The sequence below is a fragment of the Acomys russatus genome, chromosome 14, assembly GCF_903995435.1.
Source record: "Acomys russatus chromosome 14, mAcoRus1.1, whole genome shotgun sequence".
Lineage (NCBI taxonomy): Eukaryota > Metazoa > Chordata > Mammalia > Rodentia > Muridae > Acomys > Acomys russatus.
The window spans coordinates 49048235-49120323 of NC_067150.1; the positions used below are offsets into that span (position 1 = coordinate 49048235).

The 72089-nt window shown below is 44.7% G+C and overlaps 1 protein-coding gene and 1 non-coding gene across 3 annotated transcripts; one reads left to right on the forward strand and one right to left on the reverse strand.

The window, feature by feature from the left end:
• Positions 1 to 1308: 1308 nt before the first annotated feature.
• On the reverse strand, positions 1309 to 44383 carry Arid3b (AT-rich interaction domain 3B). Of its 2 annotated transcripts, XM_051156531.1 has the most exons (8): positions 43619 to 44383; positions 20227 to 20298; positions 19964 to 20036; positions 7730 to 7913; positions 6113 to 6429; positions 5753 to 6007; positions 4511 to 4609; positions 1309 to 2301 (listed from the first exon to the last, which is right to left on the reverse strand). In XM_051156531.1, the coding sequence occupies exons 1-8, from the start codon at positions 44156 to 44158 to the stop codon at positions 2135 to 2137; spliced, it is 1707 nt and encodes a 568-aa protein (XP_051012488.1). In that variant the 5' UTR covers positions 44159 to 44383; the 3' UTR covers positions 1309 to 2134. The 2 variants fall into 2 exon arrangements, with proteins under 2 accessions (XP_051012488.1, XP_051012489.1); XM_051156532.1 differs by lacking the exon at positions 20227 to 20298.
• Positions 44384 to 50708: 6325 nt separating this feature from the next.
• On the forward strand, positions 50709 to 50850 carry LOC127198804 (small nucleolar RNA SNORA48). Its single transcript, XR_007831851.1, has one exon. It is a non-coding gene; the product is annotated as a small nucleolar RNA SNORA48 (small nucleolar RNA).
• The last annotated feature ends 21239 nt before the right edge of the window (positions 50851 to 72089 follow it).

Sequence of the window (72089 nt, forward strand, 5' to 3'; positions counted from 1 at the left end):
CAAATAACCACGACATATACAGACACTTGCTGCGAGAGGACGTCTGAGGTATTTATTCACGGCCTAGGCTACCATGTGCTATCACATTTTTTTTTTCTGGTTAGAATACATACAAAGACATGGAAGGGAGGATGCTGTCCTGGCCAACTGCCTGTCACATGACCTTCAGGACAACACCTGCAGGGGAGGTGCCAGCTGGGCCAGAGCCCTAATGCTGGGCACCCAGCTTTTGCATTTTCTGGCTAGGAGCCTGCTGCTGGCTCGAGGGCAATGAGGGGCATTGAGAGGAACAAGTGGACAAGCTGCCTGGAGAAAGAGAAAGAGGATCCGATGACCTGAAAGACCTGCACCTTCCTTGTCTCCCCTGGGTAGGAAGGGTCTATCCTTCACGGCGAAATCCTGAGACACAATGGCCAAATGGGATTCTCACAGCACCAGACCCCAGATGTCCTTTGCTCAACCCTGCATGTGCCTGGTAAATAAGGCTTCTGAGGCCAGGAAAGGGTCAGACCCCAGTATGTGAGCTCTGTGTGTGTGTTAGTTACTGAGTGTGTGTGTTCTGGCGCAGGGAGAAGAAAAGTCAGCAGGGTTGTGTTTGCTAGGCTGAGGTATGTTTGTGCATGAGCTTTTGGTTTCCCTTTCTCGTCCTAGACAGGACTACTGGGCCATGCTGTGGTCTTCACTGCCACAACCCAAGCGGTCCCAGTGGGTACGGGTGATGCTTAATGTAACAGAGTCGGGCATACTGGGAGGAGAATGGAGCCTTGTGTTAGGACCACCCTTTCTCAACCACAGTGGCCTGTCACAGCAGCATGCTGAGGAGAGACAGGGCTCTTTTCGCATCCTCTTGTCCCTGGGGCTCAGCCTCAGGCAGGGCCCACAGCCACTTGCCTGTGTCCCAAGGTGAGGAATCTAAGGGCAAAAAGATACTGTGCCCTACTCTGTCAGCTAGGGTAGGGGCACAAAGAACCAGTGTGGTTTCAGGATCCAGCAGCAAGCATGGGCCCCTCCAGCCCATCCTCCTGCTGTGTTGATCCCTGAGTCACCCCACCTGCTACACCTCCTGGCCAAGGCATGGGCAGGTTGGAGGGAGGCTGGCTGCAAACTGCACCTGGCTGGGGTGATCTGCTTTCATTTCTTTGGTGCTACAACAGCAACAATAAAAATAAAAAAATTAAAGTCAGCAAAACACATATAAAAAAAGAGTACAGAGAATGAAAATACTTCCTGAAGAATCAAATATTAACAATTACAAATCTGAGGTATTTCAGTGAGCCAACATTAGCACGTCTTGGGCTGGGGGGGCGAAATGGCCCCAGGAGACACAGTAGGGTCCAGGGACAAGTAGTATCTTGGGAAAGCTGGCCAACATGGGCAGGCAGGAAGCTGAGGTTTGGGGATCAGAACAGAGTCTTGTCAGGTAGGTACCAGGGCCCAGGCACCATGAGTTCTTCCTCCTTTTCATGTGCAGAGGGTTCCTGAACCTCAAGCCTGCCCTAATAACGTGCCATTTTTTTCTTAGGAACAACAAAAGGGGTATTCCAGGGCCCTGAGGACTGAATTCAAGACGTGGATTTGGGAGATCCATGCCCAGAAAATCAAGCAGTAAAGCAAGGGGGCCTGGGAAGGCCCATCCCCATCCCATGCTCAGCAGACAAGAGCAAGGAAGACAAGTTCCCGACTCCTAGAGCCCAAAGTGGGATTGAAACACTGGGGGACTGGGCAGCCTAAGAGTCTGGTGATCCTGGGGTGAAGGCAGAAGGCAGCAGAAGGGAAATAAATTAAGGGGGAAGGGAAGTGGGAAGCCTCCAGCCCCATGGCGCCTTACAGATTGTCGATATACTGCTCCAGGATGGGAGGTGGTTGGGGAACCCTGGGGAAGCCGGATGCCCAGGTGTCCCACCCAGTTCTCCAGGACAATCCCTGATTGGACAACGCTACTCTGTCCTGCCCTCCCCCCTCCCCCCAGTCTCTCCCCCAGAGTACAGCAGAATTTGAATGGAGCCTGGACAGATGGGTATATCCAAAGTCAGCATCTGGCCAGATGGTGTCTGATGTGGGCTCCATGAGATGAGGTAAATTCTGTGCATCGATCTCCTTTACTCTCAGCAGGAGAGTAGGGAGTGGGTGCTCATCAGAGGGACCAGCTGGTGGAAGGCTCTGCGCTGGGAGTGCCCCGGGATGAGGTAGGACTTGGTGAGCAGTGAGAGCTGCTGCTGCTGCTGCTGGTGCTGCTGGCAATGCTCTGGGGAGCAGAGCCTGCAATGAGATGGACCACTGGTTTCTGGGCAAACAGCACACCTAGGGTGGGAGGAGAAGCAGTATGGGCTGAGGGGGAGAGACTGTACCTCAGTTCAATTAAACAAGGCGTAACTGCTGGCTTAACCTTGTGTGCTTCACTCTTCTATGATGCCTGATGTCAGGGGAAGCCCAGACAACTGTTCTGCCTTCAAAGGCTCACAAACTACTGAAGGACATGCCTGCAACCAGCATCTTCGCTAGAATAACATAAATGTTCTAGGACTTGTGTAGCTCTACTGTTGGGACCATCCTCAGCTTCTGGGGAGAGGAGCAGAAGTGTAGCCCAGGAAAGGTGTGGGTGGAAAGTGTGTGTCTAGATTGCTCAAAAGAGGAAAAACAGCAAACTGAAGAGATGGTGGCCAGGGAACCTGAGACAGCAGCAAAATGGACCTAGCCCACTGGTGGAGGTATAAATGGTTTAGGGAATAGTAGAGGGGCTGAGGAGGCGGGTGGGGCCTTGTATAGCTATAGGAACCCACTTGGAGGTCCTGAAAGTTTGAGCAGGAGGACACTAAGACATTGGAAATCTCTGGGAGGTCAGAGGCATGGCAGCAAGCACAGGTGTGGGAAGCAGCAGGCAGAAGGGAGCTAGAGAAGGAGGGTGGCCTTGAATCTCAGAACTACTTAGGTTCCTGGGCACCAAAGCCCAACAGAGAAAGCCTGGGGCAGACAAGGGCATGAGAAGTGAGTGGCCCATTTTCAGAGTGCTGGGAGCCTCAACTCCTGACCTGCCCTATACTGAGAGCAAAGGAAAAAGTTACCCACTTCTTCCTCCTAGGAAGAGGACAAGAAAATGCCAAGATCTAGCCATGACTCCTAGCTCCTGTGCTCTTCAGGACTTAACTCAGCCCCAAATATTCCAAGCCACATCATGAGTGGCAGCAGGAGACACAAGAGACTTGCAAGCCACACTGCCATAGCTGCTTCTAGAAACCCATTCCTTCCCTGGCTGAACTCTGCTGCTGGTAGCAGGTGTCCCTGCAGGGGACCAGGAGCTACCCCTAGGGAAATACTCTGGTCTAAATGCAAGGTTTTACCAGCCTGCATGTGGATGCTCACCAGGCAGCTGACTTACCTCATGCCTTGGTAAAACAGGCAGATGTCACCAGCCTGAACTTGTACCCAAGCCTGCCCCTAAACACATGGAATGGCCAGGGCTTCAGGGTTGGGGTCTGTTGCCTCTGTAAACTCTATGTTGATCACCTTTTAAAGATCTCTTCATTACAGATGCAAACCCAACTACCCACCAAAATACTGCATGCAATTACATTAGGGAGATCCAACTGAAAAATTGCAATGCTCCTGGGAGTCAAGGCCGCTTTGCAGCACTCAGATTCACTGCTGGTGTATTTTGTTTAATTTTGACAGGGTCTTACTCTGTAGTACAGTCTGGCCTTGAACCCATGACATGACTGCCTTAGCCTCTTAGGTGCTGGAACTGCAGATATGTGCTACTACACCTAGCTATACTGGTGTCATAGTTCTTGGTTCATTTAAAAAAAGACAGAGGATGGGGTTGGAGGGATGGATCAGCAGATAAAAGCAATGGCTACTCTCCCAAAGGACTTCGGTTGGGTTCTCAGCACCCACACAGTGCACAGATAAACACGCAGACAGATAAAATACTCATGCACACAAATAATAAAATACTTTTTAGAGCCTGGCAGTGATGGCGCATGCCTTTAATCTCAGCACTCAGGAGGCAGAGGTAAATAGGTCTGACTTTGAGGCCAGCCTGGTCTACAGGGTGAGTTTTAAGATAGCCAGGGCTATCCAGAGAAATCCTGTCTTGAACACCACCTCCCTCCCCCAAAAGACATGGAATAACAAACCATTTAATGAGTCTTTTGCAGTCAGGAAAAGGAGTCTTGTTCTCTGGAGGACTGTGCATGGTAGATGATGACCTAGCTCATAATGTATGCTGAAATGTGTGTGTAAGGCAAACATCTTCATACTAAAGACATCTTCAGCTCACCAGCACTGAAGGGAAGGGTTCCTGTCTCTGAAGAAGACTGGTCATTCTGTCAATCTGTGCAATTACAGTCCAGGGCCTCTTTACCTTAGGAGTGCTGAGTCAATGCAAAAAGACACCCCACCCCACCTCTACCATCCCACCCCATAGTATCGGAGGGAGTCAGGCAGGGCCAGCTAGGAATCTGCACAGTGGGCTGGCAGCCAGCACAGGCCTCCCACAGCTCCGGGGGCCTACCTGTATAGGTGGTGCCATCAATATCCACAGACATATTGATGCTGCCAATGTTGCTTGTGGTCAGGTTCAGTGCTGCAGCTGAAGTCTCTGCTCTGTCTTCTGTGGAATCAGAGAGAAAGCAGGCCTGCTCAAGCCTCCTGCTATTGTCTGGTGCTGCTGAGTCAAGCTGACCTGTGGTCTAATGTTGTCTCTGCCATCTCAGTCTCTACTACCTCTGGTCAGGTCTGGCAGTAGAGCCAGGCTAACCAACTTCCTGCCAATTCATTTCCCTGACTCACAGAGTGAAGGGACAGCAGACCAGTCCTACCTGAGTCTCCATGATACACCACCGCAGTCAATCAGCCCCAGTCTCAAACTGCCCTGGAACAGCTGAACTGTAGGGATCTCCAGGAGAAGGATCTTCTGCTTCCAGGACCTTGCCCTCCCTGCCCCATGGGGAGGCTGGCACATGGGGCTTCTGCCAGGATCACTGACTTCTGCCCTCTCCCGCCACAGAGCCACACATTTTTCCATGTGAGCTGCCCTTTCTACTGGCCACTAAATGGTTCCTTCAGCCTATCATGCAAGGGAGGGCTGTCTGGGGGGCTGAGGAGCTTCTTTCACACTGCCTCCCTTCCCAGCACACAACTGCCCACGTTTGCTTGACAGAGAGCCACAGCGACAATGGCGTAGACAGGGGCTTGAAGGGGCGTGCAGGGAGAGGGATGAGGGAAGTGGAATGCATGTTTTGAGAAGAGAAGGTGGGAAACTAGAAAAATGAGGAAAGGGAATGTGAGAAATGTCAAATGCACTGCTAAACTCGTATCGCCTACTTCTTATTCCTGAGGCCGCTGGTGGCTCCACTATTTCTCAGGAATGACAGACCTGGCCACATCTGGTAAGGTACTGGAGTGACTGCAAACCCTGCAATTTAGACAGATCAAAGGCTAGGCAGGGTTGGGGCAGCACAGCATATGTCTCTTCCTTGAAAAACTACTTTCCTTCTTGTTAGAGAACAAGGACTTCACTGCCCAAAGCAGCTTCTGACCTAGAGAACAGTGAGATGGTGAACTCTCAGCCAGCAGACACCTGCAGCGGCTCTCCTCTGGCTCTCTGCTCTGGTAGGGCACTGGAGGCAATGGGAAGGGTGTTTCTGGGCCAGGAGGTCAGTATGGACGTAGGGCTACCCAACCTCAGGGCCTGAGTGGAGCCGGGGTGTGACAGGCATTATGAGGGGAAGAGGAGTCAGACACCAATGCTTACCCCTGCCGTTGATTCTGATCTTCATGGGGAGCTGCCGCGCCATGCTCAAGAGGTTGCGCTGGAAGGCTTGCTGCACCAGGCGCTGCTCTTCCTCCGACAATCTTGATGCCTTCTTCTCAGGGGGTTCCCCTGATTCCAGACGCTCCCGTAGCTGCTCTAGTGTGCCAGTTCGGTTGCCAGTCTGCTGGCCTGCCAAAGTCCCAGGCACAGCCAGGCGATTTGGCACAGGCACTGTCGTCACTGGGATTCCATCACCTGTGAAGGAACCAGAGCTAGATGAATGCACGGTTTACACCTTCTCCACAGTGTGCATCCCGGGCAAGAGGGCCTGGGCTTCCCTCCTCCAAAGGCCCTGCTCACCTTTCCTGAGAGTAGATGCTGGGGGTATCCGAGGATTGCTGGCATTGGTGCCACTGCTGGAGCCAAGCCCAAGGATGGAGAAGCGGATCTTGGGAGGTGAGAGAAGGGCAGGGGTCCCAGCAGAAGCAGCACTAGCAGCGGCGGCAGCGGCAGCAGCAGCAGCAGCAGCAGCAGTGGCAGGAGAATAGCCAAAGAGGGAGGAACTGTAGCTGGGCCTCCGACCTTCCCTACGGTTGCCATCAATGGCCGCCTGTAGTTCAGCTGGGGAGCTCAAGGCTTTCTTCTCACACTCATAGGCATACAGATACTTCATGTACCTGCAGGGAAGAAGGGAAGAATAACCTAAACACAGTACCAGAGCCTGTCCAGTTTAAGTCCACATGTCTTTGGAAGCAGCCTTGGTCAGGCAAGAGCCAGGGTATGGTACATACGGCAGAAGTAAAGAGTCTGGGCTCATTGGACACATTCCTCCACGCTTCTCAGGCATACACACAGCGTGGATCTGAAGTATCAGACACAAAAGGAGCCTTGGGGCCTTAGCTACCTTTTGTCTGCTCTCAGACCCTTGGAATGCCCTTAGGGAAAGGATGCCTGTTTCATAATGCCACCTTTGCTGCTCCTGATTCAGTCAAGCGGGTCAAACAGCAGCAACTCTCCCCACTGTCTTGGCCCCAGAAGGGCAAGGCTTCTCCCCCCTCCCCCAGAGACAGGGTTTCTCTGTGTAGCCTTGACTGTCCTGGACTCACTTTGTAGACCAGGCTGTCATCGAAGGCACAGCAATCCACCTGCCTCTGCCTCCCAAGTGCTGAGATTAAAGGCGTGCACCACCATGCCCGACTAAGGGCAGCTCTTCTTTGTGTGTCATCTGTTCCAAGGAGCCATTCTTTCCTCTAAAACACTGACATTCTGGTTATAGCTATCTCTATTTCTACTAGAATATCCCTAATGGATAAGGCCTTTCTTTCTTTTTACATTTACTTATTTTGTGTGTATGTGTTATTCAAATAAACACATGCATGCCATGGTGCTGGTATGGAGGTCAGGAGTCCTCTACCATGCCCATGAAGTCCTAGGGATTGAACACAGGTAGTCAGGCTTGGTGGCAAGCATCTACCCACCGAGCCATCTTTTTGACCCCAAGGGCATGCTACCTGACAGACAGGCCAATTATTCATTCACAGAGCAACTAGAACATTCCAGAATACTCTCCACTTTTGGTTTGTTCTACATGGCTATTCTTTGATATACTGTTTCCATCAACCCTTATAACTAGTCAGTTAATGGCAAAACAGGTCAGCCAGCAATGAGGCTGAGGTAAGGGGTGGGGGCACCTGGGTAGTTAGATTCTGGAAAGAACATAGGACACAGGTAGGAAGCCCAATTCTGGCTCAGTATGGCATGACTACATTAATTAGCCCGGGGCTTAGTTTTATAATCTGCAAAATGGAAGGTATCAATTTGCCAGGACAGACTGTGACATTTAAATCACACAGAATAGTAAAATACTAGCATTCAGGAGCCATGGTGAGGGCAGCCTTTCAGGCCCTCACTGTTGCAGAAATTTGACCCTGATGTGTGCTCATGTGCTTGGCTTCCTTCTTCGCCCTGGCCACTCACTGGGTCCTGAGGGTGAAGGCAGCACTGGTGATGGACGTGGGCAGGTTCAGGCCTTTGGTGATCTCCCTCCAGATTTTCTTGTTGATGATCTCCACCAAGCCCCCCTTCTCTGTGACCAGCTTATACAGCATGTAGAGGTCCAGGGTCTGCTTGGCCATGATGGGAATCCGGTTGATAGGGGTGCCTGTGACCGTCCAACAGGAGAGGGGTCAGTCATGCAGAGCAGGAAGACAGCAAACGCGTGCATGCCCACCATGAGCGCCTGCACACAGTGCTTGTGAGACTCAGAAGTGTGGTCTGACTCAAACGCTATAGACTAGACAGCAATTAGACTCAGTGTCAGCTCTCTCTGGAATAAGCAGGACTGGCCCAACTCAGGTGTGGGGTGTGGGGTGTGGGGTGTCTGTGGCCTGAAGCAAGCCCCTTAGCCTTTCTGATCCAGATGAACCGAGAGGGAGTTTTGTCTGTTGTCATAGATATAAGCTCAGGTAATTTCTAATGGCTTGGCAGCAATGTCTGCTCGGTCCCTGCTGGTGCTGTGAGGAGTTGAACACGTTCCTCTGCCTGCCTGCCTTCTCTCCGGGTGGAGAGGCATGTTTTTCTTTTCTCTTACAACTAGCCAAGTCAAAGTAGCTACTGGACACAAAGGTCTCCCAGGGAATAAAAAGCCACTCAACAATTCCTCCTCCACTCACTAATCACTCCACCCCCTCCCTGGCCTCCGAAAGAGGGAGGGTCAGAGCAGCTTCCGCCCACTGGCCCAGAGGGGAAGTGAGAGGAGCCAGGGACTTGATTAGGAAACCTGGCACTAGGCAGGAAGGGCTACTAATGAGCACCGAGGGACGGGAGTGAGGGAGGGGCCCAGGTCCTTTCAGGAGGCTGGGATGCTCGTCAGGAGGCGTGATGGATGACTGTCATTTGGCAGCTCGGGATTAATGATCTGTAGGTCAGAGGGGAGAATTCCACAGGGAAGGGTCAGCATCCGGGGCAGCGAATGAGACTTGTTGCCTTTGATGGCAAACTCCTTACTGTACGTAGGCTGCTGCTCCTGCCCCACCCATTCCCTGCCCCCATCTTACTGAGTTGCCTCATAATGGCAAGCCAGCCTGACCAGAGGCTTTCTTTCCAGTGTTACTCCATTATCCCTCAGCTGAAAGTCAGCCTCATCTAAAAAAATTTTTGAGGCAGGATCTAACGAGGTTGACCAAGCTGGTGTCAACCCACAACCCTCCTGCCACAGTCTCCCAAGTGCTGGCCACACATCCAGCTCCTCAGCTGTTTCACAGGATAATCCAAGCAGAAGAATGGAGTGAAGGGCTCCCTCTCTTTAGAAAAAAAATCTTAGGCAGGGACTAAAAAGGTGGCTCAGCAGTTAAGAGCATTGATTGTTCTTCCAGAGGACCTGGGTTTGATTCCCAGCACCACACAGAGGGTCACAACCAGCTCTAACTCTAGTCCCAGAGGATCTGATGCCCTTTTTGGCATCTGTGAGAACTAGATGCACACAGCATTCATAATAATAAAATCATGGGCATGGTTGCACATGCCTGTAATCCTAGCACCTGGGAGGGAGAAGCAGGTAAGACCTCTATGATCTGTGAGTTCAAGACCAGAACAGTCTACACAGAAAGTTCCAGTCCATTCAGGGTTACATGCTAAGACCCTGTCCCGGAAAAAAAAAAAAAAAAAACCAACCTTTTTTTTTTTTTCCGAGACAGGGTTTCTCTGTGTAGCCTTGGCTATCCTGGACACACTTTGTAGACCAGGCTGGCCTCGAACTCACAGCGATCCGCCTGCCTCTGCCTCCCGAGTGCTGGGATTAAAGGCGTGCGCCACCACGCCCGGCTCCAAACCAACCTTTTTTGTTTTTGTTTGGAGAAAGGGTTTCTCTGTGTAACAGCGCTGGCTGAAGAATCTGTATTTGTGTATGTCAAGTTTTTGTGTAAGTGCATGTGGAGGCCAGAGGACGATCTTGTATGTCATCCCCGGCAGCCTCTACCAGGCCCCATCTCTGAAGAGAAAGCAGTGTGAACACAGCTACTGGGGATTCACCTGGTAGGACCAGAGCTCTTTCATGTGAATGAGAGGAGGCTACTGAGCTTCAAGACCTCTGTCTTGACCATCTGTTACCTGACCCCTTTGGCAAAGGGTCAAGGCATTAGGTTTAAAATGCATAGGTAACCCAAGGACAATGACATATGTTTCTAACTTCAGGTACTGAGAAACCAGTGACAAGAGAATCTCAAGTTCAAATTCAAGGCTAATTTCTGTTGCATAGACCACTGATCACTGTCTCTAAATACATAAATAAAAAGATAAAGGAAACTCAAATTAATATAGAACATACCAGATTGCTACTAATCTGACCTACCCTAAGACTGACTGCTCGGGCTGGAGAGATGGCTCAGAGGTTAAGAGCAGTGACTGCTCATCTAGAGGTCCTGAGTTCAATTCCCAGCAACCACAAGGTGGCTCACAACCATCTATAATGAGATCTGGTGCCCTCTTCTGGCCTGCAGGTGTACATGCAGGCAGAATATTGTGTACATAATAAATAAATCTTAAAAAAAAAAAAAAGACTCACTGCTCTAGGCTGACCACTGTTTTTCTGTGCGGATCCGGATCAAGCCCGGCTGTTCTCATCACCCACATTCAGGTTGTTAGGTGGTTGCACTGCCTCTTTCCCTGAGGTACCTCTCACAGACCTCTTTCCTTTTTGGCCTGGGCCACTAAGCTGGGTCAGGCCCTGACTTACCTGTAGCAGCCTGGATTCACGCCTCTGATCTGCACACTACAACCAGACCATCTCCTGCTTTTACTAGGTATTTCACTTGCTTATTCAAAAGCCTACAAAGCCTCATTGCTTACTCCACTGCACATGACTAGGTCATATGACCCACATGCACTAAGGTTCCATGAAAAATGGTCTGTTTCCAGTAAGTCCCAGCAACTGCTCTCATGCTAGTCAGCTGAGCCTCCTCAATATCACCCTCAAGCCAAGCTCATTTTTGCTCCTCAGGTCTGAAATATTTGTCTCCATTCAAGTCTCCACGTTCAAGTTCTTCAGTATCCACTGGCCACAGGGAGAACTTTCTAACAGTACGCACAGATTCCTTCCCTCGAAGGATTTCTGTGATAGCCTCCCAAAGTCAGGGAACTACTCTCATTGTTTGACATCTGTCCAAATGGTTTCCCAGAACTGTTAGCTGTGTAAAAGCAGGGACTATTTTCCTTTATGCTCTAATATTATTGTGGCTAAATTGTTGTAATCCCAGCACTTGGGAGGTGGAGGCAGGAGGATCTGGAGTTCATTATCTACAACATAGGCCAGCCTGGGGCAACATGAGAGCTACTCAATTAGAGCCATCAGTGGTGCTGACTGTCTAATGGTGATGGTCCTCTCTCAGGTCCTGTCATGGACCATTCAGTTCATAGCCACTAGTGAAGAACTTGGGGAGTAGAAGCTTAGAATGAGCAAGGCTCTGGCTCCTATTACAAGGCTAGTGGGAGAAGAATGGGTGCAGAGGTAGGGTCTTTGTAAGGTAAAGCAACAGTTACTCCAAGGCGTGAGCCACCATGCCTGGCTTTATCCTGTTTTCTTTCTTTCATTGTTGATGTTAGTTTTTCGAGACAGGGTTTCTCAGTTTAGCTCTGACTGTTCTCACGGACTTAGAGATCTACCTGCTCCTGCTTCTTGAATGCTGGGATTAAAGGCATTTTACCACCACCGCGCAGCTTATCCTGCTTTCTGACTGAAAACGTGTGGACACAGGCCACGGCAGACTGTATTGTGGTCCATGCTGCCTCTGCAAGGATTTCCATGCTCCCCTGAAGTAGTCACTAGGCTAGGCTGTGGCCACTGGAGATCTATAAAGGGAAACACGACTGTGGATGTAGCAACCGTGATCAAAGTTGGACTCTATCGTCAGGGAACGCTCAGGTTTGGGAACTACTTAGGGAAGAAAACCAGACCTGAGAAGGTAAGAAAGGCCAGAGCAATGTTTGAAGTCAAGGCTGTACCTTCCCGGGAACTTTACCAGCCCCCTACAGAACAGAAGCCCCTGACAATGTCTTCTCACACCAGAGCCTGCAGCTCTGTGCCTGGAAAAGCAGGCATTCGGCTTCCCTTCGCTCCACGGCCTCCCACTGCTCAGGCACCCTGAGCTCCAGAGGAGGCTCCTGGTACCACAAGAAGACTGGTACTGTCTGTTTGGTTTGAGGTTGGCCCTGTTAGAGGATTAACACGGTTCCCAGAGCAGAAACACACTGTATTTTTCTAGCATTATCTAGATAAACCAGACACGAAAACCTGCCTTGCCTTTGATTTTCCTGACAAATATGAGAACCAACTGGAATCCTCAGGCTGGTCTCTTGGCAGTTTGCTTTGCACTGAGTGGACCTGGAGGTCCAAAGGAGATGTTACTCTGTTAGGGGTCTGTGCCAATATCAGTGTGTGTGTACATATGAGAAATAGCAAATTATCACAAAAGGGGCGAGGGGCTTGGTTTTAGTAGCCTTTCTGGTTTTTTTTTTTTTTTTAAAATATTTATTTATTTATTATGTATATAGTGCTCTGTCTCCATGACAGAAGAGGGCATCAGATCACATTTATAGATGGTTGTGAGTCACCATGTGGTTGCTGGGAATTGAACTCAGGACCTTTGGAACTACAAACTGTGCTCTTAACCTCTGAGCCATCTCTCCAGCCCCTTAGTAGCCTTTCTGAATCAGGGACTAAAGTTGCCAAATGATCTTGAAATTGATAATTGAGAATCTTTTCTTTTGAAGGACTAATGAGACTTAAGATGCGGTGTGAAGCTGGGCGTGGTGGCGCACGCCTTTAATCCCAGCACTCGGGAGGCAGAGGCAGGCGGATCGCTGTGAGTTCGAGGCCAGCCTGGTCTACAAAGTGAGTCCAGGATGGCCAAGGCTACACAGAGAAACCCTGTCTCGAAAAACCAAAAAAAAAAAAAAAAAAAAAAAAAAAGATGTGGTGTGAAGTTCAAGGTCACAGCAATGGCTGCTTCGGCACACTTTGGGAGGAGGGAAAAGGTCTCTGGATGCTCTCTAGGCTTTGTTGGATCCTCCTCTATTCCAACAGGTTCTTTGCTTTAGAGGGGTATGTGAAAGTGACCAAAGAGCAGCAGCAAGGAGGCAAACACCCATGGGAAAGAACTCCGGGTCGCTGTGCAGGCCCTGCAGGAGAGCATCTCTACCCAACAGGGAAGAGAGTGTTTGGTGGGTGGGTGGGGAGCACCTGACAGGGAAGCCTGCAGACTGTCAGTCACTGCTATCAAAGCAAGAGCTAGGATTGAGGGTAATTAATCATGCTAACTCTGACAGGAATCCAGGGCCTTATCTGTACCCCAAGAAATGCCACTGGTCTCTAGTTCCCTCCTCAATAAAGGAGACTGACAGTTGCAACAAAGAGGGCCCTTATCAGATTTCAGCCAGGGAGCCTGAGGCAGCCCCAGGGACGGATGTAAGAAGGCTTTTTTATGAGGGCTGGGGACCCAAGCAAAGCCTTTGAGACTTCTGGGGCTTTAACCCTTGGTGGTGGGAATGTTACTGGACTAACAGGCTAGAGGGTCACCCAGGAGCTTCCAGGGCAGATATGGCTGGGCAGAAGCTGCTCCCTGGCCTGGTGGCTTCTACATCACTCAGGTGATACAAATGTAGTTAGAGCAGAAGAAGCAGAAGAGACAGTTGCCCTGACTCTGGACACAAGGATGGGGCCTATGAGAACGGTGAGGGGAAGCCCCACCTGTCCATCACAGAGAATGGCCTGTGCCATCAAGACCAGCAGCAATCTGGGCAAAAGACGCCAAGGGTGCTTTCCTGTCTACTGGTCAGGGGTGAAGGCCTAGGACCTAGGGCGTGGCCCTGCCAGGGACCCTTGCTGCTTTTTTTCCTGGCTTTGAAAAGGTCATTAATCACACCCACAGCCTGACTGAGACAACCAACCATGGAGTCTAGAGGAATTAAAATCATGTTAGGCTGGGAATGTGCACAGGCAGGCAGGCAGGCAGGCTGGCATCCTCGCCATTCCTCTGTATTAATCCCTGGCCTGCTCCTCAGGATAAAGAAGGGAAATAGCTGGGGATTTCTTCCCCTGACTTGTTTATGTAGAACATATCTCCCTTCTATCGGGAGCCTGGCTAGCAGTGTCCAGCAGACAGCAGCAGTTTATGCCATGGCGTTCCACAAGGCAAGGCAAAAGCAAGGACAGGCCAAGTATACGTGAATCCACAGCACGGATCTGCTGTACCTTACACTAACTAATCTGGGAAGACTTTTCTACAAGTACCAGTAGAATTAACCCTTATGTTAGAATATGAAACATTTCCAGTGTCAGGAAAGTCCCTCAAAGCCTTTCCATCCCAGTAAACGCGCCCTCCCACCCTACACAGTGCTGGAGGTGTCTACTGTTCTGACTGTGCTTTCTTGGACTTTGTATAAATGGAGTCATACGTAGTGTCATCTTTTGTGTCTGGCTTTTGCTCCACACTAGGCGTATTAGAATTGTCCTAAGTGTGCCAGTAGCACACTTCATTCTCATGGTTGTGTGGTATCACATTATCTGATTGAGACAAGATTTATCACTCCCATTTGCTCTTCCAGGAGCCATGAGTAACATTCTGGCTGTTCTACAACCAGGAAGCTGATTTAAAACGAGCCTTTTCTGATACTCCAACTAGGATTTGCTGTAGGTGAGGTTACATTCTGCTGTGGCTAATAACAGAGTCAGGGCTATAACTATACCATCTCTTCCTTTACAGCAGAGTGCCAGCTCAGCATGTGCAATCCCTGAGTTCAAAGGTTAACAAAGAGTTTGAAGGAGGTAAGCTGCAATCCTCCTTCTGTTTACTTGTTAGTGGGTCACATCTTGGGAAAGTTCAGAGGAGAGGGATAGCAGCCAGGCCAGGACACTCATGGCTTTCTGCTTCTTCTGCTATCTGTGGCAACAACCTCCTAGATCCTCACCATGTGTGAGTGGGCCAAAAACCTCAGCTGCGTCTTTTCTTAGGCCAGCCCCTAAAATGCTGACTCACACTGCAACAGAGGGGACAGAATACTACAAATAAATTAATTTTATAATACCCGAGCTCACCTATTCAAGATTTTGGAGCAGAAAGAGGTGAATTTAATAAAAGTGGGAAATTCAAAATAATTATACATATAAAGCCCAGACTCCCTTTCTCATTATTGTGGATAGCTGAGTAGTCACTGGGTATTAAATGCCAGAGATGGAAAGAAGAAAGACAGTGTACTTGGTGGGGGCAGCTGGATCACCTGGGGGAGAGAAAAGGAAGACTCAGACAAAGACTAGCCCTTAGGGGCAAATTTGCACTTCAAGCTCTCACTTGTGGATAAACTCTGAAGATAAAGTTCCCAAACCCATGCCATCTGTATTAGAAAGGGTGTTCTGGGCGCAGAGCACAGGAGAAACCACCTCCACCAAAAGGCAAAGCAATATATGTCAGAAACACTTCCTTGCCTGAGATGGATAGATAAGCACACAACAGAAGGAAAAACACTCTAACTGCACTTTGAAGCAAACCCAGCCCTTTTCCCACAGTAAATCCTTTGTATATGCACATCAGAAACGATCTAACTATCCACTGGGGAGAAGCAGGGGCAGTTTGTGGCCCTGACAGAACTGGTGGGAAGGCAGATCTTTGAACAAGGTCTTGACAAAAACAAACAAACAAACAAACAAACAAATAAATCTGTCTTCCTAGTGACTATGCAGTTGTTTACCCCGGCATGTATTGAAGGGTGGGGGTGGGGACATAGAGAAAGGGTGACAGGATAGAGGGTGCTCTTGGGTTTCTCCCCTGCCTCATCTTGCCTCAGCAAATAGCAGCCTTCTTCCTATTGCTGAGCTGTCACTTTTGTCCTTCCAAGAGACCCAGAGATGAGGGTTCCTTCCCTTTGTATGCAAAGTTCTACACTGTGTTCAGCAAATCCTCTGCTAGACAGTGAGCAGTGGAGTGGTGGGTCCCTATGCTACAGGAGCAGGCGTGCCTGCACCTCTAAACGGAAGCCACGAGGTTGTTGGTATTAGGGACGAGTCTCTCAAGGGCAGTGCAAGAAGGGGGAGGGAGCCCTGCCTAGGACTTAGGAGAGACCAATGCTAACTCTGCTCTCCGGATTTAGGTAGTCTCCTCACCTTGGGCCTGATTCACAGTTACATTTTGACTATAAAACTGCACTACCACTACCACCACCATCAGATCATCGTTTTTTAATGAGCTCACACTTCTGCTTTTCCTCTCAGGGGAAAAGCTCTTCTTACTGATTATGTGAAAATGCAACTATGTACATGGCCTTTGCTTATCAGACTTACAAATTAGCCCCTCCCTTTGGACACTGGAAAACTAATTGTATAAGGAAATGAAAGCTCAGAAACAACAATTTCATTTACAATGTTTATCTGGCTTTACTTTTGGCAACACACATACACACACACCCCTGCATATATGTGCAGCAAAAAAGGCTACCAGAGCTCTTAAATCTAAGTATCTTTCTGAGAACAATGTTCTGCCAGGAAAAGAGACCTCACTACAACACAATGTGTGTGATTCAGCTTGGCTTCAGTTGGAAAAAGATGACTGTGTTATATAGCAAGAAAAGAGAAGAAACATTTGGTCTTAGAGAACCTCGGGGCATTTTCATAGAATTATTTTGATAGAAAACTGCTAACAGGGCTTTTCCTGTTGTTGTTTCTCCACATAGGTAGGTAGCATCATCTGTAGGGAGCTTAGAGCAATCATGGAAGTAGAACGCAGAAGCTTCCACACTGACTAAGTGAACCTTCAACATCTCAAGGAAGGTGTGGCCAAGGAGCCGATCGATCTAGAGAAGGGTGGATGTTTGCCTGGCTTTGCACAATCCGCAGCCTTTTCCGCCTCTGAGGGCCTCATTTCCTCAGGCCAGCAGGAGCTCAGCCCACTGTGGTCTTAGGCTGTACTGACAGACTGACCTATTGGGAGGGGAGGGGCCACCAGAGTGCAAGTAACTGAGCTCAGCCTAGAAACTAAATGCCAAAGGCTGAAAGGCCCATCTGTTGCAGTCAATTCACCCAAACGTGTTAACAGGCGGGAGACAGCACAAAGCAGCAGTTACAGCCTGTGCCCCTTCCCACATGATGCTGTTTTTATCACCTGCAGCTGCAGTTGTTTGGGGCAGCCTGCTGTGTGCTGCCTCCCTCAGAGCCCTGTCCACTTCCTCTGAGGTGCCTGCTATATGGAAGCCACTGAGCCCAGCGCCCAGCGCAGGTGGCATCACTAGGACTTTTAAATTCAGGTTTGTATAGTTAAGAAGACCCTTTGGAACTGACTGCTTAACCTTTGTATGAGCAGTGCCTGACTTGCTGCAGAGATCCCAACTACGGAGACCTACACCTCGAATGCCCTACATATCCCACTCTGAAGAGCGACAAACAAGAACAAAGACTGCATGCTTCACACAATTAAAAGCATAACCTGCTTCCTAGCTCCCGGGAACGCGCTAACCTAGACTAGTAGCTAACAGTGACCCAGGAGGGAGGCCCCTCAGCTGCCACTGTGTTCCAGAGCAGGGTGGGCTCCACTCTCTAAAGCAGGAGGTGGGTGGGGAGGTTGAGACACTACCTGACAAAAGCCAACCTTAAAATAAGGTAAAATGATTTCCATGGAGGTTGCTTTTTATTTGTTTGTTTTGTTTTTTCCTGTATCAAAAGCTTTCTACTTACTTTTTTCCATGATGTGACATTGGCTCTTTCTAGAGAGCAATTTGTTCCCAAAGGCCATTTACAAATTCTAGAACCCGTTCTTTCTTTCTTTCTTTCTTTTTTTTTTTTTTTTTTGGTTTTTCGAGACAGGGTTTCCCTATGTTATCCTGGCCGTCCTGGACTCTCTTTGGAGACCAGGGTGGCCTCGAACTCACAGCAATCTACCTGCCTCTGCCTCCCGAGTGCTGGGATTAAAGGCGTGTGCCACCACACCCGGCTCTTTTTGGTTTTTTTGAGACAGGGTTTCTCTGTGTAGCCTTGGCTGTCCTGGACATGCTTCGTAGATCAGGCTGGCCTGGAACTCACAGAGATCCACCTGCTTCTACCTCCCTGAGTGCTGGGATTACAGGCGTGCGCCACCACACCAGACTGCTGGAGGCATTTCTTTGAGACAGGATTCCTATAGTACAGGCTGGCTTCCAACACACCTTGTTGAGGCCTTGAACTCTGATCCTCCTGCTCCTACCTCCCACGTGGAAAGATTATAGGAATATGCCCCACACCTGGCTTCTACAGACATTTTTGGTTATCATGACTGAGCATTGCTATTGCCCCTTACTGGGTGGGAGAGGCCATCCCACTGCTCCTATTCTATAGTGCACAAGTCTGCCTCCACAAAGGGGTAACGCAGTCCCTAAAGTCAACAGCTGTTAATGCCATGAAAATCTGCATCAGAGTAACTAACAGGCAAGAGATTTAGTTATTTTTACTCTCTTGGTGATGCTAGAAAATGGTGAAGTATTTGGCAAAAGTCCTGAAGACAGGCCCAAAGAGCTACAGACCAACATCACCAATAGACTGCTCTCTACCACTGACCTAAACTACAGAACTGCTGTGGAAATGAAGCAGATCTAGGCCAGGCTCCAGGCTGCTTAGCGGCCTGCAGGGTGAGCTGAGTCAGGAAAACCAACAAGGTGCTCAGCCAGCAAACACCCTGAGCACCAACCTGGCTGGCTCCAGAGATGGAGGCATGACAAAGCAACTGTCCTCCAGGAAACAGGAAGGAGTAAACATTACCAGTCTCCACTCGTGACTAGGCTGATCTAGCTTACTTTTTAAAAAAAATCCTTCTGGGCAGAGAGAAAAACAATAAAGTAGAAAAATAAAGCAGGGGCATTCCACCGCTGATTAAAATCTATACTGCTGTGGCAGCCCCTCTGAGACAGGATCAGCGCCTGGCTTTGCACCAGCTGGGCTTGTGGAGCTTGTAAATAATTAAAAGGTAATTGGAAGGCGAGACCTAAGTATTAAGTGGGTTTCTCTCTCTCAGGGTATAAGGAGTTTCCCCGCTGCCAGCCACAGTATCTTTGAGGGCTGTATTTTCGTTTTTCACTCACACACACACCAGCTCCAGATAACTGTTGGAAGAGTAAACTAATTAGGGCTCTTACACTGCTCTGATAGGCTTCGAGACCTACGAACAAAGCCTCCAATCTTCCTATTGCCTTTTAAAGTGATCCGGCACTGATAGCTCACTACTGTGAAGGCATGGGCTTTGGGGAAAAAAGAGGAGGAAAAAGGGAGATAGGGTGGAGAGGCAGAGAGAGAGAGAGAGAGAGAGAGAGAGAGAGAGAGAGAGGAGGTGTAGAGGGAGTAAAGAAAGCAGAGAGAGAGAACAGGAGCTGTGCATTCTAGAATATGTATCTGCCATTATAGCTCAGCCTAGAACAAAACCTAAAACGCCGTTCTCAGACAGCCTGCAAAGGATATGTGATCAGGTAATAATAGCAGTGTCCTAGGAAAGGGGCTGGTGGGAGCAGTCCTCTTCAGGGCTACATCCTGAGGGTGATAAACGTGGAGCTACAAAAATTGTTAAGGGTCTTCTCATAGAGGGGCTGAAGTCCTGAGGCCTGACCTAAGCTGGCGAACCCATTGCTATGACAGGATACAAAGCCGGGAAGTTGAGTCACTGGTCTCAAAACTCAGTCAGGACAGGGTCTAGAGTGGAGCCAGCTATAGGGGGTTGGGTACAGGGAGAGGAGGACAAAGAGCTGAGAGGTGGAGTATACCTGGATGCCTACTACTGGGCAGTTAACCTGCAGGGACATCCCAACTATGTGAAAGAAATCCAGAAGGTAATGACGACCCTTCCTTTTCGTGGAACATTTCACATTTTCCAGAACAACCCCAGGGGTGCCTATGTTTTCATTATTTTTCTCAGTCTACTCAGGACTAACCAGACCAACAGTGCACGCCACATGCTGATTTAAATGAAACCTGAGGCAGCAATAAGGCTACAATAAAAATGTATTTGGATATAAATTGTCTCCAGAGACCATTCAATTAGAAGAGAGACAAAAATAAGGCAGGGCAAATCCATCTTTTGCTAAGGTCCTCTCTGCTCCCTTCAATCTGGTTGCCAATTATTTAAATAGCTCTTGCACAAGGAGGCTTGGAGGAGGATGGGTAACAGTAACACAGTAGTCACTCAATAAGCAATGAGGAGGCAACACACTTACCCCTCTTCTGCATGAAGATGAAGAGGTCATCCAAAAATTCTTTCCTTTCAGGATCACCATCCAGTTCATACAGCTGCAGGCCAGACCCCAAGAGAAAATAAAAATGAAACATCCCATCTCACTGCAGGTGTTGTCATCCCAGAGCTACTACAGATATCTGAGTAACTACAAGTGTGACTTGCCAGCCACTCACATCTAAATGTATAGGGGTGACATACAGCCCACTGCAGAGCTGCTTGTCTTTATCACAAGATACTACAGACCTTGGCAAAATCTCGAGAGATCTCTCTTCCCCGGCCTCCATCAGCATCATCACTCCAGGCTAAAGCACCATTCTGAGGGGGACAAAGCATAACATTGAGAGGGGAGTGGGAGTCATATAAGAGAGGGAGCAAGATTTCCATGAGGGAAAGATGACCACCCTCAGCAATTTTGCTCTATTCAGGACCCTTTACTAACTTTTTTTAGGATCTCCTGTTTTGCTTTTGATGATGATTCCATACTATGGTTTGTGGCTGGGTTTCAAACAAATCATCTTTGTTGGCAAAGATGGATGCTGCTCACGCTCGACAATGCTGAGAAGGACACAAAAGCCCACAGTCCCGAGAACCCCCATCCCAGCTGACTTTCTAGAAACTACCATTCTGAGACACATTCACTGAGCAGTGGGTGCAAAGATGCTCAGCTTGGTTCCCAACACCGCACTGTGAGTGGTCAAAGGGCAAGTGAACCGGGCAAAGGTCCACAAGTTGCCTAGCCTCCCATCAGAAACCTGAAGCCTAGCAATGAGAATGCCTAAGGGACTGCAGGCAGCCACAGCCTGATACTATGCTCAAGGGTCAGCCCAGGCACAAAAGCTAATTTTCATTAGGAAATTAAAAAACAAAGCAAACAAACAACCAAGCTTTGGTTAGATCAAAGCAATGATTTGGCTGAGTAGGGGAAAAGGGAAGTACGCCTTTGTTAATGTTCTTTATTCAGCTGGACGACTTACTCCCTAGACAGACACCAATTTACCTCTTCGGTAGAGACCCACTCTTCACCTCAGCTGCATCAAGACCCCCAATAGCAGTCTTTCTCTGCTGGCAGTTCAGATTTTCAGTCTTTTGAAATTATGTAATCTCCATCAGAAGGAATGTTCCTTGATAGAAAATCAATCTTACTTATCTTCTTTGTATCCCAGCACAATGTCTCACTGCCTGCTACATAATCAATTTGCTATTTGAACTAGCAATCTCTTCAACAAATACACAAATACATATACCCTAGAGATGGCCCAGCCACCTCTGCCAGTGGCAAGTATGAAATCTCCATTCACCCTGTCCTGGTGGACGCAACTATACCCTGAGCCTATGACATCCTTCCTTTGTTCTCTCCTGGAACACAGGCACATGCAGGCACACCACCCTGCTAGCAGAAGTGAGTAAGTTCTTGAGGAAGGCATGAGGGCTTAGAAGCAGGGACCTCTTGGGAGAACATTCTTTCGACTGCACAGGACTCTTGTTCTGAAACCATGACAGCCTGGGCGAATCCTACTCTGTACACACATGCACACCGCACACTCCTCTTGCCTGGAAGCAAGAGGCACTATTCGCCTCTATTTTGAGACCACACTTTGCTTTCTGTACTCAAGGCTGATTCTGAGATACAGATGCACTTCTTCCTCACAGCAGCAACAGCATAGAGTGAGTTAAATCTGACAGAAAAGCGACGCCTTGTCAGCTGAAATCAAACAAGCTACACCAATCAAAGATTTGTGTAAGGAAGTGTTTGGTCAGGGACTGGGCCGTGCACACACTGGGGCTGGAGGCAGACACTGTTACTAGTGTCCTTTGGAACCAATGACCAAGCAGGAGGAGCATTGCAGGTTTCTTCTTTTCTGTTGTTAAATTCAACCCCACGCTGTAATTATTATAGTTACCAGAAATCTAGTATCATCTGGTGGCAACTAGCACAATGAATAATCAAGATGAATTATACCTGTCAGGTCAGCAAAACCAGACAGTTACATTTGAACCCCTTTCAAAGGGTGCAGTAGGTTGCCCTAATGCCCAATGATTTTGTTTGAGCCAGTAATTCCTGCTGCAAAGTCAATTATCCTGGGAGCTCCCATTGGCTGAAAGACATTTAATGGGGGATCACTGTGCTTCTGTTATGTCAGCTGTTTACTGTGGCAGCTCAATTTCCAACTCTGCAGCTAGAGATCGGAGGCTGATGCTCACAGGAGGATTCTTACCAGTCCCCAAGATGAAAACACTAGATTTTTTGCTAATTACAGTAACTTGCAGGCATTCCAAAGGCTCAGGAACTGTGTCACACTCAGTTGGAGGGAGATCTAATCCACAACCTTGACTGAGTGGGGCTTTCAGCAGTGGGGGAGGGGTGTGAGAACAAGCATGCCAGTGTGACCACCTTAGGGCTATGTGTGAAAATAAACACCCAAGTGCCAGCACAGCTCCGCAGACTGAAAGAGGAGAATGCTGGGGGTGGGGAGCGGTGGGGAAGAGGTTGGTATCCACTAGGTCTCCTCTACTTTTCCCAGCTCTACCCCAGCTGCAAGGGATTCTAAACACTAGCTATAGCCATGAAGCAGGAAATAGCTTAAAATGTGCTCAGTCTAGAGAGGAGTCAGCTATCAAGTGTGGTGTGGAGGGAGGAGAACAAAGAATTAGGGACTACATCATAAAGTGGATGTCAACGGAGGCTACAGGGACAGGATTTGACCACAGAGAAGGACACTGGCCACAGGACAGAAATAAGACACTGAACTTTATTTATTTTCAAATGAAAGAAAATTAGTTGTCTGAATGTGTGAGTCTTCCTTCTCCTGTTCCAAGCCAAGGATACTCAATTTCGTTCTTTTTTCTTTTTGTGTTTTTTGGACACAGGATTTCTCTGTGTAGCCCTAGCTGTTCTGTGCTAGGATTAAAGAAGTGTACCACAGTGTACCACAACTGCCCAGTATTTGGTTGGGGCTTAGGCAGAAGTTTCTCATATTATTTAATCTTGAGGCAGTTAAACTTTACTCAGCTTTGCAGGTTTTTCTGGTTACGATGAGACTGATCCTGCAGCCTGCCTGCCCATCACAGCTGAGATGCCAGTTTCTTCATAAAGCCTGCTGGTTTCCCCTCTGGGCTGTCACCTCATGCTCTGGAGCCCTGGACCCCTTCATCTCTAATCTAAAGCATCTTGAGGATGTCTCTAACCCCCAGCACAGAGACAGCACTGACCCCTGCCACCCTCTTGCCTGCAACAGAAAGGGTGATTACAGTTCTTTCTCTGCTCTTTACAACTCCGATCAAATGTTGTACATGGCTTACTTATGCAGTTCAAGTTTTCTTGTTCTATTGCCAGGATGTGGACATGACTAACTAAAAAGTTATCAGCCCCCAAATAATTTTTCTTAGATATCAAGTGTGGCTGACAGACTGCAGTAGTGGGAAACCATAGGGGAAAGTTAAAGACAGAGGAAGAATGGGTAAAACACATGCCAAGACACAGCTCAACCTCTTTGATCAGGAGGGGTCTGTAAACTCAAGGGTCACTGCAGGTAGGTCTACCCTTCCAGGAACCCACGGGCACAGGCAGCAGTATTAAACAGCCAGAACTGGGGTGAGGAGATCAGGGTGGATGTCAACAGGAACCCACGGGCACAGGCAGCAGTATTAAACAGCCAGAACTGGGGTGAGGGGATCAGGGTGGATGTCAACAGGAACCCATGGGCACAGGCAGCAGGACTGGGGGAGGGGTCAGGGTGGATGTCAACAGGAGCCAGTGGTTACTTATTGCCATTTACAGCCTTCTCAGCCTCCTCAGCCTCCTGGTACTTCAGAAATCCCTTTTAACATCTTTGATCTCACCAGGAACTCACAGGAAACTGGCAGTTTGTCTCCAAATACCCACCTAAGACTTAGCTGCCATACCCACATTCAACTCATTGCCCCCAGGGAAACCAGACTTTTTGCCTTTAAATTCTTTCAAAAAGGTAGTGAAAGAAGATTGGGAAGAAAGAAAGGGGACAGGAAGCTAGCTAGCATTCGTGTTGCTACAGTGTACTCAGCACCACAGATGGCTTTCCTCACTTAATTCTACGTACAGAAACGGGTCAAAGAACCGAAAAGCCACTTGCCCAAGGTCTCCCAGCTCATAACTGGCAGCACCAGCGCTGGGTTTGCCCGGCTTGCTTGGTGACATCATGCTACCTCCTGGGTTGCAAAGAACAACATAGTGTGTTCTGCGCAGGGAAACAAGGAACGGAAAGGTGAGAAAGCAGCACAGAGAAATGGCTAACTCACGGCCTGAGTGGCTCACTAATGGGAGAAGCTTTTACTCCTGATTCCTCTCACTGGCCTCATCTGGGTATTTTAGCAGAACAAAACTTGCCTTCACTTGCCCTGGGGACACCAAAAAGGAAACCTTTACCTCTACTGCCAAAACAGACCACCTATTCTAGGATGACCCTCTTCTCCCAAGGGAGACAGGAGATCAGGAGGAAGGGAAGTGGCGGGAGAGAGAGGAAATTACACTTCTTGAGGGACCAAAGGAATGTGGCACCTGGCATTGTGCGACGAACACATAACGGTTTCAAAATAAAATAAGTCAGTCTTAAACTACCTGACTGCTATTCAGAATTAAAACACTGGACCTCTAAATTTCTCATTCCTAGAAGATCAACAAAGCAGAGGAATGTGAACAGATTCATTTTTTGAAAATCTAAAAAGCTACCTGTGGTAGAGAAGCCAGGCTCTTAAAAAAAAAAAAGACCTCTCCTTCCTCTTAGCCACATCTGGAGGAGCCAGGTTCTCAGTCCCAGCTGGCAGAATCAGAGCAAAACTAGAGGGGCTGGCAGACCAGGCCAGCGAGACCCCAGCCTCCAGGTAAAGGCCTTTTGTTTTGTTTTGTTTTTTGAGACAGGATTTTTCTGCATAGCCCTGACTTGCTTTGTAGACCAGGCTAGCCTGGGACTCGGAGCTCCACCTGCCTCTGCCTCCCGAGTACTGGGATTGTAGGTGTGGCCATGGAGAAAGCTGTGCTAGGATGTGAGCAGCTGCTTGGCCCTGGACAACTGTCTATCTGGAATGTCAGGGTTTGGAATCCAGACCAGGTGGGGCTGCACCATGTGGCCTTTGCTCTTTCTCTTTTGTGAAGCAAAAATGTGATGATAAATTCAATCAGTTCGGATTTCCCTGAGAACCCACCCAGGTAGAGCAAGCCACTGAGGGAATGCCTTCCCTGCTTTCCAAAACACAAGCTGAACATACATATGGTAAGGCTGAAGATACCAAAATGTAAAATAGATGGCTGAGGCTAGGAGCTGGAAGTTAGAATGGCTTTGAGAAGTGTGGGCTGAGGGGAGATTACAGTTCAAAGGAGCGAGGGGTCGGGGATAAACAAGTGTGCTTTGGCAGGAGGATCTAAGACCATCAAGTCTAACCGGTAAAGTGGAAACAGGCTGCAAAATAACTTGAATGCCAGGAGGGAACTTAAACTCTGAACTGTGAGCAGTGGGGAGGCAGTGGGCAATTTCTGAACTAAAAAAAAAAAAGTAAAATCAATACTCTCAACAGTTTTAACAATCTATTTTTTTATTGGGAAAATATAATCTACACATATGCATGTACAGCCACCTAATGGAGTTGGGGTTGTGGGTTTTCACTTTTCAGTTTCCCCCCCATTCTATTCATTCATATGCAAACTTCTGATCTCCTCGGATATACTAGAATTTCTAAGAGGTTCTGAGACAAAAACCAAAAAGCAGATCAAAGCCTCTGTATTAGTGGAGCTTAGAGTCTCATGTAGAGATGGACAATTTAAAACATCAGTGCTGAGGATATAACTTAGTGGTAGTAGCTCATGCTAGTTCCTGGGTTCAATTCCCAACACTCTAGGGCAAACAAAACAAAACAAATCCTATTTATATCTATGAACCTTTTTTTGGGGGGGAGGGGTTGGTTTTTCGAGACAGGGTTTCTCTGTGTAGCCTTGGCTGTCCTGGACTCCTTTTGTAGACCAGGCTGGCCTCAAACTCACAGAGATCCACCTGCGTCTGCCTCCTGAGTGCTGTTTGTCTATGAGCTTTGAAAATTTTTAATTTTTTAAATTTTATGTGTACTGGTATTTTGCCTATATGTCTGTCTGTGTACAACATGCCTGCCTGGTATCCCTGCGGGCCAGAAAAGAGTGTCATTTCCCATGGAACTGGAGTTACAGATGTTAGCCACCATATGGGTGCTGGGAATCAAACTCTCGTCTATGGAAGAGCAGCCAGTGTTACTAACTGCCCAGTCATTGCTCCAGCCCCTGTCTATGACTTCTTCAATCATTCTTTTTTTCTTTTTTCTTCTTTCTTTTTTTTTTTTTTAAATGGTCTCAACAGTTACAGATTAGCCTGGAATTTGCTATAGCCTAGTCTGGCCTTGAACTCATAAAGATCTGTCTGTCTCTGCCTCCCAAGGGCTGGGATTAAAGGCATGCACCACCACACCCAGCACTACATTAACTTTTTAAAAAAATTATTTTATTTTATATGTATGTGTGTATGAGTGCTTATATGTGTATCATGTGGGTGCTGGGAACTGAACCAAGGTCCTCTGCAAGAGCAGCCAGTGCTCTTAACCACTGAGCCATCTCTTTGGCCCCTACATTAACTGTTGGCTCACGTATCAAGAACTACTGTGTGCTTCCTGTCCCTTAACCCAGAAATGAAGAGTAGTACTTAGCACCCAAAGGACAGAGGAACTCTTTCACTGCAGCTAGTCTTTCAGGCAAAAGAATAGTCTGACTCTTCATTTATGAAATATCCTTTTAATACCCCAGTGGTGATTTATAACACCCAAATACTGTTTGCATAATCATGATTGGTGGGTGGCTTTGCCAGCTCTGAGATCCTGGGCTGTCCTGAGCAGGAGAATCCTGGGAAAGGCTCTCCCAGGGAGCAGCTAGCTCAGAGAATCAGTCAGACTGGGCTGAGAGGGAGGATGACTGCATTCTTAAGGGAGAGAAGTATGCTCCTTTGCAAACAGAGAGAAGCCAGGCAGGGGATCAAGCAGGCAGCCTTTGAGCAGTAATGAAAACAGACCACTGTCTAGGGGATGCAGTGACAATATCAATCCCACAGCTAGGAAGAGCTGGGTGACAGAAGCAGAAGCCAAAGGCTTAGTATTGCCGTGTGGAAAAAAGGTGAAATATTAGCAAATGCCTCCAAACCCAAGAAGGCTTGGCTTTTGTTTTCATTTAGATTGGGGTGGCAGGAATAACCCCACCAGACCACGCCTCTAAGACCTCAGGAGCCAGTGCTGCATTCCTCAGAGCCCTACCTCCCCAGAGACAGGGGCCTGACTTTAAAAGCAATTAAGTATCTAGGCTATTTTAGGATTACTCCTTGACCACCTGGAATATCTTATTAACGCACAGCTCAGATGTCCAAAGCAATTTTAGTTCCCATTCCTCACTTCTCCTCAAGGCAAATAATTAAACCCTTTCCCTAGGTCAACCTTCCTTCACTTGAGGTCTCCACATTCTGACACCTGTAAGAAAATTTCCTTTAAAAGAGAAAAAAGTAGGAAGAAAAACTTTTTTCCTTAATCACCCTGTGCAAACTGGTAATTCTTACAGAGATTCTTCAGCATTCTCTCAAACATCAAACTGGTTTTATATTCCCGGTCTACGCTCTACAATTTAACAGAGAGGAGCCCCAAGGGCAAGGATCTAGGTAAACTCCTAAAACTGACGCTCAAAGTAGTCATCAGCAAACCTGCAGGCTTCCAAGGCACGGGTCTCAAGCTCCCGGATGTCATTAATAGCTCTGAAATATAGTCCCTATCTAAAGTATTGAGGCTGAACATGACTTTTTTTCCCTTTTCCATAATAAGCAACACATAGCTACCTATCTTTGTCCACATTCACGACCCAGTATTGTATGTGCCATGTATGTGAGAGCTTTCCTGATGACCTGGCTCTATTTCCTAGATCTTAGTATGCTGCTCTTGCCCCAGTTTTAACTGGATGCAGGAGGCAAGGAGATGCACACAGAAGGTAAGGGATGCGTTACAGGAGAATCCTAAGGGGAGAGGGGAGCCCCAGGAAGTAAAACAGATACTGTTAGAAGCTACACTGTTGGGCTACAAAACCCTCCTGATAAGATCAGGGATTAGGGCTCTTAACTAAATCACTTCAGCCTTGGAAGCACTGGAATTATAATTATCAGATGCTTACCTTCCGCTGTCAGGTAACTTTAGCAGGAACCAGAAAGAGCTTGCCCACCCCCTAGCAACAGAGAGCATTCAAACTCAGTGGCTTGGAAAAAGAGCCAAGTGACACTTTTTCTGATTAAGCAGCAGAAAGGGGACAGGGTGAGGAAAGAAGAAGACACGATCCTACATTTTCATCTAGGCACAAAAATCACATCCGGCAATCAAGAAGCTGGCCAGAATTCCAGGCCTGGGTTAATGCTTTACTTACTTTACTATTTATTTATGTGTATGTGTCTTTGTAGATATGTGTGGTATATGTGGGTACCCACAGAAAGGGTGAGATCTAGAAGCTGGAGTTAAGGGCCTGTGAACCACCCAACATGGTGCATAGCCCCTTCAAGAGCAGAAGTGCTCCTAAGCATTGAGACAGCTCTCTAGCCCCCTCTTTTTTTTTTTTTTTGGTTTTTTGAGACAGGGTTCCTCTGTGTAGCTTTGACTGTCCAGTGTCCTGGACTAACTTTGTAGATCAGGCTGGCCTTGAACTCATAGCAACCTGCCTGTCTCTGCCTCCCAAGTGCTGTGATTGCACCACGCCCAACTTCAGTTTCATTTTTTAAACTCAGAGTTTGTACCCTGAATTTTTCTACAGTTGTTTTTCATAAATGCCTACTTATAAGCATTTTTGTGCTTTTCTTGATTCTGAGGTAAGTGACTATAAAAATACAAGTAAGGGGTAAAATGTAGCTTTGTGGTTAAAAACCTTGCCTAACATGTACTTTTTTTTAGAACCTAGGTTTAATTTTCAGTACTACAAAAGAAACAAGAAAAAAAGCAAGTTGAAGTACAATACATAGGGTTCCTGTTTTTGTCAAAAATATAAACAAAATGTGATTAAAAAAAAAAATCTGGGGCTGGAGAGATGGCTCAGTGGTTAAGAGTGCCGCCTGCTCTTCTAAAGGTCCTGAGTTCAATTCCCAGCAACCACATGGTGGCTCATAACCATCTGTAATGTGATATGGCGCCCTCTTCTGGCTTGCAGGAGTACATGCAAGCAGAGCACTGTATACATAATAATAAATAAATAAATCTTTAAAAAAAAAAATCTGAAAAGTTAAACACCAAGTGTTTCCCTTAAAGCCTTGCTGACTTTTACTTCACACATTTTAAACTATTTGTCATTTTTTACTTCTCATTTTAGCCTTTACCTTTGATACTTGCTCCTATTTCTAATGTCACTCAACTATTTTTTTAATTTATTTTAATTATTTACTACATTTTATGTATCTATGGGGGGCATGTGAACACTGACTCATGTCTCCCACTCTGTGGGTCCTAGGGGTGAACTTAGGTTATTACCAGGCAACTAGCACCTTTACCTGTTGAGCATTTCCCCATTCCCAAGCTATATATTTTTTTATTTTTGTTTTTTGAGACAGTACCTCACCAGATAGCCTCGGTTAGCTTGGAACTCACTATGTAGAAGAGACTAGCCTTGAACTCAGAGATCTGCCTGCCTCTGCCTTTTGAGTGTTGAAATTAAAGGTATGTGCTACCATGCCTGGGGCCTCCAGCTACAGTTCTTAACAGGGCTGAGGACTGAGGATTTAATCATTTCCCCCACCCCTAGAATTCAGGTTGCAGGTCTCAGGTATGTCAAGAACCAGAACTGAAATAACTACATAAAACTGCTCACCAGGTCAGAGGCAGTACAGGACTTTGCCAGCACCACAGAGTGCCCACTGCAAGTCAGGCTCTTACTAGGCACCAATATACACTTCAAATCCACAACACCCAAACCAACCCAGCAGAGGCAAAACCAAACACTCTTAAGTAGACAGTCTTTTAGAAAGAAAGAAATCCATACAAAATGAGCTTACAAAAGAAAACAGAGCAAATTGCCACAATAGCAAAGGAACCATTATACAGGAGAGGACAGGACAAAGGAAAAACACACACCTGAATTTAAAAGCACGTATTAAAAGAATGGCCAGCCACGGCTGTCAGGAACGAAGCCGAGGAAAGGCTTTCTGCTTCTTTTGTGTGTTTGAAGCTTCCATAACAAAAAGTTTTCTCAGCCGGGCGTGGTGGCGCAGGCCTTTAATCCCAGCACACGGGAGGCAGAGGCAGGCGGATCGCTGTGAGTTCGAGGCCAGCCTGGTCTACAAAGTGAGTCCAGGATGGCCAAGGCTACACAGAGAAACCTTGTCTCAAAAAACCAAAAAAACCAAACAAAACAAACAAAAAAAAACAAAAAACAAAACCAAAAAGATTTCTCAAACTCTATGATCATAGTTTTAAATATTAAAGGTATCTCATTTATTTGTTTGTTTTAAATTAGTTTATTTTTATTTAGGTGTGTGTCCCATGTATACAGGTGATTCTTGGCGTTACAGGTATTTGTGAACTGTCTGATGTGGTTGCTGGGAACTGAACTTAGTACTCTGGAAGAACATAAGTGCTCTTAACCACAGACCATCTATCTCCCCAGCACCCCACCCTGCTTTGTTTGTTTGTTTGTTTTGTTTTGTTTTTCAAGATAGGGTTTCTCTGTGTAGGCCTGGCTGTCCTGGTACTAACTATATAGATGAGGCTGGTTCTTGAACTCACAGAGATCTTGCTGCCTCTGCCTCCTGAGTGCTAGGATTAAAGGTGTATGCCACTACCACCCAGCAAATACTTACTTTATTTTTATTTTATTTTATATGCATTGATGTTTTTTGTAGGTGTATTGCCTACATGTATGTCTCTATGAGGGTATAAAATATCCTGGAACTGGAGTTATAGGCAGTTATAAGTTGCCATGTGAGTGCTGGGAATTAAACCTGAGTCCTCTGGGAGAGCTCTTAGTCGCTGAACCATCTCTCCAGCCCCCAAATTAAGGTATCTTAAGATGTAAAAGGAAGAATACAAATAATAGTTTAAAAAAGTGAATTTCTAAATGCAAAAAATTATGAATACAATGATTAAAGTAGACAATTTTTAAAAAATATTTTTATTTAAATTTTAAATTTATGTGCATTGGTGTGAGGGTGTCAGATCTTGGAGTTACAGACAGTTGTGAGTTGCCATGTGGGTGCTGGAAATTGAACTCGGGACCTTTGGAAGAACAGACAGTGCTCTTAACCACAGAGCCAACTCTCCAGCCCTAAAGTAGACAATTTTTTAAAAAAGTGGAATAAAAAGGGCTGAAGAGAGAATTTAAAATTAGAAAACTGATGCCGGGTGTGGTGGCGCACGCCTTTAATCCCAGCACTTGGGAGGCAGAGGCAGGCGGATTGCTGTGAGTTCGAGGCCAGCCTGGTCTACCAAGTGAGTCCAGGATGGCCAAGGCTACACAGAGAAACCCTGTCTCGAAAAAAACAAACAAACAGAAAATAAATAAATAAATAAAATTAGAAAACTGAATGCAGAAACATAAAGGCTGTAAAAGATACTAGAAGACTGAATAAGGTACAAATATACCTCTTAACATTTTGACCAAGAGCCAGGCTTAGTGGCACACACCTTTAATCCCACCACTCAGGAGGCAGAGGCAGGCAGACATCTGTGATTTCGAGGCCAGCCTGGCCTATAAACCTGAGTTCTACACAGCCAAAGCTATGTAGAGAGATCCTGTCTTAGAAAACAAATAGACAAGTCTATACACTTTTTCAAGCACTTATATTGAAAGCATGGAGACCTGAGTTTGATCCCCAGAAACCACATATAAATGCCATGTGTTCCCAGCACTGGGGAGGGAAAGATAGGAGAATTCCTGGAATTCACTGGCCAATGTTCCTGTAGATGACACACACACCTGAGCATGCATGTGAACACAAATACTTTAGAAAAATGACCAAGGGAAAAAAATAGTGGTAGGCTAGGCATATGCCTGTAATCCCAGCACTCCGGGAGGCAGAGGCAGGGGGTTCTCTCAGGTGGCTAAGGCAGGAACATGACTCAAGTCTAGGAATTGGAGACCAATCTAGGCAACAGAGAGAGACCCACATCTCAAAAAGTGAAAGGTAACCCACAAAAGAATAGAAATAGGAAGTATATGTTCTAAAACCATGTAAGAGATAAGCAATGAATAAAGACAGCAATTAAATAAATGAAGACAGGACTGGAAAAAACAAAAGAGGAGCATGCAGAAATCAAAATCAAAACCAGAGGATGGAGACAGATCTGCATGTGAGACTTGGGATGTAGTCCATGGGCACAGCACTTGCAGGGCATGCACAATACCCCGGATTTTTTTTTTTTTTTTAAGATGGAGGACTTTTTTTTTTTAAGATTTATTTATTTATTATGTACACAGTGCACATTAGATCACATTATAGATGGTTGTGAGCCACCATGTGGTTGCTAGGAATTGAACTCAGGACCTCTGGAAGAGCAGTCAGTGCTCTTAACCTCTGAGCCATCTCTCCAGCCCCAACACCCCGGATTTTATGAGAACCAAGATATACTCTGGTGCCTCACATTTGACCATGTCCCCTGGAGGGGGAGACCTGGTGGCACTCAGAGGAAGGACAGCAGGTTACTGAGAAGAGACTTGATACCCTATGAGCATATACAGGGGGAGGTAATCCCCCTCAGGAACAGTCATAGGGGAGGGGAATAAGGGGAAAATGGGAGGGAGGGAAGAATGGGAGGATACAAGGGATGGGATAACCATTGAGATGTAACAAGAATAAATTAATTAAAAAAAAAAAAAGAGAGATAAATCTACATGTATCAATCCCAGTAACCAAATACTAACAACAACAACAACAACAACAACAGACTAATTTTGTATTAGAATATCTTAATTAAGCTCTCTCCGAACCTGATCATAGGAAAAACTTGGACTATAAGCAATAGGTAAGTAACTCAAATGAACAAATTCATCCCAATAGACACAGATAACACAGTATCTATCAAGTGGAGAACACACATGATTTTCAAGGACATTTATAGAAACTAACCACACACAAGGCTAGGGCAGAAAGATCAAAAGGCAAGTTGCAGGCTAGCCTGTGATTCATGAGACGCTGTCACTACCTAACAACCAACCACCCAACCACTGCAGTTCAACAACCTCAATGTAAGCTATAATTAACATTCCAAAAAGATAAAATCCTCAGATATGAAAATAAAAAACACTTTATATAATATCGGTTAAAGAAGTAATTACAACTGAAATTATAATATGTAATAATTTCTAGTGAGGGCTGAGATAAGAGTTCAATGGTCTCGGGATCAATCCTCCGAGCCACAAAATAAAAATCTGTAGAATATAGCAAAAGCGAGACAGATTCAACAAAAGTATTTATAGCCTAAGATGTATTTATTAAGTAATAAGAATTCTAGAAAATGGGGGCTGGAGAGATGACTCAAGCGGTTAAGCGCACTGGCTGTTCTTCCAAAGGTCCTGAGTTCAATTCCCAGCAGCCACATGGTGTCTCACATCCATCTATACTGTGAGCTGATGCCCTCTTCTGGCTTGCATGTGTCTATGCAAGCAGAACACTGTATAAATATTTAAAAATTCTAGAAAATGTGTTACAATTACAATGGCTTAAAAGAAAAACAAATCTAAGTAAGATCAGTAGGTCATATCAACCTCAAGAAAAAGGGCTGGCCAGTGGTTGTTAGGGGCCAGCAGAGAAGGCAGGATGAACGGCAGTAAACAGGATTTCTAGGGCAGCAAAGTTGCTCTGTATCATGGTGGACACATGTCATTGTACATTTGTTAGACCCACAGGATGTACAATAAGAATACATCCCAAAGGCCAGTAAGATGGCTCAGAGTAAAGGTGGTCACCACCAACCCTAATGACATCACTGGGACTCACACAGTGAGAGGGCTCCAGCAAGTTATCCCCTCTGACCTCCACACAGTCACCACAGATGTGCACGCTCAGGGCCCTGGCCCCCCCTGCACAAAAAAATTATGTCATGAAATCAATTGTAATAATTTCTTTAAAAAGAATTCACCCTAATGTAAACTGCAGACTTAGTGATAATAATATATCAATGTCATTTCCTTGATTAAAATAAGTGCTCTCTGGTGAAAGACAGTGATGAAGGAGAGGGAGAAGGGATTATCACTGTATCTTCTGCTTGATTTTGCTATAAAAACTCCTCTGAATACTCTATTTAAAAAATATGCACTGCACCAGCCAAGGACAATACAGGCGGTAAACTTTAAACCCCTACCCAGATCTAGCCAATGATCAGAACAATCTCCACACTTGAGTGGAGAGTGGGATATGATTTTCTCATGTACTCTGGTGCCTCACATTTGACCATGTCCCCTGGAGGGGGAGACCTGGTGGCACTCAGAGGAAGGACAGCAGGTTACTGAGAAGAGACTTGATACCCTATGAGCATATACAGGGGGAGGTAATCCCCCTCAGGAACAGTCATAGGGGAGGGGAAAAGGGGAGGGAGGGAAGAATGGGAGGACATAGGGATGGGATAACATTGAGATGTAACAAGAATAAATTAATAATAAAAATTTTTTTTAAAAATGGGGGGAAAGAAGTGCAAGCCAAACAAAATTTAAAAAATAAAAATAAAAATAAAAAATAAAAAATATGCACTGGCAGTATTGCCTCTGATCTTGATGACCTGAGTTTGATATTTGAAACACACATGATGGAAGGTGAGAACCAATTCCCCCAGGTTGTCCAATGATTTCCTCACATTCCCCCTCCCCCAATACAGAAAATAATGTAATAATAGTTTTTAAGAAGGTTTACTGCAAATGAGGTAGATACCTAACATCACCAACCCTCACCACACATAAAATGGAACCAGTAACATAAAAAGCAGAGTAAATTAAAAGAAAGAAAAAGCAGCAAAATATTCAGTACCTATTGTCATTACTATATTGTCTGCTGGGATATAAAAGAAATGTGTTCCTGTGTTCTTAGAGCTGACCATCTAGTCAGTGGTTCTCAACCTGTGGGTCATGACCCCTTTGTTGGGGTCAAGTGACCCTTTCACAGGGGTAGCATATCAGATATTTATATTATGATTCATAACAGCACCAAAATTACAGTTATGAGGTAGCAGCAAAATAATTTTACGGCTGGGGGTTACCACAACATGAGGAACTAGAGGCAGGTGGATCACTATGAGTTCGAGGCCAGCCTGGTCTACAAAATGAGTCCAGAACAGCTAAGGCTACACAGAGAAACTATCTCAAAAAAAACCAACCAACCAACCAACCATATTGTTCAATGACAGCATGTATAGAGAAAGGCTGATCCTGCACTGAGGGGGAAGATCAGACTTCTGAGCAGATGGCAGTGACGATGGAGAAGTGAAGGAGGGAAGAGCCTAGGCAAGAGTGCTCAGAATGATGAGCACAAGCGAAGGCCACAGGGCTTAGCACAGTGACAGACAAGAGATGACTAAAGTCATGGCAGGTTTCCGATCATGCAGAATTTGAATTCTATAATTAGAACACCCTGCATACGTGGAGGGTACTAACGTAGTGGCACACCCTGACTTGGTTTTCAGAAGATCACTACCGGATGTGCAGAGTGGATTAAAGTGGGGTGAGCACAGACTGGGAAGAGGCAGGTAGGTGATAGTGGACAGTGGCAGGATTTTAGACATTTAGATGAGAAGACTGAGTGAGAGAGCTTTGGTGATGGGCTAGAAGCAGGGAGTGACAGAGGGCAGGTATGAAATAACCCAGCTCCAAAGTTTCTGGTATGAATGACTAAGTGCCTAACAAGGCCATTTTTTCTGAGAAGAAAAGTCAGAGAGAAAATGATTACAAGGGAGAATATCAACTAAGAGTTCAGTTTTACCAGTGCTTGGGCAATAGATGCAGCCGCAGGTACATAGCAAGCTGGAGAGCAACCTGGGCTACTTCACTCAGGACTTGTTCTTAAAAAAGAAAGAAAGAAAGAAAGAAAGAAAGAAAGAAAGAAAGGGGAAAAAAGTTTGTAGTTGTTTTCATGTATTAAACTTGAGATGTGAATAAGATACCTACCTACCTACCTATCTATCTATCTATCTATCTATCTATCTATCTCTTTATCTTGGTGTTTCCAGACAGGGTTTCTCTGCGTAGCCCTGGCTGTCCTGGAATTCACTCTGTAGATCAGGCTGGCCTCAAATTCAGATATCTGCCTGCCTCTGCATCCCAAACTCTGGGATTAAAGATGTGCACTACCGCTGCCAGCTGAGTAGGATATGAATGGAAATGTTAAGCAGGCAGTTGGAATTACATATACTGATCTCAGACTAGAAACACAGATTCAAGTAACATATATTAGAAACTCAAATAAAAGAGCCCCCCCGCCCGGATCACATATAAAGAAGAAGGTTTGGAACGAGACCTGGAGAATGAGATGAAAAGAAAGCATTACAGGATAAAGAAAAATAAGCAGAAGGAAGAATATATTTCAAATACGGTCAGTTAGTATCTAGTCCTCTTCTCAAATATCAAATGAGGTCAGGAAAGCCTGGAGTAGGCTACATGGTGACCATTAGAAACCTTAGCAAAGAAAAATGAAAGGCTCGAGGTTCTGGGTGGAGTGTGTTAGCAAGTGTGACAAAATGAAAAGTTAAGGTGTACAAGTCCTTTGAGGAGCCAGGACTTCTTTAAAAAGCAAGCTCATATTTTCTTAACAATCATATGATGTGCATATTTGGAAACTATTTTTTTTGTTGTTATTGTTTTAAAGTTTGAGAAGATGATGCTTAATTGCAGAGAATGCTTCAGAAGAGAGGAGTCTAAAGACTTAGGAAGCCAGGCACAGTGTTACACGCCTTTAATCCCAGCAGGCGGCGGATTGCTGTGAGTTCGAGGCCAGCCTGGTCTACAAAGTCCAGGACAACCAAGATAACATAGAGAAACCATCTTAAAAAAAAAAAATAAAGACTCAGGATATAGAGGGCTTTGCTGATGGAGCAAGTCCCTGTACCTCTTGGAGAGAGTGAAACCTAGAACACGAGTAGAGGGATTGGTCTTTGAGGGATAAGGACCAAACTAGGCCTCGATCACTTGTGTGTCCCTATGCTAACATGAAAGGCACAGCAAAGTACCACGGGTCATGTTCCACAAACTTTCAGGGACTCTAGAATACCTGTGCTTGGCCACAGCTCAAGGAAACCTAAAGGAAGCTTCCTTAAGTGGTATCTGGGATTTACTGAGCATCTTACCTACCAAGGCAGGAAAGACTGAAAACTAGAGCCTTAAGAAGTATTAATGACAATCAACCTAACTTTGGATATTACACACATTTTACAAAGACTGCTCACATTTCTATCTTTCTTCTACCTTTGTAGCATCTATAAAACAACCCCAAGGATGGTGGCAACCCTCTGGAACAGATGTGTGCATGGGCTGAGTGCAGCTGGTTAAAGTGCTTGTTCAAAGCACTATCACAAACAATCAATCTAGAGCCACACCTCCTGCCTCTCAAACAAAGACCGATCTACTATTCAAATCTGCTAGTAACAGCTGTAAAGTATCTGCCTTAATCTTTGTGGGTTAATGTCTGGAAGGGCAACCAACCTCTTAATAAGCTGTCATAAATATCATGGCAGTACACAGGGCTGGGCTCAAGAGCCAAGAGACCTCAAGTTCTAGATCCCAGTCCTCTCCCAGGCATAGTGTAGTCATTGTGATGACTACAAAGGCCATAAACTCAAAATAGACATTAGAACTAGAATTATACCAGGTGTGGCAGTGCATGCCTTTAATCCTAGTACTTAGGAGGCAGAGTCTCTATAGTTTGAGGCCAGCACTGTCTATATAGCACATTCCAGGCCAATGGAAGCTACACAGTGAAACCCTGTCTCCAAATAGATAAACAAATACAATAAGAAAGAAAGAAAGAAAGAAAGAAAGAAAGAAAGAAAGAAGCAAGCTGGGCATGGTGACAGAAGCAGGCAGATCCCTGAGTTTGAGACCAGCCTGGTCTACAGAGAGAGACTTCCAAGACAGCCAGGACTACACAGAGAAACTGTCTCAAAACAAACAAAAACAAAATGAGAAGTAATACACTTAGCTAGACAACTGTTTGTTGGGAGTGAGCAAGGCTTGTCCCATGCTCTTGGGATGTCTAGCAGCATTCGTGGCTCTTCTCTTTAGATGCTACTAGGAGCACACCTGCTTCCAGCCACAGCACCACACGTTCCTGGACACTGCTAAGTGTGCTGTGGAGCACGAGAGAAGGGCCGGCTCCAACCAAGAGTCACTGGTGGACAGAACATGATGCCAGACTCTGGCATGAAGACACACCACAGAGGAGGGAGCCTACTACTAAATTTTCTTTCCAGGCAACAGTTTAAAGTTTTGCAAAACCCCTCAAATGTTTGGCAGGAAGTACTTGCCAAGTGTGCACGAGAGGGGCAGATCCTGGAGACCAGTTTGTCAGAGCATCAGAAGAAAAAGGAAGATGTCTTACTGCAGGCTAGTGACCCAGCAGGAATTAATCTCTCAGAGTAAAACAAGCTTAATTTTGATTTTTGTTTTTCCACTTATTTACTTATTTTTGAGACAGTCTCGTGTAGCACAGCCTGTTCTCAAGCTCAAACGTGCAGCTGAGGATTATTTTGAACTGCTGATCTTCCTGCCCTTACTTCCCAAATGCTGGATTGCAGAAATGTGTCACATCATTTATGGAGTGCTGGGGTCCAAGCTCAAGGTCTTTGTGTGCTGGTGAGCACTCTGCCAACTGAATCACACTCAAGCCCAATTTTCATTTCCATATGCCATTAACAGGCACTTTATTAACTGCCCACAAACTCAATGATTTATAAAAACAAAACAAACTCTAAACCAAGTTGTGCTTCTCAAGTCATGCTCCTTTCTGTCTGCCAGTGCACACAAAACTAAACAGTCCTTTGCATCTGCCTTGGAGCTTCCTTGCATCTATCCTGCAGAGGTGCCCTTACAGGTAGAAAATGCAGCAAACAGCTCTCAGGTGTTCAGAACTGGCAACCCCCTGTTCTCAGTGATCAGCAAGCGTTAAGAAGGGTGACGAGTTCTTCAGTTCCAAGTTTTCTGAAATAAGGCTCTTCCAGTCTAGAAGGCAATTCTGAACAAAGCCTTGTACAACACAAGGGACTGAGGAAAGCCAATCCTTACTGAGCAACGAACCCTAGTAAATTTCAGTCTTTGCACTGAGCTAGCAATGCAAAGCCACACATAGTAACCGAAGAGCCTGGCAAAGTATGCAGAAAACCAGACATATACACTCCAGGCCCCACATGCCTGCCAAACTACCCATCTTCCGGTTCTGTGGTAGGAAGCCTAGCTTCACTAATGGGCTCAAGACAAAGCCTGTATTGCTGAAACACCCACTATCCAGGAGTAGAAGACCACCCCTAAAGGGCCAGCAAACCCCTGCTCCCCGCCCCCCCAAGTTGGCTGTCTGATCTCCTTTGAGAAAAGGGACACTCAGTTCTTTGTTGTCTTGTTTTACAATTATTTACTCTGCCCATAGAAATCTGACGGTTTTAGAATGCTGGGCTCCACGGTGTTATCCATCGTCCCATCACCCTGGTGTCAGAGAATGAGCCAGGCCTTAAGAAGTAAATATTTTGCAAGGCTTTTTTTTTTGAGAAGAGAATCAATCCATGAGGTAATTTTGACTCTGTGTGCTGTAAGGAAAGGATTTCCGAAACAATGGATAACTATGCTGCTCTTAAGCTTTTCAGTTTGCAAATGCCTGCCCAGCCCCTCACCAACTCCTGTAAAACACTTTCTGAGAATTCTACATTTCACTGTACGGGGTGAGGTGGGGGTGGGGTGTGTGTGTGACCTCTTCTACTTTAGTATGTATATGAATGTTTGAAAAGCAATTGTTTTAGAGACTTGCATCACAGAGTAGAGTGGGCAAGGTTTCAGCTGACTTAGGGCGGAGTTAAGAGTTAAGTTGCTGCTTCCCGCTTCCCTTCCTTGAGGTTGCTGCAGCCCCACTGCTAGACAGCTGGCTCCTTGAGGGAGAGACATGCCTGTAGCAAACAGCCCTGGCACAAAGACCCTGCCCAGATATGTTGTTTAGAATAAAGGATACTATAACTCATTACCAGTTAAGATCTGTGTCAACTGTAAAAGGCCTTTGAATCATAGCTGGAGCAAGTGCTACTTAACTTTCAACCTCCAAATGTTAATTACTGAAAGGACAAAAGACTGAAGAACAAAACCAGCCAGTCTCATGGTCTGATGGCTTTTAAAGGCTCTCTCTCAAAGCTATTTTTTTTTAAGTCTTCTGACCAAAGCATAACTAAAAACATTTCTTTAAAATATCCTCAAGCACATTATTTAGTCCTTTAAAAACATGTTTAAGGGCTGGTGAGATGGCTCAGCAGGTAATGGCACCTGCCACCAAGCCTGCCCACCCGAGATTGATCCTTAGGACCCACATGGCAGATGGAGAGAACCAACTCCTCTGTTCTTTCACCTCTAGATGAGCACGCGTGCACACACACACACACACACATACTTTAAAGTTAATTAATTAAAGCAAGGTTAAAACAAAGGAGGAGGATGGGGGGGATGGCTCATCTGGTAAAGGCACTTGCCACTAAGTCAGCCTGGATTCTATCCCTGACCCCCACATGGTTTAAGGAAGAATGACTCTTACAAGTTGTCCTCTGACTGCCATATACTTATGACATGTATATGCTCGTGTACACAAATAAATAAAATGTAGTAAAAACTTAACACTCACAAAAGAACAACAACAAAAAAGCAAAGGAGAAACCCACAGACCAAACTGAAAAACTTAGTCTACGAAAGGAAGAAGAAGTAGCCATCACAGGTTGTAAGACATTACGCACCATCTCCCTGACAGAGTTCTTCTCTGTGTTTAGAAGGAAGGTAACTTTAGAATGAAGCTACTCTGGCACTTACAAAAATATTTTTGGCAAGTGTTCTGCCTAACTGTCTATATTTAGTATGTGTGCCTCAGAAACTTAAATGAACTCAAAGCATTTGAGTTGCCAACAGCCAGCCTCCAGAGCACTGAGTTGTGGAGCTACAGGGCAACTGCCATACAGAACACAGAGCCGGGCGCCCTGCCACAGCGTACACGTGTGCACACACACGCCGGTCCTGAAGAGTCTCTTTTTTCAAAGCTCTAATGGCTTGACCTCAACACCTGCTGCACTTCCTGAAGACAGACAAGCTCTGGAGCTCCACTTGTTCCTCACACACGGCTGCACTTTCTAGGAATGACCGCACACACACAGAGGCTGGCCAGCTGCCAAGGCGGGGGCAGCAGCCGCCTCGGGCCTGAACTTTCCCAGCGCTGTCAGGGCGGTTCCCGCTATGAGCTGACTCAGCGGCCAGCATGGAACTGTGCCAACCACACAGCAGCGCAGGGGCTGCCGGCAGCTCACAGATGTTTTACTAAACCAAAGAAATCAGCCAGGAGGCAGATCTGGGCTGGTGGCCAGGGTGCTGCTGTCGTGGAAGCTGGGATGCTGATTTTTGTCCTAGCTCTGCTGTGCTGCTACCTCTTTGAGTGATGTGTCTCCCAGGACCGTGTCTGCCTCAGAGTTTATGCCCATAACGGATGAGGATAAGGAAGACACAAGAGTTACATGACAACTCCAGCAGTACATCTGCATGTGCCTGGCACCAGAGAGGCATTCTGTTCCCGTGACTCAGTTGCTCTCTTAACAACACCCTTGCGAAATACCCTCTTAGTACTACTAGTATTAGTACTAGCACTGATTTTTATTTTGTACCCCAGGATAGCCTCAAACTCATGATAACTCTGTCTCAGCCTTACAAATTTGGAGCTTATGAGTACAAGCCATACTTGGCTTCATTATTTTCAATCTTCAGTTGAGAAAACACAGGCTCAGAACAATTTAGAATGCTACCAAAAGATCACTGGATAGACATGGAAGGGCTGAGATTAGAACCTATTGTGGATGCTGCTGTTATAAACTCAGGTAAACTGCACAGGGCTCCTTGAGTCAAGGATGCCTGTTTTAGCTTCCAAAGGACCTTTTTTGTTCCCAGGTGCCCTTTTGTAAGCTGTAACTCTTCACAAATGACGTCTAAGTAGCAGTGTATGTGTAATCTCAGAATATCTAGGTACTAATAATCTTATCACGAAAGCCCTGTTTATAGTGCCAACAAGCCACCTGGGAAGAACTTACCATTACTCTCATACTTTAAATAATGAAAAACTGCAGTATAGGTCACGAAGAAATTACGAAGACAAAGACTTAGTTGAGTCGAGATCTCCTAGGCTCCATCCTCCAAAATAATTCATTATTAGGACTCCACAGTCCTAGCATGCTGGAGGCCCAGGTCCCTTGCACCACCAACCTCTAGACCCACCCTCCCAAGTAAGACCCACTCCCACAGTTGACTCTGATATGCAATCATGTTTGGAACTAATTTCAACTTTCTTTGGGTAAAAAGGGAAGTCTGAGGTCTCCCTTCCCTCTTCATAACCAGATAATGTAAAGATAAAACAATCACGTCTATTAGGCTCTCAGTTGAGAAATACAAGGAAGTGCTTTTTAGCAGCTATGCGCAACTTCAAAACAATGCAAGAACACCATCTTGGGTTTGCTTGGAGCTAAGAAACTCTTACAGGAAATGGGTCTATATTCCTACTAGGAAAACTAATCAGAGCCTTGAATTTCACTGTTTAAGTTCTTTTAGACAAAGTCTCACTATGTAGTCCTGGCTGACCTGGAACGTAGTATGCAGACCAGGCTGGCCTTCAACTCACCAAGATCTGTTTGCCTCTGCTTACTGAGTACTGAGATTAAAAGTGTATACCACCACATCCAACTCTTCTTTTTTTTATTCTATTATTATTATTGTTGTTGTTGTTATCTTCTGGTTTTTGAGACAGGGTTCACTCTAGAAGTCAGGGTAAGCCCCTTCTACCTCCACCTCCTGAGTGCTGAAATTTCAGGTGTGAGCAAACCACTTTGGTTTTTAGACAGTTCTAATGAAACATAGCTGTTACCTCATTCATCCTTTAAAAAAAAAAAAAAAAAGGAGAAGCTGGGTGTGGTAGTGCATGCCTGCAATCCCAGCACTCAGGGAGGCAGAGGCAGGTGGATCTCTGTGAGTTCAAGGCTGCTCTACAAGGCTAGTCCAGGGAGCCAGGGCTATACAGAGAAACCCTGTCTCGGAAAAAATAACAACAAACCAAAATAAATAAGTAATAAAGGAGAGCGTCTTTAACAGAAACTTGGAACAAACCACATTAAGAGTAACTTAAACACTCTAGTACTTTTAATAATAATAATAAAAAAAAAAAAGAACCATCCCTTTTCTTGTGGTCCTAGAGCTTGAATCTAGGTCCTCACACTATCAAAGAGCAACAACCTCCATTCAAGCAAACCAGTGCTGAGAAAATCTTCAGTTTATTCATGTCTTAAGTCAGTGGTGGTGGAGTGAGAAGGCATAGCCCCAGCTCCCGCCCACCCAGCACCCTCTGTAGCTGGCCTGGAGACAGAACAAATGGCCTCCTGCGGCAGAAAGACTGACCTGCTTCAGCTGCTCATCCAGGGTCCAGCTCGGCTGCCCAGCTGTGGGGACAGAAGGCGGGGCTTTGGAAGCATCTTTGGTATGGTCTTCTTTACTTTGCTGTCCCTGTGGCGGGAGTCCAGGTGCTGGAAGCAGGCTGGACATGGGTGCTGTTCTGGGGTCTTGGCGAGTTGCTTTTTGCACATGGAAATATTTGGAAGCAGCCTGGGCCTCTTTTTCAGCCACCTCTGCAACATCCTCATCTCCATCTTCGTCTTCCAGACCTCCTTCCTCCTCCTCAGGCTCGGAGTTCACGTTGCTCTGCTCAAATACTCTAGTCACTGGTGTGGCTGGTGGAACTCTGGCTAAGGGACCCAGAACGGGGCTACCAGAAGGTCTCCCGGGTGTCAGGGAAAGGACAGTAGGCTGGGTGGCTAGTTTGGAGGCATACAGGAACTGTGCTTCTCTCGTCTGTGGTCCCTGCTTCTCTCTGGCATCCATCTGTAGAGGAGCCTGGTGTGGCTGCTTTTGCTGCTGCTGCTGCTGCTGCAGAGGCTCCATCGCTGTCGCAGGATTCACCCACAGACTGGCATGGCTCTCGACCTAGGCACAGCCCAGCAGGCACTCTGCGTCTGTATTTTAAGTGAGTAACCAAAACCACAAGGGGGGGGAACTATGTAAAACAGGTATAAAAAAAATCTTCTTTTCTCCAGTAATATTCTGAACACTAAATGCTCCTAACCCCGACTTTCAAGATGAGTAAGTTTGGAGGGTGGGGAGGGAAAGTTATAAAGAAGAGAACAGGATCTAAAGAGGGAAATGGGGGTAGGGGGTGGGAGGGGGAATGGGGGAGGGGGCAAATCTCAGTATCGGCAGAGTTAAACTTTTTTTTTTTTTTTTTTTTAAAGAAAATTCGGAATATATTTAGGTCTGCTAATAACTAAGTTCTCATCTTTTACTCTCTACATTATCAATCACTTATCTACTTGGCTTGCACCATACTGGAGTTTGAACTATGAAATCTGTAATAATTATGAAAATTATAGTTAACAAAGGCCTGACTACAAAAGAAAGAATATGGCTAATATTCCCAGGCCCTCTGGAGAAGATTACTATTCAAGGTAGACAGAGTTATAGCGGGCAGACAGAATGACTTTTCTGATGGAAAAAGCAAGACCAAGCAAAGTGCTCTTGGTTTAAACTTCACAAATTTCCCAGATCAAATTGCCAGCTAGCTTGATGAGTGGACTGAACCAGGCTAAGTGGACATTATAGCCTCCGAAAGAATCCGGTTTCAACAACATGAAAGAAAGAAACATGCAAGGAGGCAAGAGTCTCAAATTGCAAGCTCCCCTCAAAAACAAACAGGGGGGGGGAAATTCCTCTGGAGATTTTAAAGTTAATTAATTTGAAACAGGTACCAATATTGTCTAAACAAGTTAATGTTTCTTTTTTTATAAACTGCAAATAAATCTCCTCACATCCTCTTTCTTTCTGATTCACTTCTACTATATTTATTCTATGAATACAGTAAGAAAAAGCTTCCAGTCCCAAAGTATTCTGGGGGCAGGTTTATCCGCATTCTTACCAGTCTGTCTGCAAACACAACCCCTTTCACACCCACCCGCCTCTAACTCTTCCCAGGCTCTCTCCTTCAGCAAACCTCACTTAAGTTGTATTTTCTCACAAGTCTTCCTCAGTGAACGGATTACCTTGCCAGAGCAAATTTTAGGGTGAAGAGGACTAGCAACAGAGTGTGCAATTTTGTTGCCACATGAAAGGGGAAACGGTGCAGGTTGGGACTTGATACTGTCCCGGTATTTTAGGATTGAGCTGAAAGATAAGAAAGCGAAATCTTTCCCACCTTCAAAAATTCATGGGGGAAGCAATTCTCTAACAAGAAAAATGGCTTTGACTTGGAGATTTTTACATGCTTACAGGGGTACATTTTAAAGCGAGGCAAAAAAGATTTGTTTTAAAAAAAAACACACACACACAATAAAACAACAAGAGCCATCTAGACAATTCTCATTTTTTCCCCTTTGGTTGTAGCTTTCACAAGCTGTTAAAGGACTCAAATTCCAATTCGCCTCTTTCTGCCTGTTAGCAGTTTGAAAAGTAGAAGTTATGCCTGCAGCAATACTTTCTTTCACCCTGCTTTAGTTCTTATAATGTAACGAAGTCTGAGAGGATTTACACCCAGTTGGCAAGAGTGTTCATTAAAAAAAAAAAACTTTTGGGACAAAAAATATAAAAACAAAACGCACACAAAACAGTAACAAGCAATTTACTGGTCATTTAAAAATATTCGTATAGTCATTAAAGTCAACCAACACAACCGGAATATTTCAACCAACTCCTGCCAGTCATTGTACGACTGTTTCTTGTCTGGTTGGCACCATCTTCTCGGTAGGCTGTCCTCAGCAATAGCCGGGGCGGGGGGGGGGGGGGGGGGGGGCTGTCCGATAGCCTCTTTATTTAGTGAGACAGAGAAGACTTCGTTCTACAACTCTGTTGGCACATTGCCCCGCACAGAGCCCATCTCACCCCAATCCCTAGGCAGCCAATGATCCAAACAATACTACCAACATTTAGAGAATTTACATCGCAGAAATCTAAACCACTTCATCCCTCGCTCATGTCCTCTAAACTTCCCGGACCTCCAAACAGGGCGCAACGGACTGCTTGTCGCTTGAGCCCGACCTTGCTGACCATTTATTTCCCTTACCTTCGTTTCCCCGACTCCCTTCGAGCCATTCTTTCCATCCCATCCAAAGGAGCCCTATCACTTTTACTTCCACCAAGTCTTCTCTGCCTATCTCCAGGCTCTTCTCCAATCACCCGAAGCCCACCTAAGCTGGCCCCGCGGTTCCCCGGGGGTTCCTTACCTTTCCCATCTCTTTATCTCAAGCCACTCCTCTGGGCACCGAGAGGACAGGGCTCCTCCCGGGGCTCTCTCACTTTTTCTCAGCGGTCCCCACCTCTTCGCTGGCCCGCGTCTCCCCTACACACCTGCCTCGGCTCCCATTTCGGTCCCCTCCACCTGCCACAGCCCCGCTCCCGCCGCGTCTGAAAGAACCCAGACCCGCGCCGCTCACCTAAGCGCAGCGTTCGTGGCTCGCGGGTAGGAGGAGGCGGCCGCTCAGGCCCTGGCGCAGCAGCTGAGCCTCGGACTCCTCCGCGGCTGGGGGCCACAGCCGGGGCGGGGCCCGCACCGGAAGCCGTGCCGCGGGGCCCGGCCGTCAGCCCGGGGCGGGGGGGGAGGGGCATGAGGGGCGGGGCCTGTTTATGGGGGCGGGGCCTGAAGCCGGAAGCAGCTAAAAAGGGAACGAGGTGGGGAAGGATGGGTGGGACAAAGCGGAAATGACTCCTAGAGCCCGCCCTCCGGTTAGAACCGTGGGCGGAAGATACTTAAGGCGGGCGGAGCTTCAGCCAATGGAAAAACGAAAGCACAGAGGAGTTCCGGTGGGATAGCTTTCGCGGGCGGTTGGAAAACACAGGGCTAAGTATCTATTTAGCAAGAGTAGTTGACCAGCAAGTTGCAGGAATCCTGTCTCTCCCTCCCCAGCGCTAGGAGCACCACGCTAGGCTTTTAACTTGGGTGTTGGGGATCCAACTTTAGGCCCCTGTTTTTTGGTACCAAGCGCTTAACTGACTAATCCATTTCTTCAGTTCCTGATGAAGACTTTTTAAATTTTTTGGGCCAGGCGATGTGGCGCACGCCTTTAATCCCAGCACTAGGGAGGCAGAGGCAAGTGGATCACTAAGTTCGAGGCCATCCTGGCCTACAAAGCGAGTCCAGGACAGCCGAGGCTACACAGAGAGACCCTGTCTCGAAAACAAACCCCCCCAAAATTAATTTTTTTTAGTGTGTGTGTGAGAGCACTGTGCCATTTCCTCCTGGCTTGCTCAAGAATTGTAACATAACTCTTATTTGACTTTTGCCATTGCTCAAGAATTGTAACATAACTCTTCTTCAACTTTATCAACAACTCCAATCTGTTGAAAGCCTCTACTTTGTCTCTTGCACATTAACCTCCTCCACTTCCTTCCTTCTCCTAGATTCAGTGATGCATCATTACAACTCCAATCTTTCAGAACCACACCAACATTCCTTTTCCTCAACTAAAACCTCTCCCAAGAAGTCTTATGTAATTATCATACCGGTATCTTGTCATAGAAAACGATCTGCTTAAACCGACTGAAATCACTAAATCATCCATTAGTTTAAAATGAATTCTGGACAGTGGCTTCGAAGTTCATTTTATTCTTCTACTCGACTTGATCCTCATTAACTCTGTGACTCTCTGACTCTGTACTCACATACCACTTCTTCCTGATTACCTTACCATATAAGTAACAGAAAATGTAGAATGCCCTGAAATCTAGACATCTACTTGTACGTGTTTCCATCCTCTCTTTCCCTTTTATAAATTATGCAACCAAACGTACCAAATTCCTTGTACAGACCCTCAAGTGTTTATTGAGCAGTAGACAAAACTCATTTCCTGTTTTCAGTGTTCTTTACTGGTTCTGGAAGAAGCAAGCAAAACACATAGATAAGTGCTATACAGAACAAAGCAAGGTAAAGATTAAACAGTGGTGTCTGGCAACTTCTATTTTTAGACTCTGGAGAAGAACTCATTGATAAGGAGTTCTTACACTGAAACGAGGCTGACTTGATAGGGGCGTGCCACATCTGGTGGATATCTAAAGGCAGACGTTTGAGCAGAGGAGACAACATATTCAAATGTTTTGAGGTAATAACATGTTTGACAGGTCAATAGGAAGAGGGATACCAACAATATCAAGGAAACAAAACTTGCAGCAGACATACATGGCTCAGAGGCAAGTGGTAGAGACTCCACAGGAAGTAGCCAGGTGCTCAACCATGCAGAACACTGTAGACTATAAAAAACAATGTTGCCAGTCGCTACTAGAGCCAATGGAAAAACTGAGCAGGGGTTAGAGAGATGGCTCAGTGGTTAAGAGCAATGCCTACTCTTCCAAAGGACCTGGGTTCAATTCCCAGCACCCACATGGCAGCTCACAACTGTCTGTAACTCTAAGATCTGACATCCTCACACCAATGCACATAAATTAAAGATTAAATAAAATATATTTTAAAAAGAACCATCTTAGTTATGGCATAGACTATGAAGGTAGAAAGATAATAATCCTGGAAGAAGACAATGGTGTCCTGAAGTAGATGATGTCATTAGAGGTGGTGAGAAGTGGTCAGATTCAAGGTCTATTTTGAAAGTAAACTGCCAAGATTTTTCTGGTATCAGGTTTGGAGCCCAGCTAACTAACTAGTCGTAAAGCAGTCCTATGTACCTGGCATATATGATTGGAAAGAAAGAGGAATGCAGAATTGGTATACATGACAACTTGGCATTAGATATTAGAACATAATAAAGATATTTTTGTTAAGTAAAACAAGGCAATCACAAAATGACACTCTTGAAACTAGAAAAATATGGAGGGGTGAATACAAAAGGGTAGCAAAAAGCAAAGCTTTTTAGTTGTTGGTTTTGTTTTGTTTTAATTTGTATGTGTGTGTAGGTATATATCCATGGAGATCGGAAAGAGGACCTTGGGTGTCCTGTTTCATCCTTCTCTACCTTAATGCCTTGAGACAGGGTCTTCCACTGAATCTGGAATTAGGCTGATAGCCAGCAAGCCCCAGAGATCCTCCTGTCTCTGCCCCACCATAACACTGAGGTTTTATGGATTGAACACTGGTCCTTATGCTTGCACATCCCATTGAGCCATCTCCCCATTCTGAAGTCTTCTCCTCCTCCTCCTTCTTCTCCTCCCCCTCCTCCTCTCCCTCTTCCTCCTTTGTATATATATTCTTAAGTTCCCCTTCTTAATTCCCAGAAATCTCCCTTTAGCTTCTTGCATTATTGAATCTTTCAGTATTCAAGCAAATTCAAGTTTCACCCACTCTTTTAGTGTATTGTTTTGTTTTGTTTTGTCTTGGGGATTGAACCTAAGGCCTCAAACTTGCTAAACATACACTTTGCTTACTAAACTATATTTCTAACACCTTACTCTGTTTTGATTACTATAACAGAATACCAGAGATTGGGCACTTCATTTAAAAAACAACAACAACAAACTGCCAGTCAGTAGTGGTGCATGCCTTTAATGCCAGCACTTGGGAAGAAGAAACAGGATCTCTGTGAGTTTGAGAGCAGCCTGGTGTACAGAGTGAGTTCCAGGACAGCCAGGGCTATATAGAGAAACTCTGCCTTGAATGCCCCCCCCACCCCAAACCCACAACCAACAACAAACAAAATACCCAGGGGACTGGGAAAAATAGCTAAGTCTTTAAAGTGCTTGGTCCACAAGCATGAGAGTCTCCGTTTTAATCCAGAAACCATGTTAAAAAACAAAACAAAAACAAAAACACCAAGGCACAGTGGTGGAGAGGCAGAGATAGGTATATCCTGGGGCAGCCAGCCTAGTTTAATACTAGCTAGTCCCAGGCCAGTGAGAGACCCTAGATCCAAAAAACAAGATGGATCGAGCCTAGGGAAAAAAAGATAATTGGGGTTGTTCTTTGACCGCTACACATATTCGTGTGTACACATATGTGAAGAAGTGTAAGATTGACAGGCCCTATCTGGGGCCTTCATGCTTCATCATCCCATGGAAGAAAGAAGAGCAAGAGAGGAAGAAAGGATGAACTTGGTTCTATAGGAACCTACCTATCCTCTCCATGCAATAACATTGATCTGCTCAAGAAGGCAGAGCCCTCGTTAGCCCATATCCTCACCTCCTAACAGGACTGCATTGATGACTGCATTCAAAGCAGTATGCCCATTTTTTTTCTTTTTCCTTTTAAGATGTATTTATTTATTATTTATACAGTATTCTGCCTGTATGCCAGAAGAGGGCACCAGATCTCAGTGTAGATGGTTGTGAGCCACCATGTGGTTCTGGGAATGGAACTCTGGAGCTTTGGAAGAACAGACAGTGCTCTTAACCTCTGAGCCATCTCTCCAGCCTCCGCCCCCCCCCCCCAACCCAACCTTTTCCCTTAACCCAACATCCTGACTAAAGCGTTATATTTCATTAATATGCCTGTCAAAACTTAGAATTATTCCACCCTGGCAATAGGCAAAGAGACACCTTGTTGGTGGTAGTCTTCTTATATCAGGGGCAAAGCAAACAGCAGTCCTTTGTTCATTCTAGCTTGGTGCTTAGATTGGTGGCCAAAGCTATTTTATGCCTAAAACTCATAAAAATAAAATGAAATCCAGGCAATGCAGGAAGATAGAGAGACCTGCAGTTTGCCTTTCCATGTGGTACAGGCAGGGAAATACACTCACAGACCTGCCCTCTGCCCCACACAGCACAGGCAGCCATAGGTACCCAGAGCCCCACCTACCACCATGCAGCCTTAGACACAGGTGGACCCTAGACACCCATTTGCCACCATGCCACACATTGCTGCCAGACGGAGGATGTCACCCAGGGGCCCACCAGCCTCATGGCCAGTTTGCTGCAGGAGCCACCACAATGTGAGAGTCAGTGGTTCTCAGATGGGAGAGAAAGAGAAGTGAAACAGGTTGAGCATTATAAAGAGAGTTGCAACTGGAGACTCAAGGGTGGAGAGGCCAGCCCTGCCACCTAGGGCCGTGATGAGGTCCTAGCCGGAGTTGCTGCTGAGGACCATGTCTGAGTCCATGGCTATGCAGCTGCAGGGGTCAGGGTCAGTGTCCATGGCTCATATTGCAGCTAGAGAACATAAAGACATCCTGTTCTTTTTAAATTATCTGTTTTATTAGTATTTTTCAGTATGCCTGGCTAGCAGTCAATTAAGACACAGACACTTGTTATATTTTAAAATGGCCTTAGTTAACCTGGGGCAGGGCAAATATTAATTCTCTAAACTACTTCCCATAGTGGGGCAGGTATCCCATACCTGTCCTAGTCCCATGCCATCTGCTTCTAATAACTTCTATCAAGCTATCTCCCATTCATAATACCAAATATTTTCTAATGTTCTTCATCTGGGCCAAATCTCCATCCACGCCAGCCATGTGTTTCTCTTTCATCTAGCCCATGAAGGCGAGGCCGGCCCCCTTCCTTCTTGGGACCATGTCCTTGGGTGTCTTCTTCTTCTAAACCTGGGAACCTTAGCCACACCTATCTCTTCTTTGCCCTGCGCAGGTGAGATGGCTTTTTATTAATTAGCATCAAAATACATCAGAGCATCCCCCAACAACATCCTTTGTTGGGACAGCCACCAGATCACATGGATGTCCAGGAGATGAGCAGAACTGGCCTGCCCCTCACTGGCTTCAGTGCTTTGGAGACATGGCCCCACCTCTCAACAGCTGGTAGCAGTACTTCTGAGCAGGCCCTGAGCAGGAAGCAGTGGACCTGGCCCTGGGGGTGCGTGAGCTGGTGCCAGGACAGAGTATGGGAGCGCTAACCCCATCACTTGTCTGCAGTGGGGTGGCATGGATGTGGAGGTGCTCCCCCACTCCTGCCCCTCTCTACCTCTGGCAGTTGGGAAACCTGCCCACAGGGTCATGAGTGGGAGAGAGTGGTCCTGCCCCTCATCAGCTGCAGCAGTTGGGAGAGCCAGCCCTGCACATCACCTGGACAGCACAGCAGAGCTGACCCTGGTGGTAGGGGTGCAGGTGAACCAGTCCAGAGGGCGAGAGTATAGGAAAGCTGGCCCCGCCACTCATCTGCCGTGAGGTGGCGTGGATGAAGGGGTGATGTCCTCCACCCTGTCACCCCTCACCACCTGAGACAATCGGGAGAGCTGGCCCTGGGGTCATGAGAGTGGGTGAGCTGGCCTTGTCCTTTGCTGGCTGCAGCACAGTAGTGCTGGCCCTGGTTGAGGGGATGCAGGTGAGTCAGCCCTGATGGCAAGAATGAGAGAGTTGACTCTGTCACTTGTCCACTGTGAGGTGGCGTGGGTGTTGGAGTGATGCCCTCTTCCCCCAATACCTTTGGTAGTCCAGAGAGCTGACCCCAGAGAGCACGAGAGCAGGAGAAATAGCTCTGCCCCCCTCACTGGCTGTAGCACTCAGAAGATTGGGCCCTGGACCTCACCTGGGCGACACAGTGGAGCTAGTCCTGGTGGCAAAGCCAAGGGTGAACCAGCCCCACCCCGAGGGCATCAGAGCAAGAGAGCTGACCCTGCCTCCTGCCTGGTGACTGCATTGGGTGGCTTAGCTGGAGCCGTACTGGAGAGCGCAACCTGGTGATCAGCTCAGCTACCGTCCAGGCCCAAACCCAGGCCTCTGCAAATGACTGGGAGGCGTGATAGGGCCAGTCCTGCTGATCCAAAACTGCAGCATCTCCATGATGTAGGGAATCAACAGGATAACCAGGAGGAGGCCTGGTGAGGATCCAATATTGATGGTGTCACAGAAGCCAGAGATCTCTATGAACCTTTGCAACTGAAGATGTATGGACAGAGGGATATACTGTGGGACACATTGTGACAGACTATCGCTTCCACAATGAGATCTTTTCTATGATTTTGGGGTTGGTTTTTTTTTTTTTTTTTTTTTTTTTTTTTTTTTTTTTTGGTGTTTCTACTTTTTTTTGGGTGTTGCAAAGGTGAATGAAGGGTGGATATGAGGGAACAGGAAGATGAGCAGGACTGGGGTCCATGATGTGAAACACACACACACACACACACACACCAATTAAAAGTTAAAACAACAACAACCAACTTGAAGTACTGCTATTCTCTTCAAAATCCAAGCAATTGATCTTTGTTTTTTCCTTTTTATGGCTTCCCATTGCTCTTGAGATCAAGGCCTAGATTCTGTCACACAGCCTGCAGGACCCTAGGAAGACATAACTTCTTGCCAAGCTCTTTGGTTTTAGCTCCTCTTCAGGTCATAGTAGTGAGCCCAGGACTGCAACCCTGATGGTGTCAGTAGCTGAGACAGAAAACTGCTCTTTTCCCTTATCTTAGAAATGAGGTCTTGGCAAATGTAATGTGAAGAGATGCATGAACCATGATAATAGCGGACACCCTTCTCTTGTTACTGGGCATTCCCCTACTGTCACATAAATAACTCCCAACTGACCTGATGGCCAACAGTACAAGGATGTCACTCCGTCTGATATTAGTCAGTTGCTCCATATTCAAATGTGGTTCCTTAGAGCCAATAGCTTGTGGACCACTAGGCACGAGAATCACGTCATTCTAGACCATCCAGGCCCAGTTGAGCTGAGACCAGAATTCCCCACCAAACTCCCAGACTAAAGAAAAATAAAAATCATTTATTGTCTTATGGTTAAACCAGGAAATTTTTAGATGGGTTATTCTGCAGCAGCAGCAGCAACAAAATGATAAAGGAAGTATTTTTTTGCATCGGTCAGGATGGATTTTGTGATCCTCTTCTTGGAACTGCTAAGCACTGGAGGAACAGAGCAGCAGGCATCCTCTTATCCTCATGTATTTGGCCCAGTTACATTAAGTTCTCCCATTAATTTTTTCTCCTCCTGTTTATCACTCTAAAGGCGGAGAATGGAGTCTAAAAAACGAGGCAGATTGAGCCGGGAGTGGTGGCACACGCCTTTAATCCCAGCACTCGGGAGGCAGAGGCAGGTGGATTGCTGTGAGTTCGGGGCCAGCCTGGTCTACAAAGTGAGTCCAGGATGGCCAAGGCTACACAGAGAAACCCTGTCTTGAAAAACAAACAAACAAACAAAGAAGCAGATTAATATATCATGCAAAACTCAACTTTATGCAGCACATCAGACAATTTATACCCTGAAGATAAAGAAACTCACCTGAGTATATAATCACAAGGATAGGCTACACAAGGCAAGGCCATATTTTTCATAGAGGCATATCAACAAATAACAATATTTAATTTTAATGAATAATCTGAAGTAGACTCGCTCTTATCAGCAACATCTGGGAGGGACACTAAAACACATCTCAAGAACAATTCCATGTTTTTGAAGACATTGAGGTCACAAGACTCTTGTCTTATTTTCTTGGAGTTTTCTCACAAGAACTTAGAACTCCTCTCACGCAACTCTATTGTTGGACTGTGGTCTGATACCTTCCAATCAAATTTCTTACCGTTCTGCCTACTTGCAACAACAGCAAAAATTGCATAGGGAATACATATGAAGAATGATCTGACACATCACATATCTCACATATCACTGAATAATTCTCCTTGATTTTATCACAGTTGTCCTCTTCATCTGTGACTTTCTTATTCGTGGTTTTAGTTGTTAATGATTGGTCTGGACCCAAAATTATAAAGGGAAAATTTTAGAAATAAACATTGCAAGAGAGTTTTTCATTATTCTTTTGAATAGAATGGTGAAATCTTACAGGATCTTGCCCCTCTCCATCTAGCATACGACTCATCCTTTTTGTCAAGTGCATCCATGCTGCATATACTACCCAGTAGCTACCCCAGATTTACTGTCGTAGGATCATATAGTGTTGTGTTCAAAGAACCACAATTTTACTTTGTAATTGTTCCAAAGCATAAGAATAGTGATGATGGTGGTTTGCATATGCCAATGAGCATAAAGTACTTCATTTTTAAAAGATTTATATATTTATTTATTTTAATGTTTTTTAGACTTATTTATTACGTATACAGTATTTTGCCTGCCTGCCACAAGAAGGCACCAGATCTCATTACAGATGTTTGTGAGCCATCATATGGTTGCTGGGAATTGAACTTGGGACCTTTGGAAGAGCAGATGGTGCTCTTGACCTCTGAGCCATCTCTCCAGCCTATAAAGTACTTCCTTTAACCGAAAGACAAAAATACAATAACTTAGTAATGGCTCCAAAGCACAAGAATAGCAATGAGAGTGGTTTGGATATGTTAATGAGCATAAAGTGCTTTAACTGAAAGACAAAAGTACAATATGTGTTGGTGTCAATTTGGGGACCCAGAAGACATATACAATGCATTGCCTTTGAAATTAGTAGTTACTGCATCCTCAGCTTGACTTGGTCCTCAAGGGATATTTCTGGTATTAATTGCCCTGGTGAGACCGGAAAAGACTGTTGTGAAGTTACTGTACCTTTAACCATCACAGAAATTTAAAATGTAAATAAAAGATAAAGGTTTCTTCTCCTTAAGAGATCAAGGGATGCCCTCAGGAGCCTTTGATGGCATGTGTTAAACCTCTGCTGAGAAAGTAGTATTACTGGTAGCGAGTGAAGAGAAAGAATGTGATAGAAGGGGCTTCTAAAAGGTGTTTATCTAGTTAACACATTCAACAGAGGCTCCATGTGTGTGTGGTGGAGTCTCAATAGTATTATCTGCAGTTTGATTGGGCTTCTAAAATGCCATCCTACAGTCTTCTCCTTCAAAGAACTGTTTAGAATTTAAATTAGCCATTTGATATTTGGTGTTTGGTGACCTGCCTGTGTGATAAAGCAGGCACCAACCACTCAATTTGGGGAAAATACTAGTGCCTACTTACTGAGAGCCAAAGCTAGCCTTTGAAAACCTTTTCCAAGTGACAACTCCTGTCAGGCTTAGGAGCCTATGCCTGTAATTGCAGTACTAGAGGGAGGCTAAGGCAAAGGGATTGCTGTGAGTGTGAGGCTAGTATGTGCTACATAGTAAACTCCAGGGCAACTTGGCTGGGGTACAGAAATGAGACCTCATTTCAAAAGGGCGAGGGGCACTGGAGAGATGGCTCACTGGTTAAGAGCACTGGCTGCTCTTCCAGAGGTCCCAAGTTCAATTCCCAGCAACCACATGGTGGCTCACAACCATTTCTAATGGAATCTGAATCCTTCAGATGTGCGAATGAAGACAGAGCACTCATATACCTAAAATAAATAAAATCTTTTTTTAAAAAAGTGTGTGTGTGTGTGTGTGTGTGTGTGTGTGTGTTAGTGGTGGCACTGGTCAGTGATGATCCCTGACCATGAGCAAACCAACATTCCCCTGCTTTTTTTTTTCCTTTATGCACACTCTTTCATGCCAAAGTCCTTTCCAAGCTTTCCTCTGAGGCTTACCAACATTCTGATAAAGTAATTCAACCTTATTATCTTCTATCTGAGAATAGAAGAAGTCAGACCTGCATGGCAAGCAAAGGCAAATCTTAATATGAATCAATCTTGTTGCATAAAGTCATAGGCTTTAATTTTATTATTAAATGCCTATACTTATTATAGTGGTTATTTATTATTAACCTGCATCCATATCAATAAAAGACACAGACACCTGATAGATTTTAGATAAGCCTTATTTTACCTGAGGCTGGACAGACATTAACCCTCCTAAACTGCCCTTACCTCCCAGACCCCATAACCCATGCCAATTGCTCTAACAATTTCTATCTGGGCTACGTCCTATCCATAATTTCATAAATACTTGCTTATGCTTTCCATCTGGGCTGCTTTCCTCCATTCACATCAATCCAGCCATGCGCCTCTCTCTGTGTTAACCTATGGCAGCATTCTTCTTTTTTCTCCTCCCTGTCTCCTCTCATGATCCTGCTAGCCTTAGCTCTGCCCCTCACTTCTGCCTTGCCCAGGTGCCTCCCTGATTCAGCCAATCAGGGAGGCAACATTACACAGCAATATTTGGGGTACGTGAATGTCTGCTCATAAAAGACAGCAAGCAGACCTCAGGGAGAAGAATAGTTAATAGTCAAAAACAAAGCCCCGGATCATGCCATTGCACAATCTTCCTGTGAGCCATTGTAGTGTGTCAGGGCTGGAGAGATGGCTCAGCCATAAGGGCTTTTGCTGTCAAGCCCAATGGCCTGAGTTTCATCTCTGGAACCCATATTTAAGAAGACAACCAACTCCTACAAGTTGTCTTCTGAACTCCACAAGTGAGAAGCGGAATACAGTTTCACATCACTGGACTGTCTCAATCTGCCAGTTCCCAATAATGACACAGAGACAACTATAATTTATTATAGCTTAATTATTATAATTTAATTAACCCGTTTATTGTAGCCACGTTTGCTAATGGACTGTTTCCTTTCCTCGGTCCCGGTAAGTCTGACTTCCTCTGTGTCAGGATGGGCAAACCCCTGCACCTGATTTTTTCCGAGAATTCCTATCTCTGCCCAGATATCCTACCTTTTCTCTTCTGCCTCACCTATAGAGCACTAGCTCTTTATTAAACAATCAGAGGGTTAGGAAAGTGTGTTTACAAAACACCGAGACAGGCAACACTTCATAAAAATAATAACACTGATTTGCAGATAGTACTCAGCTCGCCTCTGGTACATTTGAATAATACAAAAACAACCTTTATACAGTTCACAAAAAGATTATCCCAACAGCTTCACTTGCAAATAAGTAAATAAAATGTAATAAAAACTTTACAGCAACAACTTTGTATTGCTTCACTATCCTTGATATTTAATTGAAAGCTGTTTTTGCAACATTCATCTAGATTTTCATGCCTGGAGCATGGTGGTCCCACAGACTGCCAGAGCCAAAAGGCGCTAGGAAGCAGCTCACGCCATCTGTCCTAGAACAAAATAGCTGGTCTCATAACTCTGCCCCAATCAAACAGAGCCCTGATAAACAGAGGCCATTGAAGTGTTGGTGAGTCTAAGAAAAAAAGGTGCTCAAGCTGAGGTGAGCCTGTCTCTGAGGCTGGCTGGGAGAATCGCAGGTTTAACCAATTTGTATAAATGTGTCCACAAATACCTACATGGGCTTAAGCTTTCCATTCACCTTCAACTTTTATTTTCAGGGCCAGAAAGAGGTCTCAGAGATTAAGTGTAGTGGATGTAACCATGTTTTTGTTTTGATCCCAAGTGTGGGATGTGAAACCACCTTGTATGAGGGTGTGTGATGTTTGTTTGCTGGAAACAAGACTCATGAGAGGAACATGACCTCTGTCAGTTGGGAATTGCCTCTTGCGGGACCATGGTATATGCCAGTTGGAAAACGTCCTGGTACAGACTCTGAGAGGAGATAAATAGGAACACAAGAAACAGAGAAACATCAGTTCACATACTTTGCATTGCTTCACATGGCTTGGCTGCTCATTGCTTCGCTTTGAGAAGCTCCTAGAGAGAAATGCTCTGGAGAAAACTTCAGAGAGGCTGCTCCCACTGATGTTTGTCCCTGCTGCTGTGTTTGCTGTTGTCAGTGTCCTGACAATGAAGAGTGGCATAGCCCCAAGGAACTGAGTATAAAATAGTCTACACCTACTGTCGCTACTAACCTTCTTTCTCTGCTATCTACAGTAAGCAGCTTGGAAGGGAGGTAGAGACATTAAAGGACCACAAATAAAGTAGATTTTTACAAAATCAAAGATGGTGGGTGGTGGTGACACACACCTTTAATCCTAGTACTCAGGAGGCAGAGGCTGGTGGATCGCTGTGAGTTCAAGGCCAGCCTAGTCTACAAAGTGAGTCCAGGACAGCCACGGCTACACAGAGAAACCATGTCTCAAAACAAACAAAGAAACAAACAAACAAAAAACAGGCAGGAAGACCAAAACTAGGTATTACTGATATTATGCATGCTACTGAAGGCAGTGCAGCTTTGGATCTCTTATTACTATCACTAAAAGCTAAATGTCACAAGATAACCACTGGTGTTTATGGTCCTTTACCTTCAAAAAACAGCAGGAATAATCTTGGGAAGAAGTGGACTAACTTCTCAGGGATTATTGTACATCCAGGTATCATAGATGGGGTTGTCAGGAAGAAATTAAAATCATGGCATATATAAAAAAAGGAGATGCAAATTAATGCAGGGGATAGAATTGCTCAGCTGTTACTGTTTTCTTACATCAAGGGCAAAGCTGCTCCAGAATAGAAAAACAGGTGCATTTCAGAATACTGAAAAACATGTGTTCCAGAAAACAATGGTTAACGATCATAGATCCAAATTACTGGTACAAATGAATGGTGTTGAAACAGAAGGTTTGGTAGATACAAGAGCCAATGTCACTATACTTTCCCAAAGTCTTGAAATTGGCAACTTTAGAAGGCTTATACATGGCTTATAGGAATTGGTAAAGGTGTACAATAGATTAAATGTGTGGGACCAGAAAGGCAAACAGGGAAGTTGAGGCACTATGTAGCTGACATACCCAAAAATTTATGGGGAAGGGAACTTTTATAACAATGGGGCAATCACATTAATATTCCTGCAATCCCAGAGACAGCCAATGATGAAATTAGGGGCGAAATGATAGATGCTCCTCGGGAAAGTATTGATACATGTAATCAAGAACAATCATGGCCCAACACGGTGGCGCACGACTTCGAGCCCAGCGCTCAGGAGGCAGAGGCAGGTGGGTCTCTTTGAGTTTGAGGCCAACCTGGTCTACAAGGGGTCCAGGACAGCCAGGGATATTACACAGAGAAACTCTGTCTCAACAAACAAACAAACAAACAGAAAAATCACAAGCTGTGCTCATTGTCTTGGGATTGAGTTTCCAAATTGATAAGAGGAGTAATGGCTGAAATACCAACCCCTAAAATGGATACCAAACAGACCTCTGTGGCAAGAACAGTGGCCCATAACAAAGGAAAAACTGCAAGCACTTGAGCCACTGGTGCAAGCACAGTTAGAGGTTCAACATATAGAAGAGTCTACCAGCCCATGGAATTCTCCTGTGTTTGTTCTAAAAAAGAAATCAGGAAAATGGAGGATGGTAAGAACGGTGAATAGAATAATTCAAATTCAAACAATGGATCCTTTAAACCCTGGAATTCTGTTCCTTCTTTACCTTATTACTTGGGTTACAGCTTAAAAAAATAGTTGACTTAAAAGATTATTTTTTCGGGGGCTGGAGAGATAGCTTAGAGGTTAAGAGCGCTGACTGTTCTTCCAAAGGTCATGAGTTCAATTCCCAGCAACCATGTGGTGGCTCAGAACCATCTGTAATGAAATCTGGTGCTCTCTTCTGGCCTACAGGCAGAATGCTGTATACATAATAAATAAAAAATCTTAAAAAAAAAAAAAAAAAAGATTATTTTTTCAAAATTCCCTTTCATGAGCAGGATAGGAAAAAGTAAAGAACAACAGTGGTCCAATAAAGAGATACCAGTGGAATTGTATTTCCACAGGGAATGTTAAATAGTCCAACTTTATGTCAATATTTTGTGTGACCACCATTAAAAAATAATTCATAGGCAATTTCCTCAATCTATCATTTACCATTACATGGATGATATCTTGTTGGCTGATTCTGACACAGATACCACAGAGAAAATGTTTAAGGAAACACAAAGAATTCTGCCATGCTGGGGATTAAAGACTGCTTCAGAAAAAAATTCAAAGTGGAGATTCAATTAGCTATTTGGGCTATAAAACAAGTCAACAAAAATTTGACCAGAAAAGGTGCAGATCTATAGAGACCAGCTGCAAACTCGTAATGATTTTCAAAACTTAACAGGAGATATTAACTGGCTGAGGCCTACAATTGGATTAGCTACTTATGAGTTAAGTTGTTTGTTTCAAACATTACAAGGAAATTCAGATTTAAACATTCTAAGATGTCTAACAGCTGAAGCAGAGAAAGAGTTAATTCTTGTAGAACAAAGACTACAAGATGCATATGTGGATTGAATTGACCCTATACTTGATTATATTTTGGTTATTTTGTCTTCAACTCATTCTCCTACTGGGCAAAATGAAGATAGTTTTATGGAGTGGATTTTCTTAGAGCATAAACAAAGTAAAAAATTGAAGACATACATAGAAAAGATTTCTGAATTAATTATAAAAGATAAGATAAAACTGCATCAATTCTCAGGAACAAACCTGGCTGAAATCGTAGTGCCCCGTACTAATGCTAAAATTATATCATTGTGAGTAATCAATGAAGATTGGCAAAAGAACTTGTAGTAACTACTTGGGAGAAATTAATAATAAATATCTAGAAAGCAATTGTATACAGTTTATAAAAAGAAACTAACTGGATTCTTCCATGTATTGTAAAGAGAACACCAATTCCAGAGGCACCAACCTTCTATACTGATGCAAACAAGATGGGAATGGCAGTTTATAAGTCAGACAAAATAAGCAAGGTAATCAAAAATTAAAAAATCAGAATTGTATGCATTCCTTATGATATTATTAGATGTTCCTGAATCTCTTAATATAATTGCTGACTCTCAATATACAGAAGAGTTGTTTTGCATATACAAATGGCTGAATTTGCTCTTTTTTAATTTAGTTATTTATTATTATGTATACAATGCTCTGCCTGCATGTAGACCTGCATGCTGGAAGAGGTCACCAGATCACAATTTAGATGGTTGTGGTTTCTGGGAATTGAACTCAGGACCTCTGGAAGAACAGTCAGTGCTCTTAACCTCTCCAGCCCCTGAATTTACTCTTGATAACTCAGAATTTACTTTGTTATTTATGCAATTGCAACAGGCCACCATAAATAGAAACTATCCATTTTACATTACTCATATTTGGCCACATACAGGGTTGCTAGGTCCATTGACACAATAAAATGAGGAAAATGACCAATTACTAATAGAAAATATGTTAGAAGTTTCTACATTTCATGAAAAACATCATATTAACAGTAAGATTTAAAGAAAACATTCTCTATTACTTGGAAACAAACCAAAGAAATAATAAAACAATGTCCTACATGTTTTCCGTATAACCAAATATTATTACCTGGAGGAGGTAATTCTAGGGGTACCCAAAAAAATGAAATCTGGTAGATGGATGTTTCATTTTGCCGAATTTGGAAAACAAAGGTTTGTACACCATATCATTGATACATACTCAGGTTTCAATGGGCAACTGTTTTAAGGTCTGAAAAGACTGATTGTGTAATTACACATTTATTGGAAATGATGGCAATTAAGGGGCTACCTGCACAAATTAGAACTGACAATGTTCCCACATATATATCCAGTAAGATGAAGCAATTATTTGCATATTATAATATAAAGCACATTAGTGATATACCACAAAATCCTACAGGACAAGCAGTTGTAGAAAGAGCTAATTGTACCTTTAAAGAGATGTTTATTAAACAAAAAGGAACGGTTAAACACCCCCCACAGACAGACTAAATAATGTTTTGTTAACTCTAAATTTTCTTAATCTTAGTGAAAAAGGAACAATAACATCAGAGAGACATTGGGTTATAGAAAAAAACTGAAGAACTAGGTCAACCAATAAACTATAAGGATGTGTTGGTATTAGAATGAAAACTTGCAATAGTTTTGAGATGGGAATGTGGTTATATTTATGTATCTACAGGGAATGAAAAAATTTATAATTACCAACAAAACTTACAAAGATTTGATTTGACCAGGGAAGACCTCCTACTATCTGAGACATGAATGTCTTCAGATGGCAACTGAATCTTATTGGCTACATGGTTGTTATGACATGCCATTCTTTCATATAGCATGGATAGAGATTTAGATTACACTTAAACAGACTTATATAGTTGATAGATGCCTTTCACTGGCTCAAACATAGAGCAGAAAATTATCTTTAGCTGATTTGTGCACTTTGCATAATAAATACTAATACTTTTAAAAGTTTGTTTATTTTCAGAGCAAAAGATTAGATAACAATGAAGACAGCCAGGCCTGGTGGCGCACCCCTTTAATTCCAGCACTGGGGAGGCAGAAGCTGGTGAATTTCTGTGAGTTAGAGGCCAGCCTGGTCTACAAAGCGAGTCCAGGACAGCCAAGACTACACACAGAAACCCTATCTCGAAAAACAACAAAACAAAACAAAACAAAAAACAATGAAGACAAGGCAAGCAGCCCAGGTGATTCAGCCTACAGACTGCCTCAACTACTGTTTCCTCAAGAACTTGCATGCAGATTAACTTCAAAAGGGCTAGCCCAAATGATTGATCCCACAGAGACTGGACAGAAAAGGACCCATCTTGCTCTTCCAGCGATTGGCCAATATCTTAAATTTTGAAGAGTACCCAAAAACGTTTTTACCCTCAGACAGCAAAAAGTAATATTAAGGACAGACCATCCCCATATCCAATAGGCGGAGTGGTTGCTTTTGGTGGGTTATGGATGTCTGCTATTGTCTAGGGGGGTTGTTTATAAATTAGTAAAGGTTAGATTCAAGAATCTCTTCTTTCTCCCCTTTATACTTTTTTTTTCTCTTATTTTTCTATCCTATCTAGTGTTAGGGGAAAGCAGAAAAAAGGGGAATGATAAAAAGAAAAAGGGGGGTATAGGAGTATAGGACAAAAGATAGGTTATTGAATATATTAGCCTCAAATACTTTACATTGGTATTGTATATTGATAGAAATTTAAGATCTTGTTCAAATTTTGCTTAATGTATTATACATATGAAACTCATTTGAAAATGTGATGTAAAGTTCTAGTTATTGCAAACTCTTTAGGGTGATTCGAGATGCAAGTTAGTAGTTAGCCACCCAATAAACAATTTTAACTGTAGTCTTGTTAAATACTATTTTAGTTCATTACAGAAATAAGCTTTATTTAGTCTCTTGTATATGTTTTCAAGGTTAAGTGGATAGTACATAGCTAGAAACAAGCAATGTTTGTCTATTTAGATATAGATAGATAGATAGACAGATAGATAGATAGATAGATAGATAGATAGATAGATAGATATAGTTATGTACTATATACTGCTAAATAGACAGTCTTCAAATACTTTGGAGATCTACTGGATATGGCATTTAAAGATGTTTTAATAATAAAGAGATTTTCTGACATCTGCTCCTGGCAGCACTTCCGTTCTACTTCAATGAAGATGATGGGCATCAAAGAAACAAAGTGACAAAACAGCCACAGGACAAAAAAAACAAAAAAACCAAAAAACTGTGTTTATCTTGACTGCTGATAGCAGGCTGACTGTTCAAACTGTGAACAAGCATGACACCAGGAAACTGACTGCCCAATTTTACAGAGACAAAATAGGCCAGACCTTCAAAATTCCTGATTCACAGAAAACTCTGTCAGATATTCTGGGCCAGTATGCTGAAGTTTAGATGCCCCTACAACAAAGAGAAACCTTTGGTGACTGTCCAGGCAGTCAAATGTCTCTGTCATGTCTATACTTTTGGGAGCTTCTTGCCTGCACTTCCTACATAGTAGATAATATTTCCTTCTCAGGTCTCTGATGAGGTTGAGGACTAGATGGTCATAGTCTCACTACAATTAAGCTTAAGCTGCCTAGGATCTAAAACCATGGATTTTTTATGTTGATAAATGTAAGCTATGATAAGAAAGTAATTTGGGAGAACTTTGGGCACTAGCATAGGATAGATAGTGGGATACTTTTTCCAAGAATATCAAATACAAATGAACTGGACATGGTAATTTTAGTTTTTACTGATAATTCTCATAATTATTCTTATTGTATATAGTTTATTAATGCTAGAAAAAAAGCTTTCTTTTTTTTACAGAAAGGGGACCAGGCGTGGTGGCTCATGCCTTTAATCCCAACACTCGGGAGGCAGAGGCCGGTAGATCTCTGTGAATTTGAGGCCAGCCTGTTCTGCAAAGTGAGTCTAGGACAGCCAAGGTTACACAGAGAGACCTTGTCTTGAAAAAACAAAAAAACAAAACAAAACAAAACAAAACAAAAAAAAAAGAAAGAAAGAAAGAAAGAAAGAAAGAAAAAAAGTGAGGGTGACATGTAGTGGATGTAAACATTTTTTTGTTTTGATCTCAAATGTGGGATGTGAAACTGCCTCATGTGAGGGCATTGTTTATTTGCTGGAAACAGACTCATGAGAGGGCACATGATTTTTGTCAGCTGGGAACTGACTCATATGGACATATTATCTTTGTCAGATGGAAAACATCCTGAAAGGATGTTATCTGAGAGGAGATAAATAGGAGACCAAGAAACAGAGAGACATCGGTTCGCATACTTTGCATCTCTTTTCTTCGCTTGGCTGCTCATTGCTTCACTTTTGAGAAGCTCTTAGAGAGAGACACTCCTAGAGAGAAATGCTCTGGAGAAAACCTCAAAAAGGCTGCTTTTGGTCCCTGCTGTTGCTCCCACTGATGCTTGTTTCTGCTGCTGTGTTTGCTGTTGAAATCCTGACAATGAAGAGTGGCATAGCCCTAAGGAACTGAATATAAAATAGTCTACACCCACTGTCGCTGTGGTAGGTGGATTGGAAGGGAGGTAGAGACATTAAAGAATCCCAAATGAAGTAGGTTTAAAAAAGATCAAAACCTACGTTAAGAGGACTTGCTGATCTTTCAGAGGACCAGAAATTCAATTCTCAGCACCTACATAGTGTCTCACAACTGTCTGTAAATTCAGTTCCAGGGGATCCAAGGCTGGAGCCATGGGCACCTGCACTCATGTGCGCGCACACACACACACACACACACACACACACACACACACACACACACACACACTTTAAAACAAAGAGAAGTATTTTATTTTCAAGAACCAACACTAAATGGTGTATCTGTATATCATATATTACAACCCAAGAGTAGTTTCCCCTCCTAGTCCATCCTTGATCCACTCCTCCTCTGCTCTCTTCAGAAAAGGGCGGGCCTCCTATAGCTATCAACCAAGCATGGCATGGCACATTACAGTAAGACTAGACACCTCCACTCATATTAAGGCTGGATAAGGTAAACCAGTAGGAGGAAAAGGATCCTTAAAAGCTAGCAAAAAAAAAAAAAAAAAAAAAAAAATCAGAGACATGGGGGCTGGAGAGATAGCTCAGAGATTAAGAGCACTGCCTGGTGTTCCAAAGGCCCTGAGTTCAATTCCCAGCAACTGCATGGTGGTTCACAACCATCTATAATGACATCTTGTGCCTTCTTCTGGCTTGCAGGTGTACATGCAGACAAAACATTGTATACAAAATAAATGAATAAAATCTTTAAAAAAAATTCAGAGACAGCTCTTGCTCCCACTGTTAGGAGACCCACAAGAAGACCAAGCTATATGCAGAGGGCCTAGGTTAGACCCATGCAGGAGCCCTAGCTGTTGGTTCAGAATTCTGTGAACCCCTATGAGTCCAGGTTAGTTGATTTCTGTAGGTTTTCTTGTGGTGTCCTTGGCCCCTCTGGCTCTTACAGTCCTACCTCCCCCTCTTCCACAGGATTCCCTGAGCTCTGCCTAGTGTTTGGCTGTGGGTGTCTGCATCTGTTTCCATCAGTTGCTGGAGGAAGCCTCTCCGATGACAACTGGCCTAGGCACCCCTCATGTTTGTCTTTCTGGGTCTAGGTTACCTCACTCACGATGATTGTTTTCTAGTTCCATTCATTTACCTGCAAATTGCAGGATGTCACTGTTTTTAACAGCATGAACCCACACACTCAGACACAAATAATAATACTTTTTAGTTAAAGAAATAATAAGACGTAACAAATATTATATACATATAAGTATGTAAAATAAATCATCTGAAAAGGGAAAAATGTTTCATGCTGGTTCAGTCCTTTGAAAAACAATTTTCTATCTTAATAAAGACAGTTATGGCACAGGCGCTATTTTTAAAATAAAGGTAAAATATTGCTTTCTTTGGTGACTGAGGAAATTATATGTTTAAGAAAAACCTCTAGTATACTTATTAACTGAAAATTGTCATGTGCTGAGCACTTCTTTATCATTTACTTCTCACAGCAACTTAGCTCCTCAAGAAAGCTAATGCTGGAAAGTTCAGTGAGTTCCTTGAGGCTCAGAGAGAGGTTCCGGGTTGTACACCTATGCTGGGGTTTGTACCCAGGGAAGTTCCGTGTTGTATGCGCATATGCTAGGGTTTGTACCAGGGGCGATTCATGCTGTGAGGCCACCGTTCTACAGTCTGCCTGCCAGTGTGGAAATCTGCCTTGAAATCACTCAGGTATCTTCCCCAATATACACTTTGCATGGACGATGAACAATAATAGGAGCACATTAGCTAAAAACTAAAAGAAATTGAAAGCTAGTGGGTCGAACTGCATAGTACTGGGCATGAAGCTGGCCAGCCCTTTGAATTTGCAGAATCCCTGTAGAAAGAACTTGAACACAGGACAGTAACAAGAGATTAGTACCAACCTAAATGTCTATCCATAGGAAACTGGTAAATAAAGTAAATATAGAGACCAGAGGTGTACCTAAATGGGTATATGCTTAGCATAAGTAAGGCCCTTGTTGACGCTTATTTTTTAAACTCTATTTTATTTGGGAAATTGACACCTCTACCTCCTTTCCACCAACCCGTTAATGCTGGGTATGAGAAAGAATGTTAGTGGGGAGAGGCAGCACAGACCCCTTTACTTCTCCCAGCTGCTTAGGGTAGATTGGGTTCTTTTGGGGCGATACCAATCTCCGTGAACAGCAAGCGCAGCAAGCAGTCTCCTCTGAACTGCTGAGTGAAGCGTTTCTCTCCATCTGCCACACTGGGCTCTGGACTCTCCAAACTGCTACAGGCCTCATGCCACCTTCTCTCTCCATGCTCTCTTATTTATCTTCCTCAGAGTTGTAGACCATGGCCCTCTCTGTGCCACTGGAGGCAGGCCATTACCAGCTGGCAAAGACTACTCCCCACACGAGACAATCATCAGCTGTGGACAAACTAAAGCCCAAACTAAAATCTCACACTTGGGATGAAAACACAAACATATTTACATAACATAACTGAGTTTACAAAGAAACCAAAACTTTATGACAGGCTCTAGATTCATTCTCCAGCTCCAAAAGCAAGAAAACAAATGTAACCTAATTGGTAGAATGCTTATCCAGGATGCACGAGGCCCCGGTTTGATTCTCTATAACACTTTACAAATGTCAGGTATGTTCCTGATGTGTGCCACCATTCTTGGGACACACATATGATCTTAGTACTTAGGAGGCAGAGACAGATGGATCACTGTGAGTGTGAGGCCAGCCTATCTCATAAAAAGAAACAAAAACACTCCCTCTGAAAACAAAACAAAAACTCTGGTTTGGTGGCACATACCTGTAAGCCAAATACTGAGGAATAGAGACAGGTAGGTCAGAAGGTAGTCACCATCATTGGGTGCATAGTAAGTTCAAGGCCAGTCTAGGCTGCCTTGAGACTCTACCCCACAAAACAACAACTGAAAGAAAAGTTTAGTATGAATAATTATCAATAATAATTACTTATAAGCATACATATGTCTATAATTATGTTGAAGAAGTATGACTCAGGGTATGTTTTCTTTTTCTTTTAATTTTTATTTGTGTATTTTTTATGTATATGAGCATTCTGTTCTCACGCACATCAGAAGGGAGAACTGGATCCTGTTATAAATGGTTATCAGCCACCATATGGTTGCTGGGAATTGAAATCAGGACCTCTGGTAGAGTAGCTAGTGTTCTTAACCTCTTTTTCCATCCCAATCCAGTCATCTTTTCAGCCACCGCCCCCCAGTTAACATTTTCTAAGCTGCAACAAATGTCTTCAAAACATGACTCAACAAAGTAATTTCTTTTTTAAAAAAATCTCTCCAGATCCAAGCTACTTAGGTTCTTGTTCAGGTAGTCATTTTGGGCAGGTACCAAGTCTCTTGTCCATAGCTTCCATTTGGAGCCAGCATTAGGCAGGGTCCTCTAGAGAAACAGAACCAATAGAAGGTATGTGTTATAGTAAGGGATAATTTATTAGATTGGTTTCCATGATAGAAGCTGGGCTGTCCAACAGTGGCCATCTGCATACTGGAGAGGCTAGGAACTTCAGTCAGTGAGGCTGGATGCTACAAGAGCCTCAGTTCATGTTGGGAGGCCAAAGGTAGAGTCTGATGACAGCAGCAGTACTGGCAGCATTAGCAGGAGGAGGGATAGTCACACTTGCTTAGCCAGGAAGGAAGCCAGGAAGGACTTCTTTGTATGTAGGTCACCACTGGGAGATGCTGCTCACTCAGAGGGTCTTCACCACTCAGCTAACCCTCTCTGAAGATACCCTCACAGGCATGCCCAGAGCTGTGTCTCTTAGGTGATTCCAGACCTCATCAAGTTGACAGCCAAGATTGACTATCATGGGATGGGGGTTGGGGGGGATGATGGAGGGCTAAAGACACTTGGGGAGACATGTGAAAGCTCAAAAGAGACTTGGGGGGAGGGAGGATACAAGGGAGAGTCAGGGGTAGCAGCAGCAGGAAGGACAGGGAAGAAAGCACATTAATGTATGCTAATTTAAAAACCTTTAAAGCTGGGCGGTGGTGGCACACAAGCCTTTAATCCCAGCAGGACAGAGTGGGAGGGAGAGGTGGGGGAGTGTTGAGGGTGGATCTCTGTGAGTTCGAGGCCAGCATGATCTACAGAGATAGCTCCAGGACAGCCAGGGCTACACAGAAACCCTGTCTCAGGAAACAACAACAACAAAACTTTGGAAAGACAAAAAACAGACAAATTAGCCATCGCAGTTCCAAGTTCCACTCCACTCATCTCCAGAAAGCACATGCATAACTTCATTACACTGGAGTCTGGCTGCACTGAGACCTCAGATGGAAAGGTAGCTATCTGTGTGCCTGAAGAGGACAGTGGCTTTGATAGATGGCAAGGAGTCTCTGCTACTCAGCCTGTCCACCAAATATACTCACCCTTCTTTAAAGGAGATGCAGAAAATTTCATTCAATTATAGCATTTGGATCAAAACCTGGGAAGCAGAGCCAGAAAAGGAGCTTACTGGTAAAATTCTTGCCATACATGTGTGAGGCCTTAAGTTCAATGCAAAGTCCCCCTCAAACAAAACAAACAACAACAACCACAACAAAACAAACAAACAAAAAACCTCTGATTTTCCGTAATTGATCTGAATGAGTTTCCTTATTTACTAAGGGCCAGATTGCAGCCATTTTCTTTTCTTTTTTAAAAAGATTTATTTATTACATACATAATATGTATCTATGTGTTCTGCCTGCATGTGTGCCTGCAGGCCAGAAGAAGACATCAGATCACCTTATAGATAGTTGGGAGCCACCATGTGGTTGCTGGGAATTGAACTCAGGACCTCTGGAAGAGCAGATGGTGCTCTCGCTGAGCCATCTCTTCAGCACCAGATTGCAGCCATTTTCTTACCACCACCACCCCCAGTAAACCCACCCACCTAAGTGATACAACAAGGCCAGGAAAATAGCAATAAAAACACCTCTCTAGAGAAGAATAAACAAGGGACAGCCACAGCCATGGTGTCCAAACTGCATGTGAGCTACTACTGCTAGACACAGGTTACCAAGATGCTGTTCCTGGCCATGGAGGAAGCTCCTAGGTTAGGTTTTGTTCTTTCAGGAAAATTCTCTTGTCATTGTTATCTCCGATTCTGCCCCCATCCCCACCCCCTGCTCTTCTCAAGGAGACGGTGGCTTTGGCTGCACGCTTCCTGAGGGTGGAATCTGTATAGCCAACTACTGTTTTATGGCTTTACCTGTGCATTCAGGTGTGCTTATGGTTATTTTTACCTAATTCCCTTGGAAACTTTTTGTACCTACTTGTTTCAATATTTTTCTTGTGCTAGAAATGATTCCTAAAGTCGTTGTTGGTTTTTGTTTTTGTTTGTTTTGGTTCTGGTTTTTCAAGACAGGGTTTCCTAGACTAGCTCTGTAGACCAGGCTGGCCCCTAACTCACAAAGATCTGCCTGCATCTGCCTCCCGAGTGCTGGTATTAAAAGTGTGCACCACCACGCCTGGTTAAGTATTATTATTATTATTATTATTATTATTATTATTTTGGTTTTCCGAGACAAGTTTTCTCTGTGTAGTCTTGGCTGTCCTAGACTCACTTTGTATACCAGGCTGGCCTTGAACTCACAGCGATCTGCCTGCCTCTGCCTCCCGAGTGCTGGGATTAAAGGCGTGCATTACCATGCCCGGCTAAGTTGTCATTTTAAAGCTACAAATACAGTGTTTACTTGTCTCTCTCTGTTCTGAGACTCTCTCTTATATTCATGACACTTATTGTGAAGCTGTAAGAACGTTAGGCTTAGGACAACTGAACTTCAGCTGTTCTTTGCAATGCTGCAAACTTCCTCGGGTTAGTTGTCGTATCTTAGCAGACCTTTGCCTCTCAAACCCTTTTCAGTTTGCTGTTGGTGTTTCGTAACTGCTCCATCCCTGCAGAGCCCTCCCCTCCCATCTCTGGACTCTGTTTACTCTGGTTCATTTCACTTGGGAACTTGCTTCAAGTCTCTTGTTAAACATAGCACAGCCAGTAATCAGTACAACCCACATTCTGACACATGAGCTACAACCTCAGAGCTCTACGGGGAAAACAATGCTGTGTTGCTATGGTTAGACACCAAAGTAGTGAGTTTCTTTTAAATTCTTTATGTCTATTTGTGTGTGCACACATGCATGTCAGCATGTGCACAAGGTGCCTGTGAAGGCATTTTTTCCCCAAGGGTTTCTTTCTTTTTTTTTTTAGTCACATATTTTATGTATGTGAGCTCTTTGTCTTCATGCACACCAGAAGAAGGCATCAGATAACAGACGGCTGTAAGCCACCATGTAGTTGCTGGGACTTGAACTCAGGACCTCTTAACCACTGAGCCATCTCTCCAGTCCCCGAAGGCATTTATTTTATGGTGGGCATGTGAAGGTCAGGAAATGACTTTGAGGA

Excerpts from the sequence above, each read along its gene's own strand:
- Arid3b (XM_051156531.1), bottom strand. The coding sequence starts at position 44,158 with ATGGAGCCTCTGCAGCAGCAGCAGCAGCAGCAAAAGCAGCCACACCAG. Across the intron at positions 7,914-19,963 it reads CATCTTCATGCAGAAGAGGG|GCACCCCTATCAACCGGATT; the intron begins GTAAGTGTGTTG and ends GGACGGTCACAG. Across the intron at positions 4,610-5,752 it reads GATCAGAATCAACGGCAGGG|AAGACAGAGCAGAGACTTCA; the intron begins GTAAGCATTGGT and ends CTGATTCCACAG.